Here is a 72,089-nt window from a genome sequence, read left to right on the forward strand (position 1 = left end):
CGATAAAAATCGCGTAAAACTTTGTAAAATGTAAGTCTGTTTACAAATTTGCAGAGTCATGATCTAGCTCGCGAGTTTTTCTTCATAGAACTTGGAATGCATAACGTTTTTTTTCAAAAGTCAAATCATGTAGAAAACACCACCGCTTGGAACTGACGATATTTCTTGAACCATAACATTGTTACCAGATGAACAAACAGTTTTTGTTTCATTTGATCACAGAGGGAACGTAGTTCTATGTTGGACATCTATATTTCAGTACTTTGTAAAGAAATATGTAACAAAATCACTTTACATCCGGGACACTCACCGTGAGGAGATATTATCCAATCATACCCTAACTCTCTGAAGTCAACTCTCACTTTGTGTTTCCTGCACACGCGTTGGCTGGTAACCTGGGAAACAGCCCTCTTTGAGGACTGCCATGGTGGTGGTGATGTTCTGCATATCCCTTGCCACTCACGTTTTTCGAAGGCCAAAGCAAATCGAATACTAGAGGGCGCTCAGCGAGGACTCGCTCAAGCTTCAGAATTAGGACGGCCGTAACATCTCCAGAAACGTCGACGGTGAAATTGAATCTGGTAGCGGTTCCGGCTTCGAGGAACAGCATTGCCTCATCTGTGACATCAAGTTCGATCTTCAAGTCGCTCTCTGACCTGTTCTCAGAGTTGCTGGAAAGTTTTAAGATTTGCTCTGTGTCGTGGCTGACGATCAGTAGATGTGGTGACGTTGACAGGGGCAAGCTGGTCACAATGTGTAGGTACAGTTCGGCTGACTGCAAAATGTAGTTACCTGATACGTCTTCTTTCAGATCAAATGATAAGACACCGCTGTCTTCATCGGCTGAAAATTAAACGTTAAGCTGAGAATAATGGTCGACGTTTTGAGGACACAATCAATGGGAGGGCGTTGACTTGATGAACATGGCGGAAGAAGGATCGTAAGTCATCGATCTAAATTTCAGAGCAACAATACGAAAAAATAGACAATGAAATATGTTGAAGTTAAAGGGCGGTGGTCGTCGGAACGGCGATCAAAGGTCGCTAGGGACCCCTAAGACCAATATAAACACTGTATCCAAGCTACGTTGGCGATTGATGAAAGTGAAAACATGTTTGTCTTAATGTACATCGTAAAATTTAAATGTCGCAGCTTTTTTGACATGATGCATCTATATATAGTGCATGAAATACATTGTTTGTGAACAAGAAAGTTGCACATGCGCAGTTCCGACAACCACTCTCCTTAAATAGGTTTGAAACACAAACATTACTTTTCTCATAAAACGTTCAGTTGTGTAATGCAATGTCAGTTGATACTCGCAGGCGTGATGTGAGCTGGGTAGTTTTATTAGCTCCGCTGTCAGCGACGCGGAGCTTATCAAATAGGTTGATTTTCCGTCGTCGTCCGTCGTCGTCGTCGTCCGTCGTCGTCCGTCAACAATTGCCTTCTCCTCTGAAACCACAAGTCCAATTGCTTTGAAATTTTATATGCAGCTCACTTGGGGTGACCTCACTTAAGTTTGTTCAAATCGTAGTGAAATTTGCATATTTGTATTTTTGGGCATTTTTTGGTGTTTTTGGTAAAAAAATCTTCTCTGAAACAGCTTGTCTGATTGCTTTGAAATTTGATATGCAGTTTACTTAGGGTGACTTCAGTCAGATTTGTTCAAATTGTGGTGAAATTTGCATATTTGTATTTTTAAGGCAATTTTTGTCATTTTTGGTAAAAAAATCTTCAAAAATCTTCTCAAAAACTACCAGTCAGATAGCTTTGATATTTGGTACATATGTCCCTAGGGATGATCAATTTCAGATTTGTTCAAATTGTGCAGAAATATGGAAATTTGCAATTTTTGGTCAAAAAATGAATTTCTCAAAAGTACTGGTCTGATAGTTTTGAAATTTGGTATACAGGTTTCTATAGATGAACTAAGTAATATATATTGAATTTCTGATGAAATCTGTAATTTTGTATTTTTGGGGCAATTTTTGCCATTTTTGGTCAAAAAATGTGTATTTCCAAAAGTACTCATCTGATAGCTTTGAAACTTGGTATACAGGTTCCTACAGATGAACTAAATGATATTTATTGAAATTATGATGAAATCTGCAATTTTGTATTTTTGGGGCAATTTTTGCCACTTTTGGTCAAAAAATGTGTATTTCCAAAACTACTCATCTGATAGCTGTGCGATTTGGTATACAGGTTCCTACAGATCACCTTAATGATATTTATTGAAATTATGATGAAATCTGCAATTTTGTAATTTTGGGGCAATTTTTGCCATTTTTGGTCAAAAAATGTGTTTCTCAAAAAGTACTGGTCTGATAGCTTTGAAATTTGGTATACAGGTTTCTACAGATGAGCTAAGTAATATATATTGAATTTCTGATGAAATCTGTAATTTTGTATTTTGGGGGCAATTTTTTGCCAATTTTGGTCAAAAAATGTGTACCGGTATTTCCAAAACTACTCATCTGATAGCTTTGAAATTTGGTATAGAGGTTTCTATAGATGAACTAAGTAATGTTTTTTGAAATTATGATGAAATCTGCAATTTTGAATTTTTGGGTCAATTTTTCCATTTTGGTAAAAAATTTGTTTCTCAAAAAGTACTGTTCAACAGCTTTGAAATTTGGTATACAGGTTTCTATAGATGAACTAAATTTGATCTTTTGAAATTATGATGAAATCTGCAAATTTTATTTTTTGGGGCAATTGTTGCCATCTTTGGTCAGAAAATTTTATTCTCCAAAAAACTACTTATCAGATAGCTTTGGTTGACATGTTCTTAGGGATGATCCAATGTGATATATTCAAAGTACAATGAAATCTTCTATCGTGTATTTTTGCAGCTATTTTAGCCACTTTTTTCTGGCCACTGCATTGAGCTATCAAAGATTTCCACCTACTTCATCAACATGTGTCAAAAATTGTTATTCTCTACATAAACACAGCGGAGCTATATCGGCCGCTAGGTCGCTTGTTAGTTTAGAGTTTTGCTATAAGTAGGGGCTAGTCTACGACGTATCAGATCAGAACGTCGGAACGTAGCATAAACTATTAAACTAGGCCTACACATCATGCCTGTGTTGATACTACATCAAGTTGGGCTTCGCGCGAGCCGCACGACAGAGGCCCAAGCCACACAGTCGATGCAGTCCAGTCCCCCCAGGCCTATATACAATTGCAGCTACTACATAAAAACATCAATTCAGAGGTAGTGCTGGTGGGGCGACGTAATGATTTCAATGTTGGTATAGAGCTCAATTGGGAAAGTTGCCCCAAGCGCCGCCCCCCTCCTCCCCCCCAAAAAACCCCCCAAAATTTAAAACGCCTAGAGCTGTTTTTGTGTAGACGATAAATACCTTTCCCGCCTTTGGTCAGGATTAAAGCAGTACACTTCTCCAGCGATAAAGGTTTTCGTCCCCTCGAAATATCAAAACGCTGATATAGACTGATTCTTTCGTTTTCAGTTCATCAACAAAATTTCCACTCCTTATTCTGTGTTTTGCACGCTGTGTATGCCTTTCTCACAGCAATGCGCTCATTTCTTCAGACTATAATAATAATTTCCAACCTAATTACTTTGTCCCTGAGGCCGCAACAAGTCACTGCATGATTTTCAAACATCCTTACCTAGGTTTGGCAGGTACTTCGTGCGCCCCGGTCTACACTGCATTTCGTTCGGATAATTTGTGCACTTTTGCATATTTTCCTTGATCAGGTCAAGCAAGGCCATGTACTTGAAGTGCAGCTTGAGCACGTGTTCGGTCCATCCGTCCCAGCGATGGCGATGACTCTCCTTAATGTCGAGATCGTGGGAATCGCCGTCGCTTTGTTTCAGCGGCTTGGAATCAACCCCCACATTCACTACCAAAAGGCAAAGCATCAGGCAGAGCCAAGTGGGTGCTCTTTTGGACTCCATTATAAGCGAGGAGTGGATATAACACGCAAACAGTATGGCAAGGTATATGTTGTCGATATCACTCGCTCACGATCCGCGCCTACTGTCCACTCTCAGCGAGTACGTCAACTGAAATGGACAAGCCTGGGACGCGCAAAAGTTTGTGATGTCAACTTCAAACATCCTGGAGTGTAACAAAAGGGAAATTGATACATTGTTGTTTCCTCATCGTCCGGGGAAATGTACAAGCACCCAACTCCTGAATCAAAACAAAAGGGACTTTGAAATCGATACACTATCTCCGCAGCATCTTGTTTCCAACTCGAACGTGTACACGTGTTCAAAGATATGACTTCGAATATGTGTCGGTAATCAAAAAAGGCAGACTGTTGTTGACGCTGTTCTTAGCTTCTGCGCTTTTGCTGTTTTTGTTAAACAAGTATCAATTATGCACGTGACAGTGTTCTTTCAAAGAAGTGTTCCCGTAGGACAGAAAAAAAACCGGATAGGAAATTTAGTGTTTACTGGCAACTGTTAAACTCTTATAAGGCCAAGAAAAATAAAGTTTGTTGTGCAGCAATGCACAGTTTAAAAAGTGGCATATGTGTACAGTTCTGAATGGAATGTTAGTGTCAGTCAATTTTGTTTACAGTTCTGTTTTATATAGCACTACGTTATGCACTATCCTCGCGTAGTTTTTGCTTTTATTTTCATTCACTTTATTTCCTCAAGAGCAGAAAAAAGGTTGACGCGGCGGGTCTGAATTGACGCGCGCGATGATGAGAAACAAACTTTTTATTTTTCTTGGCATGAGAATAATATTGAAAATGACACGTGTACGAATAATGTTGTTCTTTGAAAAATAGTTTAGTCATCCTTAAATCATTCCTGAGACTCAAAAAACCCCCAACAAGACAAAGTTAACTAATGCACATCATTTTTTGTCCATATTTCTCTCTCTCTCTCTCTCTCTCTCTCTCTCTCTCTCTCTCTGTCTCTCGTTTGCCCAACAAACAATAAGAACGTCAATTGATCGCTTCATACAGGCTGCAAAGTATTAGAAATGTGTAGAGATACATCTGGATTTGATCAAAGCCGCCGAAAATTGCAAACGCATGCCTTCTCGAATATTCGAAAAAAAATCTAACTAATTGTTCAATGTTACCACACAGCCCGGTCAGTTGCTCGGGGACAGATACTCGAACGATCTGGTTCACCGGTAACGAAAAGATGGAAGGGGTAATTTTGAAGCTCTTATAGTAAGCCTACACGTTCATGAATTTTTCATCATCTCAGATTTGTGAAAATGAAAATTGTATTTTCCCAATGGAGTTAACACAGGGATAGCGGCCATTTTGAATTTGAAATATCAGTAAATATTAGGTTATCTGTATCTTTGGTACCGAAATGTGCCCGGTGACATCTCATTTTTGTCAAGGGAATTGTTAGACGTTTGGTCTAGGAAAGACAATTTCGAGGCGTGTACTACCTTTAAGTTATTATTGCCTCGAAAGTGAAGGATTTAAACTTTTTTTTTTCTGAAACTGTCCTCAAGAAACTTTCTATCATTCTCTCACCAAATAATAGACTGGGTTCAAGTCGGTGAATTAAAAAAAAAATTTATAATAGTTTCTCTGAAACCTATCCTATTTGACAGCTCAGCCAGGTTTTCCCAGCGATTGAATGCGTCACGTTTGAGTCTGCGCAGTAGTGAGTTAGTTTCTGCCGGATTCACAGTACAGCGTTCACTCCACTCATCGCGTTCACTCCAGTCATCGCGTCCACTCACACGCGCGCGCGTTTCACATGAAAGCAGAATACAAATCATTGCGTTCACTCCACTCAAACATTCACAAATCACAGACTTGAACCGAGTCTAACCGAATAAAAATTAAAAAAGTATGGTTCACCGCAAAAATGATGGTACTAGAGAAACAAATTACCTAATATTTACCGATAGTTGAAATTCACTATGGTCGCCATCCTGTGTTAACTCTATGAAGCAAAAAATAATTTTCGACCCCCGAAAAATTGAGACTGTAGATTTTTTTCCTCACTCCAAGAGCTTTAAAATGAGTCCCAACAAGTAGGAGATCAGAAAAGAATTGCAAAAGTTTGAGAGTCCGAATGTCTGTCCACGAGGCGCATTCGAAAAACTGACCGCGCACGAGAGAAATAGCTGAGCAAAATTTCAATCGAAGCTGTTTGCTCAGCTATTTTACTCTCGTGTGCGGTCAGTTTTTCGCGAGTTTCTGTCCTCGCGCGCAGTTGAGCAAAATATCCAACGTGTTTGATATCCTCGCGATACAAATTCCTCACCGTGTACCCCAGAGAAAGTGATTTTCCTCACGTCAGTATTTTTCATTAAAGCGCGCGTGTTGAGATCACATGACAGTGCAAAATGACGCAGTCGCTTGTGATTCAATACACGGCGAAGGCCGCTTTTCGCATTAGAAAGATAAGATCGGCCAATCTCTATATCTTTTTGGTAATCAATTTTGACCACAGGCGTGATGTGGACCGGGCAGTTTACTGTGTAGAGTTTAGGCCTATGCTACGTTCCTACCTTCTGATACGTAGACTCTAGGCCTAATGTATGAGAACGTCGAAACGTAGCATAAATTCACAGCATAAACTCTATACTATTAAAACTACCCAGTACATCACACCTGGGATTATGCCGGCATTGGCCGTGTATCCGGAACCACAAGTAACTGCGTTTATACGGGCCAGGCTACGGGCGGTCATTTTGCACTGTCATGTGGTCTTCACACGCGCACTTTAGTGTTGGCGCACGTCTTCCTTGTCAATCATATATTTTAGTCATTTCGGTTCCGTAAAACAAACATATATCGCCTGTCGTCGACTTAAATATGTTGATATGCGAAGACTCAATGCAGTGTATCCATAACGTGCAATGTTATTACTGAATTCCATCGTAAATAATGGGACGGACCATTAGATCTTGGGAGGGGGGTGGTCAAAAACAGAAAAAAAAATTTCAGAGCAGAAAGTTAGGAAAAAAAATCTTCAACTAGTTTGCAAATAAAAAATAAATAAATAAGAAGACAAAGGCGTAAAAAAAAAATCTGCAAAAGTCTTTAAAATTTTGATTTTTTTTAGATTTTACCGACAGAAAGCAACTTTCTGTATTTTTTAGTACATCCTCCCGGCACATTTATACATTTAGAGTGACTGTATCCCTTATACTGGAATTTGTGATTATCTTATCTTTTCAGGACTTTTGTATTCTGATCACTTGAAAATTATGAAATTATAGAGCCTGTTTTCTACTTGTTTCCTGCGTACAAACCAAGCAGGTACACTAGTAAAACATTGAAACTATGGTATGGTTGTCAAGACAGAAAGTTGTATTTGCCTTTTAAGATCAAGGTAAACAGATGCAGGCCACATCAGTTTCATTTTTTTCCCAGCATTTTATTGCAATGATGAATGCAAGAATGGGTGAACAAGTAGAAACATGTCAATAATTATAAAACAACATATCAAGTCATTATGTATTATTTTGCTTTTAAAAGGCATTTTCAATTCTTTTTTCTCAAAAAACAGCCTCAAAAAACAACAGCAACACATGTTTTAACATTCAACAATACACTACGTAGAATGCCATCTATCCAACAAATCCCAACACAAAAACACACAAAAGGGTTGAACTTTGAAAGTTTCTCAATAGCAAATACTGAATAACTCTGCATGAATAATCGTTTTTGTGTAGCAAATTTCAAAGAAATTGGACAAGCCCTTTCAGAGAATACAGATTTTTTGACCATGAATGGCATAAATTGCCCTAAAAAGACAAATATTGAAATTTCAACACATCTATACACATCAAATCAATTTGGACATGCTGCTATAGAGAAATAGATGTTTTGATCAAAAAAGGGCAACAATTGCTCTAAAACACAAATATGCAATTTAACTATATTATTTAGCTTATTTTAGCTTCTCAGCTTGTCAAAATCAATTGAGATCATGAGATATGCATGATGTTTGGTGGAGTGAATGTAGGCATTTCACCACGCAGTAGAAAGGGAAGCCAGGAAACCAAAATAGTCAATTTTCAAAACTATAGGAAGCTACTGAGGAGCAAGAAGACCATGTTTCAGAGGAAGATGTGTAATCCGAAAAAAATGCTCCCAAAGTGCCACCAAATAACACCATTTTTATCTCTATTTTTCAAAAGCTCCAACAGCAGGAGGGGGGACACCCCCTCCTGACCACCCCCGCAAAAATACTCCCCAAGTGCCACCAAATAACACCATTTTAATCTCTACTTTTCAAAAGCTCCAACGGCAGGAGGGGACACCCCCCTCCTGACCTCCCCCCGCAAAAATACTCCCCAAGTGCCACCAAATAACACCATTTTAATCTCTATTTTTCAAAAGCTCCAACGGCAGGAGGGGACACCCCCCTCCTGACCTCCCCCCGCAAAAATACTCCCCAAGTGCCACCAAATAACACCATTTTAATCTCTATTTTTCAAAAACTCCAACAGCAGCAGGGGGACACCTCTCTCCTGACCTCCCCCTCCCCCTCCGTGACCGCTTGCGTGGCCGCTTGTGGTGCTTGGCACCACATCTTTGCCCTCTTTATGTTCAGACAACGACGAACTAAAAAAAAATTATAAATCTGAAAATTTACTCTGAAAAAAAAAAATTTGCACAGCTAATCTCAATTGGAAAAAAAAAATTTCAGAAATTTACAATAGTAAAAAAAAAATTTCACAATTTCATTGTGACCACCCCCCCTCCCAAGGTCTAATGGTCCATCCCTAATAGCATTGGACATTACAGAAATGGGCCTTGTTGACAAGTTGAGGAGGAATGTTAAGCGGTAAATATTGTGGAGGAATTTGATCGAAAGTTGCCTCCATGGTAAGATCTTGTCATGGTCCATCCTTTTCATATTTGCCACATGGATACTATTATCCCGTGCAATTCATTGGGATTGCTGTATACCTCCATGTTTCTAAAAGTGTGCATGTAACAGCGGGCAGTGTCCGAAGGTAGCCTTTTTTACCCTCTACTTTAAATAGAATGTATAACATATCTTTTGACCCATTTTCCACATTGCCTCTGAAATACATACTCTTTGGATTTTCCATATGTTGTAAGATGCTCTTAAATTACTGCTCATGTTGTTAAAAAAGTGGTGCGTATGCCATTACATACATTACCTGTCGTACTTTTATTAGGTGACATAGAAAACACAAATTTTAAGCGACATTTGTTAACTATCTTTTCATTAATGTCCTGTGCTATATTTCATATGACTGAAATTTGATTGATATGCAATTAAGTAGTTCCCAAAATTGGCACAAAGGATTGGTTCGAGCAGATTCGTAGTATCCATTTTGCATTCTCATTATCCGTACTAGTTTGCTTATTAAATCGGGTTGTGACTCTCCGGATTATTGCATTTTGCTATGTAGACTGACCATGAAAATAATTGATAAGAGAGAAGACACAACTCCTATAATTATACCTTTCCCGGCTTAATAGAGTACTTGGCAAGTTTTCGTCAAAATTGTTGCAGTAATTCTTATTATATAATCAATCAGTAAGAGCAAATCGGTTGATATGCAAATTGGCACTTGATAGTCAAGATGTAGTTGTCTCTCTGCTCAAACGCATATTCGCAGCGTTCATATATGCAGGAAAGTACATCGAAGATTTTACATTTATTATGGAGATATATCACGTGTCAGATACAAATACGTAATGAGAAATGACGCGTCATACTGCCTTCGTGCGTGCGTGAGCGATCATATTTTCTTTGTATTATTATCTGATGCAAGATCTAAAGTAAAAATCTAATTTCTTAAATCATTGAATATGAAGATTTCCGTCACTAATGCCCCTTGCAAAAAATACTTGTTGAATAATTAACGTCCAATGAGGGACGAAAACTGTTCGACTGTTGTTACATATGCCAATAACAAGTTACGCAGTGCTGTGTACTCAGAAAGTACAGGTCTTTCAGCTTGGCTGTGAACAAGTGCGTGTTTATCACACACGTTTTCTTTCAAAGAAGAAATAGAGTGTGTTGATAAGCCAGACACTAGAATTACCGACTCGTAATTGGTTAGACAAGCGACTTAGCGGCCGATAGAGTTCCGCTGTGTTATGTAGAGAATATCTATTTTTAACACATGTGTTGATGAAGGTGGAATTTCTGATAGCTCATATCAGTAGCCAGACAAAATGGCAAAAACAAAAATACACAATTGAAGATTTCATCATAAATTGAAGATATCACATTAAGATCATTTCTAAGAGCATGTCAACCAAAGCTACCTGACGAGTAGTTTTTTGAGAATCAAATTTCTGACCAAATATAGTAAAAATGCCCAAATTAAAAAAATTGCAGATTTAATCATAATTCCAATGTATCATATTAAAATAACCTGTATACCAAATATCAAAGCTATCAGACATGCAGTTTTTGAGAAACAAATTTGTTAACAAGAATGGCAACAATTACCCAAAAAATACAAAATTGCAGATATCGTCATAATTTCAATATATCAATTTAGTTCGTCTGTAGGAACCTTTATACCAAATTTCAAAGCTATGAGACGAGTTGTTGTGGAGAAACACATTTTTTTAACCAAATGTCAAAAATTGCCCCGAAAAATAAAAAAATGCAGATTTCATCATAATTTCAATATATCACATTTAGATCACCCGTAATAACCTGTATACAAAATTTCAAGCTATCTGACCAGTACTTTTTATAAACATTTTTTGTCCAAAAATGCCAAAAATTGTCTCAAAAATAGAGAATTGTAAATTTCATCATAATATCAATATATCACATATATCACATTTTATTCATACTTATAAACCTGTATACCAAATATCAAGCTCTCGGACAAGCGGTTTTATAAAAACACATTTTTTGACCAAAATGGCAAAAAATGGCCCAAAAATACAAAATTGTAGATTAAATCATAATTTGAATATATCGCATTTTGCTCATACCTATAAACCTGTATACCAAATATAAAAGCTGTCAGAAAAGCGGTTTTTTCAGAAGTGACAAAAATTGCCTTAAAAATACAAATTTGCATATTTTACCACGATTTAAATAAGGGAGCGTTCAGTTATTATGGCCGGGGGTGGGCCGGAAAATTCTTCCTGCGCATCAGTCAAAATAAGTGAACCCCCCTACCCATTGTACCAAAAAATTGATGACCCCCCCCTTTCAAGATGACAAAAATTTCATGACCCCCCCCCCCCCCACATTGCTTGAGTAAATTAGCTGCACACGAAAACACCTCAGGGGTATGGAGCGATAAAATTCCCCCAAAAAGAGCTTAGATTTTTTCAAATGACATTCCTTACAAACTCAAAAGGTGTTAATGCTCAGATATCCCATTCTGACTTGCTATAATTTTGAAATTACCCCTCCGCAAAGGGGTTGGACAGAAATTACTGGTGGATCATCATCGCAATATTTTTGCGCAAGCGTGTGTGTACATATTTTGATATTTGGATTTAATTAAAAATCAGCTGTTGATAATGTTGATTCACTATACACGGTATACATATATTTTCTCATACATGTTTGAGGAATCTATGTGATACTTTCTCAATGCAAAACTATATCTATGCATTTATTGATATTTGATAATTTACATAAATGTACTTAAATGAAATAGGGTTGTTACAACTGGTATGTGGACAAAAAGTTTGACCTCAGAATTTCACCAAAAATGTTCATCCACTATACTTGGGAGTCAATGATAAATATTGTGGATAATTTCTTTTTCCAATGAAAAACTTGGTATACTTGTGCATATACCGACGTTCAATAATTAACATAATTGTACTTGATTATAATATGATGGTTAAAGGTGCATATCATTCATTCATTCATTCATTCATTTTATTCAGTACTTTGGCCACCGGCCTATGGTACAAATATACACTAATTATGTAGAAAAATACACACGGACACAAGAGGGATATATACAGTAAACAAATATTCCATATAAGGATAAAGTATACTTTAGAGCTTGAACTAAACATCAACCTGGTTAATCAACTCAAGGTTACGCCTTTCTCTGCGTTTGAAAGCAAAAAATACAAACTTTGCAAAATAAATCACACTCTGGGAATCCAACTGCATAAGCCTCAAATTTCTGATACGTATAATCTCTATAAAAGTAGGTTGGTAAATATTTCCGCCGTAAATCATTGTAAAGCGGGCAGACCAGACAAAAATGGAACTCATCTTCTACTGCTTGAAGATCACAAAAATTACAAAGCCTACTGTGTCTAGGGATGCCCTTTGGACGATCAGTTTCAATCCTTAGCTGGTGTGCAGATGATCTCAATTTACAAAGTGACCTTCTTAACTTATTATCTTCAATGACATCAAGATACGATTCATATTTGAAAGTTAGCTTGAATTCTCTGTATGTGTCGAGTTTAGAATAACGAGAAAGATCAGAGGACCACAACTGGGCATAGTTATCATGAATTCTCTCCTTAAAAATATGAAAAAATACTATTTCATCACCAACACCTTGGTTTAGCCATACATAGCCAAAACCATATGAAGATAGTAGTTGTTTAACATTGAATGCCCAGCATTTTCGATTATTTTCTGCTTCACTATATTGGTATTTATAACACTGCTGTACAAAACGATGTTCACTCATCTTCAATATTTTAAACCAGTATTTGATGATACGAATATATCTTACACAGTAAAGTGGGGTTCTCCCAAGTTCGCCATAAATGACTGGATTCGAAGTGCTGTCATAGAGACCAAGTACATATTTACAAAATTTACGATGTATCTTTTCTATATTCTCGGCCTTGTGAAATCCCCATAATTCACTGCCATACATTAGAATTGGTAAAATTTTACAGTCAAAGATTTTGATTGAAATTTTCACATCAAGTGATTTAAATTTTGACAATGACTGTTTTAAAGCAAAAATTGCTTTACACGCTTGTTCTGCTAAAGTTTTCTGGGCCATATACCAAAGTCCGCTGGACGAGAACATGATTCCAAGGTAGCTAAAGTACGGTACAACAGATAATTTTTCGCCTTTATAGAACCAATTCTCATAGTTCCTTAGGCCACCAGCTTTTCTGAAAACTACTACTTTCGTTTTACTTACATTCACTTTAAGTTTAAAGGTGCATATCATGTGAACAAGAAATCTGATTATGGAATTTCACTGAAAATGTTCATCCACTATATATGGGAGTCTATGAGGAAAGTATGAATAATTTTTTTCCAATACAAAAATAGGTAAACCCATGTATTTATGTACTCTCGATTATTGATATGAATGTACTTGATTAGATTAGGGTGGTAACAAATGGATGTGTTCGCCAGAAATTGGATTTTGGAATTATACCAAAATGTAGATTCACTGTACATGGGAGTCTATGAGGAAAATATGAATAAGTTTTTCCAATACAAAACTATCAAAATCTGTGTATTTATAGACATTTGATAATTCATTTTAAAGTACTTAGTTAGCCTAGGATGGTTAAAGGTTGATATGTGTGCAAGAAATTAGATTTTGGAATTTCACCGAAATGCTGATTCACTATACACTGGAGTCTATGAGAAAACTAAGAATAATATTTTTACAATGCTAAACTAAATTAATTTGTGCTTTTATAGGTGTTTGACAATTGATATAAATGTACTTGATTCAATAGGGTATTAAAAGTTCAGATGTGGACAACAATTATGATATTGGAATATTTCACCTAAAAGTATTGTAGTAGTCTCAGTACAGGTAACTGTTAAATAATTTCCCTGACAAAACTTGCTATATCTCTAATATGTAAGTAATAGGAATTGTTCATTGCCCTCAGTGCAGTGAGCTTGATTTACAATAAGACAAGCTCAGAGTTGTCAAGTCATGATGTTCATGTGACAGATAATTATACTTTTGTTCAGATTTACAGGTGAATAACTTCAGAGAATGAAATCATGCAACGAATCATTTTTATGTCCCAGAATATTTCTGAACACTGAAACTGCTTTTTGACGGGACTGATACTTATGAAAATTAAGTGACCCCCCCTCTGAGCTGTTTGAAAATACATGACCCCCCCCCCCTTGCAGTTTTCAAATTTGAGGTGACCCCCCCCTGATTTTGCCGGCCCACCTCCGGCCATAATAACTGAACGCTCCCTAAATCTAACTAAAATCACTGTAAGTAAACTGTATATCAAATTTCAAAGCAATCGGACATGCGGTTTTAGAGGAGAAGGCAATTGTTGACGGACGACGGCGACGACGGACGACGACGGAAAATCAGCCTATTTGATAAGCTCCGCGTCGCTGACAGCGGGGCTATTATTTGTAAGAAAAACAAGCAAAGGGATTCTGGTCTTAGCAGAGACGGATCGCTATTGCCAGACACAGTGTGCCAGTTAATGACCTCTCTCAAGTAAATAGAAAGGCAATCGAGCACTGACACGGTAGTCCAGTCAAAATAGGGTTAGACCCACCACAAATTGCAACAGAATTTTTTTCTTCGGAATGCATTTCAGAGAGGTGCCCAGAACAACATATTAAAAGTTTACTCGAATCCACCTTGGGGAAATATGTCTAATTTGCATAAATCAAATATGGCGGCCAACCATCCAACAAAATAACATAATTTGCTATATATCACATGTTAAACAAGCTATTTCAGTGATTTCAAAGTCTGACACTAGTAATTTGGCCCAGGGAATTATTTTGGAGGTATAATGTTCCTTATAGGTATTTTATTAATTTGCATAATTCCAATATGGCGGCCAACATTCCTACAAAAGACATTTTCGGTCATATACCACGTATTAAACAAACTATTTCAGTGATTTTAAAGTTAAAAGTATATTTCTTTGGCATGGACAAACGATTTTCAAGATGCTATGATTTGCATAGGTAATTTGTTAATTTGCATAATTCCAATTTGCTGGCCAACATTCCTACAAAGGACACTGTCGTCATACACCACGCATTAAACAAGCTATTTCTTTGATTTTAAAGTTTTAATATTTTTCTTGGGTATGAAGAAACACTTTTAGTGGCTCAATTTTTACAAAGGCCCTTTGATAATTTGCATAAATTAAATATGGCTGCCATATTAATGCCCAATGGCTTAATAGCGTCTAATATAAATAACGGTTTTGGTATAGTTTTTAGCACTAGGAAACTATCAAGAAGAAACTGTTAAATCCTTGGACATTCATTTTTAAAATGTTTTGATTTTTCTGTATATGACGACTGTTAATGTTAATGAATGTTAGTCTTCTGAATGATATATTCTCTTTTTAAATATAACATTGAATTCATCTGTGTGTGGCATTTTCGTAATTTGTAAGGGTGTTTAACACTCTACAGTGTCAAAGCATGTAATCTGTTAAAAAAGGGGGGTTTACTGTTAAAAAAAGGGGTGTTCAAAATCTTTAGTTTTTAATTTAGACTGAACCCCCTTCTTATGGATGGGTGCATCTTCATAAGATCCCTTAGATGATAGGCAAGAAGTCATCACACATACCAGCAAAATACAATAAACACAACAAAGCTAAAAAACAGAAAAATGATATGACCGAAATAAAAAGTGTCGTAATACACACAAATTGAAACTTAGCACTATTGCAAACAATGTCAGATTCATAAAAACTTTCTGGACACACAAACTCAAAAAATCTGAAAACTGCATGCTTTAGCAAAGACTTACAATTAATCCAAACACAGAATCCAACTATTACACAATACAAAGAAGTACATCTTGAGTCATTTTTCCAAGTGTCATTTTTCCAGATGTACATGTTTGTATCGTGTAACAGTTGGATTCTGTTGGGCTAATGAGTTGTTTGAATTAATTTTAAGTCTTTGCTAAGCATGCAATTTTCAATTTTTGTGAGTTTGTGTGTTGATCACGTTTTTAAGAGTGTGACATTGTTTGCATCAGCGCTAATTTTTAATTTGTCTGTATTGTGGCATGTGTTATTTTTGGTCACATTATTTTATTTTTTGCGTTGTTATTATCTTTGATGTGTTTATTGTATTTTTGCTGTTATATGTGATGACTTTTCCTATCATCTAGGGGGATGTACCAAAGATGCACTCGTCCATAAGGAAGGGGTTCAGTCTAAATTAGAAACTAATGATTTTGTCCACGACTTTTTTAAAACAGTAAACATTAAAGATTACATGTTTTAACACTGTAGAGTATAAAGCACATATAAAAATCAAAAATAATGCCGTACACAGATGAATCCAATGTTATATTCAGAAAGAGATTATTATTAGATGACTACAATCATTAACGGTTGTCATATTTAGAAAAATCACAAATAATTAAAATTGCATGACTTTCTTACAACTCAATAGTAAACGCACATCAACATATACGTATTTTAATCCGTTCGGAAGTCATATGTAAGTCTACCAAATTTGCTTTAACATTCTTTTCAAAATACAATATATTTATGGGGTATTTTAACGAATTCAGGTATCACAGACACCTATTAAAATAAACTTTTATTTGTAAATGGATCGTTATTGTATGTAAATTTATTGTATATTTTCTACATTTTTAAAAATAAATGTTCAAGGACTTAATGTGGAGCTGCATGTTGCCAACAGTTTTTTTTTTTCGAAGGAATATTTCTCATCTAAGATGACAAGGAAACCCTTACAAACTATTTTGTGAAATGTAATATTTCACTTGAAACAAGAGTATATCCTCATTCTAAATGGCATAGGCTGAACGACTGACACTCAAACAAGTGCTTAAAATCATGGTTAGCAAAATAAAAATGCCTCTAATTCAAAATGTAAGAATTTTATCGCAAAACAAAATAGTTGTTTTGTTATATAGCATTTAAAAACATAATGTGAAAATTTCAGAAAATATGACCCAGCCAGAACAGAGTTAATTTTTTTGGAAATCTTGAAATTCGGATAAAAGGGAAGCAGGAATTCGGGTGATTTACATACATTTGCATACATTAACCCTTCTATATCATTACGACTGCTTGCCAAGCTAAAAGATGAACCTACGCAATTTTTAATCTTGGTTAACAAATTAATAAAAATTGGAAGAATATTTGGGTGCAGTGCCCGCTTGACAGTTTTTTCTTGATATTCCTATTCCTAAAAACTCTACCATAACCTTATTTATATTTGAAGCTATTTGGGCATTAATTTGGCAGCCATATTTAATTTATGAAAATCATCAAAGTGTCTTTTAAAAACATTGAACCACAAAAGGTGTTTCTTCATGCTCAAGAAATATAATTAAACTCCAAAATGGCTGAAATAGATTGTTCAATACATTTTATGACAGAAAATTTCTTTTGTATTGGATTTATGCAAATTAACGAAGTGCCAACGCAAATCATTGCACCTCAAACATCATTTGACCATGCCAAAGAAATATACTTTTAATTTTGAAATCACAGAAATAACTTGTTTAACCCTTTGACTGCTGTAATTTTTTACACCAAAATTTTAATGCGATATTTACCAATTTCTGTGAACATTTCTGTACGTTTTTTCATAATTTCGGACCAAATGGATATCATTTTTCAGCAGCTACAGATTTTAATCAAAATTTTTGCAAAAAGCAGAAAATTGACTGTGGTACATTTTATAAAGTTGACAAAATAGACTTTGGCGCCCAAAAGGTTAATACATGGTATATGATAGAAAATGTCTTTTGTAGGTATGTTTGGCAACCCTTTGGAGTCATGCAAATTAACGAAGTACCTAAGCAAATCATTGCATCTCGAAAATTGTTTGTCCATGCCAAAGATATACACTTTTAACTTCAAAATCACAGAAATGGCTTGTTTACCCTTTGATTGCTGTAATTTTTTACACCAAAATTTTAATGCAATATTTTACCAATTTCTGTGAACTTTTCTGTACGTTTTTTTTTCATAATTTTGGAGCAAATGGATATCATTTTTCAGCAGCTACATATTTTTATTAAAATGTTGACAAAAAGCAGAAAAATTGACTGTGGTACATTTATAAAGTTGATAAAAATAGACTTTGGCGCCAAAAGGGTTAATACGTGGTATATGACACAAAATGTCTTTTGTAGGTATGTTGGCCAGCATATTATAATTATGCAAATGAACATATTACCTATGCAAATCACAGCATCACGAAAATCGTTTGTCCATGCCTAAGAAATATACTTTTAACTTTAAAATCGCTGAAATAGCTTGTTTAGTACGTGGTATATGACCGAAAATGTCTTTTGTAGGAATTTTGGCCGCCATATTGGAATTATGCAAATTAACGAGGTGCCTATATGAAACATTATACCTCCAAAATGATTCCCTGAGCCAAATAACTAGTGTCAGACTTTGAAATGACTGAAATAGCTTGTTTAATACGTGATATATAGCCAATTATGTTATTTGTTGGATGGTTGGCCGCCATATTTGATTTATGCAAATTAGACATATTTCCCCAAGGTGGATTCGAGTAAACTTTTAATATGTTGTTCTGGGTTCCTCATTAAAATGCATTCCGAAGAAAAAATTCTGTTGCAATTTGTGGTGGGTTAGGTGCCAAAATCTCGTAGATTGACTGGACTACGGAGAGACTTTCGTGTTTTTCTACCCAGTGATTAAACGAGTCGGCAACTCTACAGTCTGGCTTATCAACACATTCTGTGTGTACTTGAGAAGAAAACATGTGTGATGAACATGCAATTGTTCACAGCCAAGCCGAAAGACATGTAAGTGATCTTATCACTTGCATTCGGGATGGTGCTCATGACTGTGATATTCATGATGCCATGCGCTTTATTTCTGACCCAGTATATCACTCGAAAACAAGCTACAATGTGGTTAAAAAATCTATTTGGGTGACATACATTTCTTATTATGGTAACTCTGTTTTTGATGGATGCCTGTGCAAGAGAAGGAGAGTTGTCCGTGAGTTGATAAAGAATATCATGAGAATATTGGTCTTTTTATACTACGTTTTGAGAAAAATCGCATGTATACCCTTTGGTTTTGCGCAGTTCAAACCGGTTTGAAATAGTTCAGCCCTCGAAGAAGCATTGTTGTTTCCACTCGGCGTAGATTCATGAAACTTACACATGACTGTCAGTTTTATGACGATACAAATATAAGCTGGTTGCTGAGCAAGCAATGAAGATGCACATTGATTTTGTCATCAAAAGCGTCAAGACATACAATCCAATCAGCACTTCCGTTTAGAAAGAGTCTTGTCGTTTCATCATTATATCTATGGTTTCATCTTAATATCATTCATAGTGATACACATTTTGAAATGTCCTAAAACTGGCTTCTCTTACCGAGTACTTTTGTGAAAGATTCAAGATAATGAATATGTATAATTCGCATTGCTACATCACGTCAAATGGAATCAGTAAACACTGCACTACCTATTGGTACTGCCCGTACTTCAAGGAATTTGTAACAGTGTTTGTGATAGTGGTTTTTTAGGCCTGATTATGCTCAACTTTTTTGTTTTATCGTCTACATACAGCGGGCCTTACTCCATATCGCCATATCTTTTCGGGGTTGTTTCCGGCAAGAATGGTATGATAATATACAGAGTCACCTAAATTAAGTCTGTACTGTAAATTTAAATCGCTACTCGAGCCGGAAAAGTATCTGAGTCATCTCAACGGTATTAATAAGATTATTTTTTCAAATTTTCGTTGTTGTAGTCATAGACTGAATGTTGAGAGGGGACGACACCTAAAATTGCCGCTTCAACAAAGAATTTGTATGCATTGAAAGATCGTAAATGACGTTGAACTTGTAGAAAATGAATTTCACTTTGTTTTTATTTGCCCACTTTATAGTGATATATGAACAAGGTATATATCCACATTACTGACAACATTTCCATCCGATAAAAATCTTATTCGTATTTTATATTCGCAGAATATTAATGGGATCCAACAGTTTGCCACTTTCCTGAGAAAAGCATTTAAAAGACGAGACGAAAGTGTAACAGATTTAATTTAAAGGTGATCGTAAACTATTTCATCATTGTATTGTATTTATATGTTTATTTGTCAACATTTGTATTTTTGTTAATTTGTTTAGTGATATGTTTGTCACTGACCACCTTCCTTCTTTTGTATTCTTCTTCATTGAATTGTACGATGGCCCGAGGCCTTGTGCTGCAAATAAATTATTAGTATTATCGCCATATCTTTTCGTCGATGTTGCTATTGTACAACTTCTCCCTCGAACTGGTTGGAATCGACGTGACACGCTATCTAGCCAATAATATCTCATGTTTATTTGTGATCGTACGACACAAAGTGGGACACACAGACGTATTTCTTACTCATGAGCAGCAAAGTGCGTACCAACACTAACATTCGATTAAAATTGATATCGCTTATATCGTAACGAATGATACATCGACTGCAAAAACACAAAAGGTGCAAGCAATTTTTGAGATGCATATCTATCGAAGTATAGTTTTTATGATTTTTGCAAAGAGAAATTTTAACATTAGTATCGACTACAAAATGATTATATCAAAATTATATCACTACATAATTTTCAAACTTTCTTCCTGTCGTTCTGAATGATGTCATTTTGACCAAACGTGGCCGATCAAATCTTGACATCATGGTGATCAGTTTGCCCTATTAATAAAATGGTGTCACCATGCTACTTTTTTTGTTATATCTCCAGGTGAATGTGTAACCTGCGCCACGTAAAAGGAAGAGGAATATTAATTTTTCGCTCATATTCAATAAAAATCAGCTTCTTAGGGGTCAAAACATTACAAGGGTCGTAGGTCACACTTATTTCTAAGATATTAGGTCAAAAAATTGGGTAAAAGCGCAATTGCAACAATGATAAGTGATGTAAAATATACAACATGACCCATTTACGGCAAGCCGGCGCAGAAACGTTCTAAAGGCGTGCGCGACCGAATTTTTCTTACTTAACTTTAATCTCAATCGATATGTGTCAACCATACACGCTCATCTATTTTTATTACCGGCCTGCGGTTATTTGTACGTGGCTTATAAAAAGAATGCCTAATGTACAGCAAGCCATTTCAGCGCTGCCTCGTAATAGATAACAAGTACTGCCAGATCTTTCGTGTAAGGAAAAAAGTGAGTATATTTCTATCATAGTTGTCATTGCGTGCTGCAAACTGTTTTCCGGAATGTTTACAATGTAACCTTTTTGATATTGCATGAACAAAGTCTTGTAAACAACCAGTCATTTTAATTTCACGGACGAAGGAAATAAGCGACAGTTTTATTATCTTTTTGGGATAAAAATTACGGACGAAGGAAATAAGCGACAGTTTTATTATCTTTTTGGGATAAAAACGGTTAATGACAACTTCTAATCTGTCATTTCTGAACCAGCTTTAAATTTTTAATGTTAAATGGTATTGGCTTGCGACCTGGAGGAATATGGTCGCTTTCTTGGGCGACTTTTTTCACGTGAAGATACAAACCTGATCACTAAACTCCACCGGAAAATCTCGTAATCATGACGAATGTGAAATATGATGTTCCTACTTTGCGCATTAACATGGATTTCTCGTGATTTGAACTTTTTCATAGCCGTTTACACTTGTAAGCAACATTTCAGTAGGATTTTCACAATGTCAATCTGCATCACAACACCAACTTACAATACCAAAATACTTAACTTCTGAAAAGATATCAGCGTATCACAAACCATCCCAATATTAGACTGTGGCCTCGGGCGACAAGAAAGATTGTGAAGTGAATCGTAATAACCGGCAATACGATCAAAGAGAGTGATATTAAAGCCGGTTATATAAATACACGTTCTTAAATTTGACAACAGATCGCGGTTGCGCGTTTTAGTTAACATGATTACGTCAACATCATATCATGCCATTGAAGCCATTATTCGTAAACTTTACTTCAGTAAATCGCAAGTTATAAACTGCTTCTTTACCTTTCCAATGGGAGTCTTTGAATACTACATGTATTATATATATATATATATATATATATATATATATATATATATATATATATATATATATATATATATATATATATATATATATATATATATATATATATATATGACACACCGTGAACGGCTGTGTCAAGTTTGGTCTGTCCAGGTTCATTGACTGTCGAACCATTTATACTGCAGAGCGGAAAGAAAACTTAAAAGTATTGTACAGTGGAATGGAAGTTCAGCCTGATGAACAGCCAAGATAATTTCATTAGTAATATTCATATTTCATACAGTTATTGATGAATTTCGCTCAGAGTATAAATACCTCATCGGCCTGTGCCCCAGACTACGTATTGCGACAGCTGTCGGGAGAGGACCAAGAACAAGACGCCCGGACATGCTAACGGAACAAAATTACCTCGAAGTTCGAAAAATTGTCGTTTAATACACGATTTTTCAGTACAAAATGACAACTTAGAGCATTTAAATGACAATAGTGTTGCTGTAAAATGTAGAAACTCTTAAACCTCTTCTGCCCAAATACAAAAATATGTGTGTTCCCGGTAACATACCGCCAAAACATTAGTGTAGGCAGGTTAGAGGAAATTGTTTGTTTATTTTTCTGCTTGTTGGCTAGGACCCATATAATACTGTACAATTTTGAGAATGTGCTTTTTTTTAATGCGAAAAAAACGTTTAGGGTCAGCTGTGTTTTCTCTAGGGTAGCTCGGGTTACCGGAAGCACACATTTTAATTTGTTTGTGTTATTTTATACCATGTGTGTGAACTCCTTTCTTGGGTCAATTTTACAGAGGAGACGTCAAACCATGTTGGCAAAGTTTATCGTCACCTCCGTGTTATTCGCCGTCTGCTTCGCCGGCTGTCCGGATCCCACCGAGCTAGGAGACGCTTGTGCCATCATATACGAACACAGTCGGCCAACGGCAGCCGAGTCCTGTTTGGGAGTATCCGTCGACGTCACAGACAATAGTTTCGTGACCAGTACACCTGCTGAACTCGAGAACAAGATCTCCGCCATGGTGGTGGCCGAGGGATGTACGTTGAATGCATGGAATGACGTCAACTTTCAAGGTGAACAGATCACGTTTACAGAGGGCATTCATCATCGAATGAAGTCTTTCCCGCTCGAAGACGATACTTGGAATGATAAGATCTCTTCATACACCTGCAATTGCTGTAGTTGCGCACAGTGAGACGCAAAACCAAAATGGCGATGCTCAGCAAATCAGTGACAGAAAGATGACGTGTAATTTTAATTCGGGTTGTAGAGGTTCTCTCTTGTACTTTATGGTTATCGTGGAATTAAATAATAGCATTGACAATTTTTGTATTCGTCTCTTATATAATGGCGTGACGCCATTGAATTCAATGTATAAGCTTGGGTAGAGACAACTCTGAAACGGTGATTATTCACAGCAATGACTGCACTTTTCCGAAAAAAAAAATAAAGGTGAACAACTGTATTCCTGAGCATACATATATCTGCACACACTGTCTGAATGCTCGTTGCGTGTTATTGATTGGGGTGAGAAAAACCGCCAAAATTATTTTGAAATCGTCATTCAAACTTATATCATCATTATTATTCCGTTATTTGCTGATTTCGTCAATATTATGTCATTATCACATGCACAAGCCAAGTTTGTCATCTCCGAACAAAAATACGGGATTTATTCTTTGGTCGTTCTACGTCACGACAACCCGCGTCTATGTCATCAATTTTGGTGCGTCGGACCTTTTTTTTTGTCGATCTTTGGTGTGCTCGTAAATATGTAAACAAACAACATGGCGGCCGATGTTTCTCCCACGATCAAACGTCATGTAATGAAATCGATATTTTCACAGACTACGACATTACTAATCCGAACAATGCAAACACAAGAGTGTACCGCCTGTATATTCCGAAGGAAATACGTGAATAATTTGCGGAAACAACGAACTCGAAGCTGGTCGCGTATAAGCTTACCGTGGGTTCCGTACGCATTGCAAACAGGGTCAGGCGCGACGTTTACAGTGTTCGCGCCGTCGAGATTCAGTCGATATTTGTTCCCGAAAAATAGCGTATCTTTGTCTGTGATAAATTTCTAGGACTACGCTATCTTTGAAATAGAGAATAACTTTGCGGAAGGTAGCCTACGTGTAGTCCGAGAGCTGTCATTTGCTCCACTCACGAACGAACGTGAGCGCTAACGCACACGACGGACGACTGGAACTTGTGCACGGCGTACTGATATTTATTCCTAAAGTAGTTCAAAAGTTTAAACGCGGAATCGTCATGGAAAACTTATTTTATTTTGCAAAAAATAACGAATTCTTGGCTTGTGCATGTGATAAGTATATTATTCCCAAATATTTTTCTTCGTTCAGCTCGGAAAATACTCGTGATGTAATGACCGGGTCACCACTCGTCTTCGACTCGTGGTGACACGGTCATTACGTCACTCGTATTTTCCTTCGCTGAACGAAGAAAAATATTAGGGAATAATATCTAATTATTTGCTCATTGTTTAGATGTTTTATGACATGATTATGACATAATAACGGGTGTCTCCTGTCTTTCTATGTGACTACCCCAGTTCTAACCACCGAAGAGTGACCAAGGTTGTGATAAGGTTGAACCATTAGATCTTTGAAAGGGGGTGATCACAATCAGATTGTGAATATTTTTTTACACCTGTAAAACTTATTTTTTCCCAAGTGAATTATGCTAATTTTTTCTACGTAAACTGTCAGATTTACAATTATTTTTAAAGTTTGACGAAGTCTGTTAGAAGACGTTTTCATTCATTTTATCCATATAAATAAATAAATAAATAAATAAATATAAATAAATAAATAAATAAATAAATAATAAATAAAGATTGTACACGGTTACCCCAACATTTATATGACTAAGTGATTAGCTAATAGTATTGCTAAGTGTTGCAGATCATCTTGCAGTCCGTTATCAAAACACAAAGGGTGTCTGCTAGGGACTCATTTGGCTATATAGTTACATGTACATTTCCAACTGTTTCCTGGCATGGGGAAATTAGTGTTTGAGTGTTTTTGCCCACCGTAATCCACAAGGTCCTTCCTATTTACAGTCCTGCCTGGTGAACTTTGCGAACGAGGGGGGGGGGAGCACAAGAGGGTCATCCCCCTTCTCACAAGTCGAAAATTGAAATTTACAAGTGGAAATGGAATTTTCTGGTGACATCTGAGTGTAAATTTTACTGAGACTCAGTTTCAATTTCTGCTCTGGTAATAAGAATGCACGAAGTACCTGAAGACTAAACTGATAGACCCAATTACAGCCAGTTTCATGTCTGTTTGGTTTTTGTTATAGAATAGTTCAACACCAACAACTTCTACTGTAATATGTCCTCACAATCTTCAGCCTCATCCTCAATGTTACTGTCACTGTTACTAGTAACGTTAATCACTAAGTTTCAGGGCATCTGTTGCTTTCTCAAGTTCAATACGGAGGACTTCTAATTGTGTTTGTGTGGCACTGACAGTTACGTTTCATGTACTACATCCTGATTATCAGCAGCTGCTCTTGGTAAATTTAGCATGTCCTCCTACGCGTGAAGATAAATGGTGCTGAGGTTGACACTTCTTAAATAACGAGTCCTCATGGAAGAGGCAGTGAAGCAGTGGAAAGAGGTGAAAAGTAGAAAAAAAGTGCTAACATTATTTTCACAGTGCGTACAGTATTCGAAATCTGAAAGCAACAAATTTATATCATTTCATTATTGCTTTATGACAGAACATGATCTTATCATGATTAGTCCCATCGAGTTCAACCAAACAGCACGTCTATAAGTTTTAAACATTTAAGCTCCCCAATTCCATGCACAACGTAAACAGTGACCCTCCCCCTACGCGTCACTGTCCACATCAATAATATTTGGACCTTTCTCTAGCGGCCATTTTGGATTATAACTTGAAATTAACCCAATTTGCTTAAAATCAATCAATCTAATTCTGTACACTAATTTTGAAAACCATATGGCCAGGGTTGCTATGTTGCAAATGTCAAGGTCTTTAGCCATGCCAATTTTGAGAAGAGGATTTTAAAAGCATTATTTTTCAATTTTCTATGACCTTTGACCTGCCCTACTCCACTGCAGCTAAGCTATGACTACACCCAATGTGACAGTTTTCGGTCAGGGTAGAGCATTTCGCCCAAAGCCGTTTCATAAATGACGAGCACTACGGAATCTTATTACCATACCTTTCGAAACTTTACTGTGTTAACACGACGGAAGTGGTAATTAAGGGGTCAAAGTTCCCAAAGTTTTGACTCCATGTGAGGGCGTAGTAATAGGTCTACTATCGCAGTAATCGGACGTCGTATTTGGAATGTGATTAGGGGCTAAATATTGATTATTCGAAACTTCAAACCCCCGATTTTCAATTTCGATGTGTTTAGAAAACTGTACATAAATATTTCGTGATAATTAGTTACGTTTAATCCATAGACGACTCAACCATATTTCCACGGGTGTGGCGCTTACCTACAGTACATGGGCTGTCTCTGCGTGTTGCTTTCGGCACCTTGTATCGTACGGTCTGGCTAACTTTGCAAAGTTTGTAGCCGGATATAGCTTCTACCAAAAAAACCTATCAAAAACGGGACACCAGCGTCACCTGACTTAATATGTCATGATAATATTGTAATTATGACCAAATCATCACATAATAATTGCCAAAAATGACATAATATTGACCAAATCACCAAATAATGGCATAACAAAGATGAGATAAGTTCCAAATCAAGAAACCAATGCTGAACAAAACGACCGAATTACCAAATAAGTTCATAATAATGTCATAATCATAATATATCCAAATAATGATCAAGTAATGGCATAATAAAGGGAAAATAATGACACAATTATGACGAAATCACCAAATAATGGCATTATAATGATGAGTTAAGTTTGAATAAAGATATCAAAATGATGTTGGCTGTGTTCTCACCCAATAGTTATTGGCCACTGAAAGCCAACATTAGTGAATCATTCTGTACTTTTCACTGATCCGTAAATACACATAATCGTGAGTCACTAGCATATGTACTGATGATATTAAGGTAGTGAGCGCCTGGAAATTGAAAGCCTTATTAACCTTTTGCTCAGGCTTTCCCAACAAAGCTTCACTCACTCTCTAGACAGATCAAGAATAAAAATTAGGTGTCACTGTGTAAATTTTGGTACCATGGAAAAAAATACCTAACATTTACATATATTGGAAATTCAAAATGGCCGCCATCCCTGTGTTTACTCCATTGGCAAAAATAAATACAATTTTTACTTTCGTCATCGATAAAAAAGATTACGGGTAATTGCCATCAGAAATTTGTTATTTTAGCTTGCTGTGGGAGTAGAACAAGAAACTGCTATAGATACAGAGAACAAAACACACATGATTGGCCAAAAGGTAAAGCTGATGTCGCTTTTATACAACTATGTTAATTGTTTCCAGTTCTCCTGACAGGTGAGGGAGGTCACCCTGTTTCCAAACCTTTTTTATGTGATTGCAAAAGGAACAATAGCCGTAATTTTTACCTTCAAATTGGGCAAAATGCTTGATATACAACAATATTATACTGATTCTGTACACGTTTCAAATACGTTAATTATACACGTACGTATACTTATAAAATGCAAAACTACAGTTTACACTTAGTGAGCAAAGATCTGCATTACGTATACTCATGATCTGCATAGAAATACGCTACGCATATCAATGTATTGAAATATTCCATAAACAAAGATATACGTTGCGTATGCAATTAGAAGAGAGGTTCGGCTACACGACTTTTACCAGAACGTGAAGGCGTAGATTCCACGTTGGCGTTGGCGTACACGTTCACGTGCAAAATCGGTTTGGCTACGCGTTACGTGACGTGTTCGTGTGGCACGGGCAAGAAATGATTCTCCTCAGCTCGAGTTCTCGTAGTCTGTTTTCGCATCACCGAGACAGCTCAATGGTATGCTGCGAATCGAATAAAACTAACGAAAATTCATGAATATCTTTGAGAATGTCACTATCATATATCCAACTAACAACGAGTATGAATGATTCATAGTTTATATCATGTTTTGATACCTAAAGATGAGAATAAATTTACACGTTTACAACTTACGTGAAAACAGCTGTCTCCACGTAAATACGCGACGTGTACGTGGAGAACTAGACTCTCCACAGTCGCTGTGCCTTGTTTTATGCGCGCCCACGATGGGCCTGCATTCGAAGGCTACGCTGTGCAGCTGTGAGCACGCGCTGCCAGACACAGCGACTGTCCGTTTTTGCAAGGGTATGAATATTCATAAGGGTAGTGACCTCAAAAGAAACACCTATCTAACTGGGCGGAGAGAATATATACTAGTAGCTGGTAGACTTATATACGCAGTATGTTTTTATTTTTCATTTTTCATTTTATTTGGCTATGGTACTTGCCTTTTTTTTTGATTAACGGATGTGTAGTGTTCTATAAAGTACCCGGATCAGGCAGAAATCCGACCGGTCGCTTGCAAGAACGTCCAGACCCACTCTCGGAACCAGAGTTCTTATCGCGCGTACGCTTATAAGTATCTTTGGCACAGGCAGATTAACATTCATGTGACCCCGAGGTCATTGAACGTCAATGAACTGCTTTTTTACCTGTCGCGCACTGTAGCCATGGTATTGCCACAGTAACGCGCGGCAGTTCGAATTCGTTCCAGCACGCGCACAGTTATCTACAAATTCAAATAAAAACGCCATTTTCTCTTTCAATGTTTATTTATTGTTCTTTCTTTTGAGCATTCATATGTACGGCCTTGGTAAATAACTTTGAGTGCAGGAGGGGTCACAATTCAAGAAAATACATCATCAGCAGACGATACAGGGGATTTGCCCAAAGGTCAGAACAGGTCAAAGCCTTGTTTCTTCCCGAATAATTACACTATTTAAAAGTAGTTCCAATGGTAATTATATTTTTTCAGTTCGTGTTTTGCTATAAACTTATAGTAATTAGTTTTCAAACCGATGAACATTTTTGCAAGGAGGATGGACTTTGTATTTTCAGCGAGTTCGTCACAGTGTCAGTTTTCGAGCTGACTTCCGGTTTGCGGATCGGTATGTGGTGATTTACCACGTAAACAGGACACCTGTGGCAGAGTTTCGCTGATCACTGCGTCTCACGTGACTTGACTAGACGCAGCACTGAGGCGGGGACCAGCCAATGGCAGAGTCACTTATCGCCGAATCGAACACATCAGGAATTGTGGGTAATACGCGATAAGATGACTCTGCCTGGAGATTGGTCCAGACCCTGGGATTCGCGTCGCGTCTCTGAAGGGCGCGCGCGTGTTCCAACACTGACACTGGGAAGAACGCGAATCGCAGGGTCTCTGCCAGACTAGTGGAGAACGTACGCACAAGTCGATGACATCATCGCAGAAATTCGTGACGTTACGCGTTCACGTTCACGTAAAACGTGTAGCCAAACCTGTCTAGTATTATGTTCCATATACGTGAATATACGTAAATATGCTAAGCGTATATCAAGCATTTTGTCCAGTGATATATAGTTTGGCTTGTAATTGTTGAGAGAGCATAATCATTGTTTACTAAGAAAGTTATTACAGTCTAAAAGTCAATATTTCTCAATACTAACATATATACATATATACATTTGTACTTACATATTACAGATATAGCAAGTTTTGTCAGGGAAAATATTTTATAGTTTTCCCGTAGACTACCATGGATAGTGAAATAATAACTTTTGGTGAAATTCCAATATACTATTTGCTGTCTTCATCTGAACTTTTAAACACCCTATTTGAATCAAGTACGTTTGCATTAATTGTCAAAAACTAGTAAAAGCACAGATTTAGTTACGTGAATCCAGCATAAACTAACTCACTACTGTGCAGACTCAAAGGTAAAGCGTTCGATCGCTAGAAAAACCTGACCTTGGCTGCTGGTTTCAAGTAGGGTTGTATGAAATAGGGGAGACGCAAGGGAAACTGTTGAAAATGATTTTATTTTTTAAAATTCGCCGACTACAACCACGTCTTCATCGCCGCGTTAAAAAAACAGAAAGCGCGTCAGAAAACCTGTACCGCTGTTGACCCACAGCTAGGGAAAGGTATGTATTTTTCATGCACAAACTTGTACATGGCTATACTTTTCACACCCAGGTTTCAGAAAGCATCCTCACTTTCTCTTGTAATTTAAATCTATTATGACACCCTCCATATATGTACATAACAATCAGTTTAGCAGATGTGATAACTCCACTGTAGTAAACAGATAAAGACTGATGCTTTACAACTCATTCATGTAAGAATGGGGCTTTCAGTAAAGTGTCACATGACTATTCATGGGAATATGCTTTCGTGGACGCCTGCCTTGGGATAAGAAAAGAGCATGTATATCAAGGCTTCACTAAAAATTCAAGACATACTGTTGTAAATTAAGTAAATATCTGAGGTTTTACCCAAACTACACCGAGTGCTTGTCTAATACTGCGCTTATTTCTCAAAAATGCAACACGCATAGTAGATTTTACTTCTTTCAGTTACAACATGGCTATGGCGGAAAGAAATACCACGTGTTCCTTAACCGAATTATTATTATTTGCACCCGGTTTTAATGAAGACCCCACACACCTAATATAAGATGAAATCAATCAGTTTTTTTTCTCTCTCAACGCTACGTTATCAGTACGTATCCAAATCCAGAATACACAATGTACGTCTTCCTTATGTACGTAATTTTGTTAAGCAGAGTATGTATACTTAATTCTAAAGGTCATTAAGTATACATTATGAAAGCTGGAAACACATCACATACACTAACCCAATATATGTACATTCGTGTACATTTACTTACTTTCACGTATTTTCGTAACAATGTCCTAACTTTTGCCACATGTTTGCAACTTCATTGAAAGTGTCATGATCAACATCATGAACAACATTCACCACAGATTAATTCTAAAGGTCATTAAGTATACAGATACCAGTATGTAATTAGCTGATTCTAAAATACTAAATTTCATTGACTGCTGTCATTGTATCACCACTTTATATAGCAAGTGATATTGCCTTTCGTCAAGTCCTTCAAGCTATAAATGACAAACCATGAAAGCTCATCAGATATACAAATTATACATTAGCTGACATGAAAATGCGAAATAACTTTTAATATTGTTCAATTAACCTGGTATCATCAATGTACGTAGCATAGTTTGCCAACTTTGATCAAGTAAATCCCGGTATATTTTCCTAATGACGAAAGTTTCGTCAACTTTGGTCTCGTCAACTCAGATATATATCCCTAATTAGGAAAGTTCATTAAATATGGAAATCAGGAATTAGCTGAAGTAAAAATGCTTAATGACTTTGAATATTGTTGTATCCAAATATCTTCAACGCACATAGCAAGTTTTGTCAACATTGGTCAAGTCAATCAAGATATATATCCTTAACTAGAAAGTGTATCAAATATGCAAATTAGAAACTGGCTGGAGTAAAAATGACGTTCAAAATGACATTCAAAATGTTTTATCATGGTATTTTTAATATAAGTAGCAAGTTTCTTCACCCTTGCTTTAGTCGATCGAAATTTATATCCTTAATTAGGAAAGTTCATAGGATATGCAAATCAGGAATTGGCTGGAGTAAAAATGTTAAATTGCGTTCAATAATGTTAAATCATCATCTTCAATATACTTACCAAGATTCGTCAATTTTGATCAAGTAAATTTAGATATATATCCCTAATTAGGAAAGTTCATTAAATATGCAAATTAGCAATTATCTTTCCTATTATCCCTTAATGCCTTTCATGGCTTATATATCTTGGTGTGATCAACATCTGTAGCTAATCTCATCAAATTGTGTGCAGTCGTTCTCAATGTATAACCCTTTTTTTTCTAAAGTAAGTAATTATGCAAATGAACAAATATTAAGCAAGCGACATCCACCGAAAATTAATTAGTTCTTGCCATTTGCAAAGTAAATTTATGTACCAGATTTGATTCTGATCTGATGAGCCGTTTTGAGATATCGGGCCCACAGACAGACGGGCAGACAGACAGGCAGACACATGTACAGACACACAGACAGACAGACATCGCTGCGACATTAGCTCACGTGTTTGAACACCTGAGCTAACATAATAATCGCAGTCAGTTACATATGCTGCTATTTTATTCCACGATAGAACCAGAAAATAAATGAAAAACAACAGATAGATAAGTCTATATGGAATTATCGGAGGACCATATTTGTTTATAAACGCGGTCTTTGAAGCTAATCTGTTTGCACCCAGGGCTGTTCTAATGAGAGACAACACATTTGACACACCACTACCAAACGTTCTTCAACGCGATCTTCCGATGTACTTAGCTGAGTTATCTTCTATTAGCTAGGACGATTAAAAGGAGGTCCTTCTTTCGCCGACGGCGAAAGTTTTCCGATTGTTGAACGTTGTTTCAGTGACGATAAGCTGTTTATCGCAGCAGAGCGTTCCTTCATCGCGGATGCTGTATTTCTCGAAGATGGTATACTCAAATGCTTCCCATCCTCTCCACCATGGCCGCCGACCAGACAGCTGGTGGCCAACAAGCAGACGATGATCTTGATCAATGCGGTTTTCATAATTTGTTGAAATTTCACAACAACGCTGTCACAGCACAGTTGCACCTTCCTGGTAACAGTCTGAGAATTAATAAAGTGACAATGAATGATGAAATGGCTCAGTGACTCAGCAATTTGACTCGAATACAATATTTCATGAAAAGATTCCTGCCAAGCTACGTACTGCAACGAGAATCAATGTTAAAAGCAATTTGAAATAACATTTTTGGCGATTTTATCTTCTCAACTTCTCAACACAGCCATATTTGTACAGTCAGCATTGTTATTATTTAAAATTGAATTCAAGTCCAGACTAGAATTCCTTTTTTCATCGATAACAATTATTACGGTCTTTACTCATTTACAGAGTACTTTGCCAAACATATTATTTGTTATTCTATAATGCTGTTGGTAATAGAACAAGGCACAACAGTTGATACACAGAACAAACGTACTGCAAAATTGCCAAAAGGCACACCTGATGTCCTTTTTATACAATTATGTTAATTATGTTCAGTTTTTCTGACAAGTGTGTGAAATTATTCTCTTTCCAAACTTGCTTATCGATGTCCAAGTGCAAGAAAGCGTAACTAATGTCTTGGTCAAAATTGAGTTTTAAAATAGCCATACAGAATAAGATGATGGAAAGTAGGGAGACTAGTTGCACTTATTTTATGAAACAAAAGGATATTGATTTATTCCAAGCAGAAAGACAAAAGAAATTTACATGCTGACTTTTCAAGAGAATGACCCCTTCAGTTTGTCATAACTTACTACCAAAGAGTCTGGCATTTATAGTACCTGCAGAATATGACTTGTATGGTTATTTAACGATTTTTTTTGAAATTTATAGTGAAATATCTAAACATACTTTTAATAGATGTAATTAATTAATTATCTGGAGATTTTATATTACTGCTTTCGGAAAAAATGATAAACATCCTATCGTTGTGTGTACAAATCAAACTGAATTGTGGATAATTTATTTTACCGTGTGTTAATGCTACCCAAAGGTAGAATAAGTAGACTACCAAGAGGCTATGTAACATTACTCATGGCATGGGATTGCATATAGAAATGTTCAAAAACATACTAGGAATAGTTGAAATTTTCTGGTATTTCCACAAATGATTCATTGAAAGATGCTTTATTGAAAAATAAAACCATGTAACCATGCTTGATTTAAGACAACATCATAGTTGTAGGGTTTCCTTTGAGAAGCCACTAATGCAAAAGTGCTGACTCGGCACTTTTTCTTAAGTTTTAACATATTAAGGTGGCCAGAAAGCCTACGGCGTCAGTTAAAATCTTTAAAAAACAACATTTTTCGCATGATAGTTATATAAAAAGATGATTTATAAAAAAAATCTGAAGGCAATTCATGGCAAAATATTAAAAATTGAACAACAATATTTTATGAAAGTTACGGTTGTCTGTATTGTTAGGGAGTTTTTATGCGCCCGCCTGCAGAACAGATCGTACATGACTGTTGTTTTTCTCAGTGTAACTTATATAGACATTCTCTTCCGAACGTGCGCCAAACTTTCATAGTACGGGCACGATTGCGAGTCACTATGTCAGCAAGTTCTGCGAATACGTATGTGCAGTGAGACAGCTCCCCTAAGCACACGCTCTTGTTGCTGACTTTTGAAAACAATACCAGTCAAATTGTGAGGCAAGCTGAACCAGGGAAGAGTGTTTTGAGTGGCCATATTAAGCACGGGAATCGTATTCTAGGGTGTTCTAGAGAATCAGGAAAGACCCAGTTGATCGGAATGTTTTTGACGATTTCAATGGCGCCGAAAACACCGTAAACAGCGATTTTCATCTCGTTTAGTGCATGGGGAGTCTTGATGATCTCGCCAATGAATGGGGAGTCTTGATGATTCTCGCCGATGAACGGCGAGTCTTGATGATTCTCGCCAGTGAATTTCAATTCTCACTGTACTTGGTGAGAATTTCCATTCTGACTGGTGAGAATTTGTTCTCACACTTGATTCTCGCCAAGGAGTGCATTTCTCACCAATCTCCAGTGGAGATTAAAATTTTCTCACCGACAGCGGTGAGAATAAGAATAGATTCTCACCGATTGCGAGAAACGTCATTTTCTCGCTCTAGTCTCGCAATTTTTCCCTATAGTGTACAAGAAGCAGGTTAATTAAAGGTCTTATCTTGGTGCGTATTACGTAAGTTGACTGGTTTCGATGTACCGATATGATATCTTTTGTCGTTTACGACTGTCGATTTCACGACGTGACAGAAAGTCTCGTGTTGCAAGAAACAGATATTTAGCTAATATTTCCCAAGGGCTGTATTTACATGCTGAATATCGTGTTGTAGTTGTGACAATTTACTTTACAAGTCGTATATTCGGTTACGCTTTAGTAACGTGAAGTATGTACTGGAACGATTTCACTTCACAAAAAAGTGGCGTCTTGAAATTGACACATGTAACTTAATTACAATACCACTCTTCTATAGACGCCTAATTTAGATTCTGAAATATGTCCATAGGCATTTCGGCATGAGCCAGTGAAAGTTTTAGGCGCCGCACAACACCGTGAACTTGAAGACGTGAAATCCTTCATCGCCCAGGGAGCAGCTTCATTCTGATCGCGAATCCATAATCCCCAAAAGTCAGAAACAAGATGATATACGTTGTAATTCCTCCGTCCCTATGTCAAGCATCGAGGCAGTTATTAATGCTTTGGTATCAGTTAGCAAATTTTATTCTTATGGATGAAAAAACAAGAACTTAAAGACGACAACCTGAAATGAAATACACTTACGTTTTTCAGTCCAAGCAGATCTGTTAGTGATCGGATCACAACTTCAGGGTAGTAGTTATCTGACTTGACAACTAACAAAATTTCCCATGCAGCAATCTTTTAATACCCTAAAGACTCTGAATATATTATGCAACATACTATTTCCGAGCACTATTTATAGCTATTGTCCATTCAGTAGCACGCTGGTCCGGGTCATAAATTGAAACTTACTGGTACCGGGATCAACTCTTTTGAATCGTATTCAAACGTGAAATACAGTTGAATAGTTCTCGCTAAATACTGCGAATAGTAAGCAGCAAAAATAAGTCTACCACTTCGATAGAGATGACAGGGATAGTTTCAGTCACTGACAGACAAAGGAAGAGCAGATACTGACAAATCATCAGGCAGGATAGAGAGGTGCAGAGTCAAAGGAACAAGAACCCTTCTCAGCCCAGTAACTCGTCCTTGCTTCATATGGGTAGTCGGCAGTATCCCCGTAGTTGGGTTTTCGCCTGTTGGATGATGCATCATGAAAGAAAGGTATTATTACGATCATTCAGATATATTCCAAATTTGAATAGTGTTGACAAGATTTGAACCTGGCAGCAGTAAGTGTTGTTTCAATTTATGACCAGCGTACTACTGAATAGACAATAATAATGTCATCATGCCCTGCAATAGTATGTTGCATGTAAATCGTCAGAATCTTAATGATATATATATATATATATATATATATATATATATATATATATATACATACATATATACATATATATATATATATATATATATATATATATATATATATATATATATATATATATCTTCATGAAAGATTCATATTTAAGATGTCAAATATTACTTGTAAATGCACACATGAATCTGGCACACACAAATCACACAGCACCAACTGTAACAATCCAGTTCTTGCACAGAAATTCATGTCAACCTCGAGCATCAATCAACGGCCTCATGAAAGGTTAAACATTACATCACATGAGAATATGTCACATCAAAATATAAATATATAGAGAAAGTCACACCATTTAATGAAAAATAGCAAACTCAACAATACAAAAGAGGTAAACAGAACACTTTCCGGAGGAACAGAAGATAAACAGGAAGAAGGGCATCCTGAACATAATGAACAAGCAAAAACATGGACAACACTCTAGTTTTCACAACGACGTTCAGTCCATACATCAGAACTCAGACAATTAAACAAGCCCTGACGGAAAACTGGCGTGAACTATAAAGAGATAATGCATACAAGAATCGATTTCCAAATGGCATGCAAAAGAAAAAGAGACATAATAGATACACCTAGAAATGCAAAAAATTACAATCCCGATGAACGCCCCTAATTCACATGAACATACACAATCACTATCAGACAGAAACTTAGACATTTTAGCTTCCATATAGAGATTTGGGATATAAGACTGGCATTCACGAATACTGCATGGGGAGGAGGCGCCGGAGAAAACGCGATTGCAATATATAAATTCGTTTTAGACCCCCCTCAATATCCTAAAAAAGATTTGACATCCATCCAATCTTTTTTCCAGCATTTCTGCTTTGTATAAACTCTAAACTCTTGTTTTACACCCGTTCTTGTTTTAAACCCTGTCATATGGCTTTCAAGAGTTTTTTCATCAACAGGCTAAAAAACCAAATGGCAGCCGGCTGGTGTTGCGTTGGTAGATGACCGAAGGTCATTGGCGGGAGAGGGAGCTTGATAGGAGGATGTACCCAGTCTTGAAAGGAAGGTCCTAGGGCATGGACTCTAATTCCATCATCAATAATGAAATTACAGACTTTATTGACAAGTTGAATATTGTGAGTCTCAGCACGCTGTAGGGATGTGTATTTTTATGTAACAGCTAACGTTTACCCGCCCGACAATATCGTATCGGTAATTTCGTGCAGACCAATTTTTATCATCAACATTTTGTAAAGTGTCATTGTTTATAGGGCAAACAACGATGAGAAGTTGCTGGCAGGTGCGTGGGACGCATTCACAGACGTTGTCAGGTGACTCATATGACAGGCATATACGAGAGCTTTTCCCATGTCAATAGAGTAAAAAACATGGGAGAGTGAAATAAGGGAACTACAGCCGATCTGGAAGGACTATTATTAAAACTGTTGAGAACTATGGATGATAACTGGTTTCACTTGCTCATCAAAAACTAGTTGTACAAAATACTTTAGAATGGTTTATTTAGGTTTGACAGATCTCTGCCAATAGGATTTACCCTCTCCCACCCTCTCCCAGAATAACTGCGCTGTTCCCCCTTCATAAACCTCCCAACTGGTCCTCGGTAAGACATCTCCCTGCTGGTAGCTGTCTCGGACTATACAAAGTTGGCCACTCAGCAAATGAATAACTATGCCCACCTGCCCCATTTACCTGCCAGTAGTTTGAGGGGGAACGAGTGCACACGTTTCACTGTTGATAATTAAAGCAAATAAAGCAGTGTTCTCTGACGGACAACGTACAATCCATACATCACGACTAAGATAATCAAACAAAACCTGACGGAAAACCGCTGTGAACTGGGAAAAGACGAAGCATTCAAGAATTGATTTCTTGACAACCAATAATTGTAAACAAAAGAAATAGAGACATAATAGATACGCCTAGAAACGCTAAAATTCAAAATCCACAATCCCGATGAACGCCCTAATTCACATGAGCATACACAATCACTATCAGACCGAAAAGTAGACATTCTATCTTCCATATGGTGGTTGGCTTGAGAAGTAAAACTTGCATTCACAAATACTGCACGGGGATGGGACACTCGAGGAATCGAGATTGCAATATCTAAATTCGTTTTAGATCCCCTCCATACCCTTTAAAAGATTTTAAATCCATCCAGTTTTATTTCCGGCATTTCTGCTTTGTACAAACTCCAATCTCTTGTTTTACACCCCTTCTTGTTTTACATCCTGTCACATAGCTTTCAAGATTTTTCATTAAGAGGCTAAAAAGACCAGACATGAACTGAAAATGCTCACGTGTTTTCATAGATATTGCATTTGTCTGTAAATTTAAACTTTTGCCAATAGTTTTAAAGTTTTTTAAGCTGTGATGATCAAGATCATGGACATTATCATGACAGACCAATGACAACGGCCTTTTTATTTACAATATGAATTCGGTGGAAAAAATGCTGAATGTCTTTGGCTTCTGGCATTGTATCAGCATTTACATAACAAGTGCAATTGATTGGTACAGTGCTTCACACTGTATAGGCCAAAGTGATATCACCATAAAGTAATGAAAAGCCATATACGCATTCTTTCAGAAAACCATTTTTATTTTTTAAGAACTCAAGTAAAAGATAAACAACATGGCTATTTTTGATAAATCTTTCAAGAAAATAGATTAAAATGAGCCATTGAGAAGGACATAGTTTAAATAGCAATAGAGAGTTAGTATGAGTAGTACGGAGAAATAATGGAGTGTTTTTGTGTAAGAGTAGTAAGGAGAAATTCCTCTGTATGAAAGTGGCTAACCAGTACTGGTCTTGCAAAGTGCCCTTGCTGAGTAATCCTTAAGTGTAATTGACATCACTGCAGAAATCTTTCAATTTTTTTTCTTTACAGTTGATTGTGAGATCATACCATTCAGTGCAAGGGGTGGTAAGCTGTCAAACTGTGAGCGTTTGGCGAGATTATTGTACCATCTCTCGGACTGAATGGTATGAACTCAATGTCAAGCTGGCGACGTCCTCGAAGCCCGGTGTCTTCAGTGTTTCAAAACGGCTGGAGAAAACATCAGGTTAACGTCAAATCAATGATATTTTGGGTTGGCTGAGCATGAAATAAACTGAACCTGTTTGTCCCACTTTTTCCTCGGGCAGTTCTCAGGCAGCTACGGGTAGTCACGGGCAGTAATTAGTATGACCGCAGTTTTTGATTTAATTCTATTTTACAATGCAATCCAAAGTGGTTTGTGGTCACTATAGTATGACTCAAGTACACCACTTTGCATGCAATGGATGTTAGTGTAAATGTGATCAAGGCATGATCCATAGTCTGTTGTTGACTCCTCAATAACTTGTGTGTAGTTGAAGTGCTTTGTCATAAGTTCAGATAGTTGTCTTGTAGATTGTGTTTGCTTTTGTAAGTCAACATTGAAATCACCAATGATCACGGTTGGTAGATTGTACTCAAGTGTATGGATGAGCTGAAGAAGAGCATGTTGTAAGTTGATGTAGGTGATGATGGTGGATTGTAAACCCAACAATTTGAACTAAACCAAATGTTGTTTTGTGTATTGCAATTAAGAAATCTGTATTAAAACAATGCAGTGTCTGTGGGGTAGCTTCAAGAGTGTTTTCTTTGCTGTACATAACCATACCATGATATGGTCTGGTATTGTTTTGACGGTTTTTATCATCCTGTCTGAAAAGGTTGAAGTCTGCTATTTTGAAGTCATCATTGTGATCGCCGGTTTGTAGTCTTGATTCACTGCAAATTAGTACATCAGCTGAAGTTAAGCTGAAATCACTAGCAACATCTTGAAAATGGCAATGAAGAGATCTCACATTTTGATAAGTAATAATGAATCTGTTCGATATAATATATGGTAATGTGAAACAGAGTTGTAGCATGGAATGGGTTCTCATGCGTTGCATCTCTTGTGTAACATCAGTGCTAACTGATATTTGATTTTCTTGTAATGTGGTTATGTTGAGACCTGTAAGTTTAGTCACTCTGCTTAAAGCAACATAGTGTACATGACACTGATTTCTCTTGTTTGCTGTACTGAAGTCCACAACCACATTGTTAAGTGTATCACCTTGACAACGATGTATTGTTTTGGCACTAGCTGGTCTGAGTGGAAATTGTTTTCTCACAACTTCTGCATTTTTGTGTCTTCCCACTCTAAATTGCCGTGATATCTGTAAAACTGGCGTCCATCTGTGAGATACTTTGTCATGTATTAAATGCCGTTTTTCACGTCGCAGGTTTTTGCCAACACAATCGTCATCAAATAAAATCCATAGAATAGTAACATGATGCAAATCAGGTCCATCGATGTATTTGATTACTCCTGGAGTACCATTTATCAATCCATCATTTACAGACAGATTAATGCAAAGCTCAATACGCTGATTTGTTCCAATTGATAATTTAGAAACTAACCCCATTGTTTTTTGAGCAGGAAGCATGACAACAATGCCTAATGTTTTGTGTTTTATGATCTCAGAGACATCGCCAATGACTGTATCAGTAGCAGGTATACATGTTTTTATTCCTGTAAGTCTGTCATATGCTATTGCATTGTGGTCATCAACAAGTCTGTTCTCGCAATAAAGATGTACTGTCGACTCATCAATAGATGAAGTTTTTTTATCAACACTGACTATTCGAGTTTGCAGAACTTTTATGTCATGAGATGTATGCTTTCCCTCACGTATACGGTTGAGTAATTTAGCAAAATTCTGGTCATCCTTTTGCCTCATAATATCTGTTAATTCAAACATTTGAACAGGTCTTGCCAGATGTTGACAGCCAATGGCCCATAATCATGTTGAAGGTCGTTAAATATCCAACCATCAAAGACAGGTTTTAATTGATATAAGTCGCCAAAGCTAACAACGCTGACACCACCAAAGATTTTATTGTTGGCCATTATCTGTTGTAGTCTGAGATTGATATAGTTTAACATACCATTACCAACCATGGAGATTTCATCTATGAATATGACTTTTAAGTTCCTGTATTTTGCTTGTAGAGTATTAAGTCTTTCTGATGTCAGTGGTCTATAATGAAAACCTTGGGATGCAGGAATTTGAAAAGCTGAATGAATTGTAGTACCCTTAATGTTGTAAGCAGCTTTTCCAGTAGGTGCAACTAGTAATAAGTGTATGTTGTCAGGATTTTCACCAGGAAGATTTGAAAGATATTTTAAAAGTACTTGATACAATGATTTGAGAACAAGAGATTTCCCTACACCAGCGCCACCTGTTACAAAAATATTTAACGGCTCTGTCCTTGTTTTCATCCAATGTACTATGTGATAGAATATTTCTTTTTGTTTCTTGTTGAGTTTCTGTAAAAGTGGATATAATTCATTATCAGCCATTCGTGGTTGTTGAAGATCTTCAATAATGGGATTATTTGTACTGATGCCAATGTCCTGTCCAATGTCATATTTAGAATGACTCTCATCACATGGTGCAAACATACTCAATGTGTCACTTGGCCTTGATCCTTCTAAAATGCTTGATGTTCCTGATGTTGTGTATTTGGAGCAACATTATCAAACATATCAATGGCTGTGTTTTGTACTGCTTCAATAGCTTGATCTAATTCCTGAGCATTTTTATTGTACTCCTTTTCTTTAGAATCTACTTCAAATTTTACTTGCATGTAACGATCATAGTATGTTTTGCACCCTGCAAGGAGTTCATTTTCATTTCGCCAAGGATAAAACAACATTATTAACTCTCTGTAATGATTTTCTTTGTCTTTTTCCCTATGGAAACGAACATATCTGATAACTTTACTTTTGGTGCGTTTTTTATACACAAGGCCACGTATCTGATATATTGTGTTGTTTTCATCATCATCATCCTCTTCATCAGTTTTGTAGAAGTCATCATTATCTTGATAATGATCTTGCGGGTTATCTTTTAACTTTTGAAAACTGTACCATGCTGCCAAGTCTGCCAAGCACAATTTCTCAAGGGCTTTTGGGCGCCTCTCATATTTTTTCAAGATGCTATCACTTTCTATGTCAGTAGCATTTGGACGCATGTTTTGTATGTCATCAAGAGGTTTCAATAGGATAACTCTATCATCAGGGGGTGATGTGTTAATAAATGTGAAGCCGCGTGAAGCTCTTCTTAGTCTCATTTGCATAACAAGGTAAACAGCTTCTTGAGCACTAACTTCAACATGATTAAGGAATTTGTTTCCTATATGCCTGACACTTTCTCTGATATCATGACATCCTTCCTTGCTTCTTCCACAGCCCTACTGAGCAAATTACTCATTCCACGTTGAGCTTTACTAATGTAAGATGCGATGTACATGGCACATGCATATGGATCAAGAATGAATTGAATGTCCATGTTTGCTCTCCAAGCTTGAGTAGGGTTTCATTGTAGCTGTTAATTCTTATTTCATTTGGTGACCTCTTGAGGAATATTTTATCTGATGTTAGAGATGACTGTATTGCATTAATATAGGTTTTTCATCAAGTTGTAGTTTATTTAAGAATTCAGAAAAAGAAAGAGTTTCTCCAAATTGTAAATCAGTAACAACAGTCTTGATATTTTCATAGTGCTTTTGAAGGATCTGTTCTGTGCTTTCATCAGTATCCATTGCAATGGCTGCAATATCATTGTTCTTGGCATAGGTGGCACAGGAAATCCAAATCTGCAAACACATTGGCCTTTTTTCTTACAGGTTTTTGAATGTCTGTGCATTTGATAATTTATCAATTCAGCGAAGGATTCATTACTGGTATCATTTGTACATGTAATATACTGATCTATGAATTGTGTGATGTCATCATCACTATTTTCACCATATTGTGGTGCATCTTTAATCCATACAAGCATGTGTATATGTGGTGATCCTCTTTGTTGGAATTCCACTCTGTAAAAGTAATCGTGTATTTCACCAATTGGATGATGTGAGCTCATTAGGAAATCATGCATAAATCGTTGAAATGAATAGTCAAAGTGTCGAGCACACGTAACAGGGTCAGATTTTATCAAATCAGATTTTGTATTCCAAGACATGTTCAATACATCGTCATCTGTGTATTCCTTGTTGTGAACTGTCCTTCCAAGAATTTTCAATAGATGTATCCATTTAGATTCTGCTGATGAAAATGACATGAAAAATGTTGGAATACCAAGTTGACGTATCATGGCAAATATATCTTTCTTTGCACTCTCCCAGTATGGTGGTGAACCTCTAAGTGTCTTCAACACTCTGAATCCCTCATCAAGTCGAACAATTTTATCAACATTTGTGGTGATTGAAGCTCACCAGCTGTTAATTTGCGGCCCTTCAGATTACATTTTCGCAAACATAATGTTGCCTTGTCTTTAATCTGCTTGATTTGTAATTTTTTTTGTTTAAAGAAAATGTTAGGCATCGACTTTGCAACTCTCCTATCTTTGTGTCGAAGTTCCCATTTACACAATGTACTATATAATACAGGGACTATGCGTTTCTTTTGTCTGGGTTGACCACAATATATTGTTGGAAATGAGAGCTCCTCAGAATATTTGTCTTGAAATATTCCTAGTGGTTTATTGTTCTCGCCTGGTGCATAACAAACTGCGCCATCAGAGTCTGTGTGTTGATCATATAAAGGTGACAGCATTGTATCCAGTGTGCCAGCAGGATGATCTTCCAATTTATTTCTTCAGTCCAATTATCATCATCATCATGATCATCATGATCATTACTGTCATCTTGTTTACATGTTTGTTTGTCAGACATGTGAGAATAATCATGATCGTCATTTTCCTCACAAAATTCCTGCCAATTGTGGTTTTCATCCTTTCTGCAAACAACCCAATCTGTAGATATTGTAATCAGTTCTGCTTTATATAAGGGGCTATTTTTAACTAACCAATTAGCTGCTTGTAAGACTTTCACTGGTCTGACATTCTCTACCTGATAGGCATGACTATAGCTAATCTTTCTTTTAAATTTGACAGGTATTGTCTGCGATTCATTTAAAGTTCTAGGTAATGTAGAGACAGTAGTTGATACATCAGCTATAACATTGACTATGTTACCTCTGAGACTAACTTGTCTACCTCTTGGCAATTCTCTTATTTGCATGAATGGAATGCGTAAGGCAACAAGTCTTTCTTCTAGTGGATGTAACTGTAACTCGGGGGGAATTAATGGAAATGACATGTTATTGGCCACAGAACAAGGAGGCAACTTTGACTCTTTTAAATATGAATAACAAGTTTTACATAATGGTGCCATATCATTATCTGTAGCCTGAGATGATGCAAAGGTGTTTAACTTTTCTTTAACATTATTGTAGTTCAAAACACTTTCTCTGTACCACAGCTGTTGGCAGCACACACATACAAATTTGGGCCATTCTGAACTGCACCGTGAAAAATTTGTATCAGCTCTTCAATAGATTTGGCAGCACTACATCTTCTGTTGTTTAGTTTGTTTAATCTATCTCTCATTTGCTCTCTCTCTCTATATGATTTATCAGTTCTTTTAATACTTTAATATTGGCATCTCTGATCTTTTCGCTTTCCCTGAAGACCTGGTCAGTTCTCTTTGTCTTTTTAGCATTAGCATTTCTTTCCCTTTCATTTTCTCTGTACTCATCATCACACCGTCTCAATTTCATTGATGTCCTGTTTCTCTTGTTTTCAGTTTGTTTATACACATCATCAGCTCTCATAGTTTTCTTAGCATTGACATCTCTTTGCCTTTCAGTTTGTCTGTACAGCTCATCAGTTCTCATAATTTTCTTAGCATTCATATCTCTTTGCCTTTCAGTTTGCCTGTATGCTGGATCAGCTCGTTTATTTTGCTTGGCTGTTAAATCTCTTTGGTTTCGCTTTGCCTAAACTCTATTTGTTCTCTCTTTTCTCTCTTGGCAATCATGTCTCTCTGTTTCTCTATTTCTCTATAATTTACACAATGTTCATTTTGCGGCATAGATTTCTCTGTTTGTACTGGTCCAAAACTGTTTACATTTATTGCTTGTGACAAATTTTGCTCTGTGCTTTGCAGAAAGTCATAGTGACCACTATCAATTTCTCCTTTAACACGGATTGCATGATACAAAAGATGTATACTTACAGAAGAATTACCAACAGTCTCTAATGGTTCACTTAAAGTGTCAAGATGAACTGCAATATTAATGTTATATGCAAGCGCTGCAGCATTTATTTCAATGTCCCCTCCATAAGTTGCATTACCTGGTTCAGATCTGGACATATACTGCCTATAGTCATCTTGAGAGACAATATGCCATCTTTCATATTCACCTTTAATTGGATCCTCATATCTGTCCCAATGTTCAATTACATAGTCAACAGTATGTACTCTTATTGCATGATGATGATCTTGTGTTCCATAGAGTCCTAGACTTATAGCACGGAACAAGCAATTACCATCACCTTCGACATTAACCTTTGTGTAACATCTGTGAGGAGTCTGCAACTGTCTTTTTCGTTGCATGTACAATTTACTTCTTTCATTTTTTGCTTTTATGCTCAGTTTTTTTACTCTCATTGTACTTTATAGTAACGTTGTGTTATGGGTGTGCTTAATATTATAATAAGTTCTTACAGTCAATTCAAGCACTTGTATAGGAAGAAAAATTAATAATTTGACTGATGTTGCTTATTGCTTCCTTGATTTCTTCTGATGCTATGAAAAGTGAAACCTTAAAAGTTGAAGTATTGATGAAAGAATGATTGTGTTTGTTGAGATTGTAGACTATGAATGTGTTATTGCTTGTCAATATTGTGCAGTTTAGACGTTGAACCCTTTCACTACAAAATTTAGGTCCAACTTTATTGGGGAAGCTGGACCTAGACAGAAAAAAGCAGTTAAAAGGGTTGTCAGTAATAAGTAGACAATGATAGAATGTGGTATGACTGTTCTTGTTTATTATGAAGTAAATGAATGCCAATTTTCAGAAATTGTAGAGAAATGTCAGTCTTCCTTATATATTCAGTACGCTGAAGTAATTCTATTTGATTGCAAATAATCTGCCTGTAAACAATACTCTTGTTTCCTATCAGGAAGTAAATGATAGAGCACTAACTTGTGTGCTGTTAAATATTCACGGTATAATTTCACAATGTACACTGAGGAAGACAAAGACAAAACTTTACTGCCTTACTTTTTTTCTTCTGCAAGTTAATACTGAATATTATCAATGTCAAATCAGTTGTGATCTAAATGCAAAATTAACCACAACAGTGTTTGCTCAAAGTACTATCAGCAATGTTGTAACCAATGCTTGTTGACTATCAATTTGTGATCTTGAACGCGCCTCTACAGGCAGTCTGTACCGTCTATGGGCAACTGTGCCTCAACTGGGCAGTCTGTGCCTCTTATAGGCAAGTGATTGTGTTGTACCCCTTTGGGCAAGTTATTGTTTGCGCCTCCTATGGCAAATGATTATTGCGCCTCCTATGGGCAAGTTATTATTGCGCCCTTCCTATGGGCAAGTTATTATTGCGCCTCCTGTGGGCAAGTTATTGCTGTGCCTCCTATGGGCGAGTGAATGTCACCACGTATATGGCCTCCTGGTATAATCTGTTAAAGAAACAAAAATCAAAGTAAGACATCCATTGCATCCTGTTAAATATACATATTTGTACCAGTGAAAAAAATTGGCAAAAAAGATGAATTTGATGTTTTACAACATGTAAAGAACTTATTCCATTTTTTTCATGGAAATTATTGACCAACAAGTTCATCATTGATGACACGACACCATTCCTACAAAGGCAAGTTTGCATGACATTGGTCCAGGTATGTCAGACATATCTTTGTGAATGGCCACAAAATATAACATAATGGCTGCCTGATGGCATTGATAGTATCAAAGAACAAATTGAAAATCGGTTTGGGCATGTCTGAAATATCTACCTAGATGCCTGAATGCACACACAATGAAAAGCTGCATGGACTAACAAAGAATGGCAAAAGTGAATGAACTCACACAAAAAATATGTGGATTTAATTGGAATGTCCTAATGAATGCCTGTGGTGATGTAATCATCAATAGACCACTTCTGCAAATGAAAAAAAACATAACACCAAGGATTAAAATGACCACTGTCATAAATTTTGTTGACTCCATGAAGTGCCATATCATTTACTAGAACAGTGATACAACATTATCGAAAGCTCTGTTAACATTTCTCACACAACTTCCATGTCCAACAATCTCTTCAAATAGCTATCTTAATGTTTTTGATGTGTGTATGACATGTCATTTTGTTTTAATGAAATATAAGGGCAACACACGGATGTAAATCTCATCAAATTAAGTTTATCTTTTAGGACCCATTTAAACCTCATTAGTTCACTCATAGAGTATACTTTCATGAATAATAAATGAATTCATGGTTTATCATCACTTTGTCCTGTGACATTTCATCACATTACCATTTTGTCCTCATAATGATTCATTCAACACTCAAAGCTGGATAAGAAAGGGCACTAAAATTAATCTGCATATTACTAAACTTGTGTAATTTTTTACAAGCTGTACTTTAGAAAATTGTCAAAATTTACAGGATGGAAAGTCAGGAAATCTCCACACTACACACACACACTAATTGATCAGTTCCTACCAGCCGACAGGCTTTATTGATCTATCAACAATTACAGTGGTGGCCTACTACCAGGATCTTGCAAGCAATATTTGTCTGGAAGTTATGAATATGATGAATAAATGTCATTTTTTCATTATGCAAGCCTTCCCACCTATGGGGTTGACCATTTGATATCCTGGGGGGGGGGGTCTGGAAGATTTTTGGGGGCATTTTACATTCTTATTCGCTTTGATGGTAACGCATTTTCCGAGCAAAGTCTTTGCCACTGAGTACCAACCATCGAAATTCAGTAGCTTGTCCCACATTATAGGAAACTAAAAAAGTATGTAAATGATCAGACATATTATTATGACGATATCATGAAAATATTACCTGAAACCCTTTCGGAGCACCACAACAGACCCTATACACAAACAATAATAGTAACTATTCATCATTGCTACCAGTGTACCTAGAATATCCATGTCCCCGCGACATCTACGAGAACGAAAACTATTGCCCAATCTAAAATCCCTAACCCTAATCTATGGCTTTGCCACGACAAAATTAGGTGCCACGACAAAATTAGCCTAACCAGCCTATGACTCTCGTCGATTGTCACAAAACAATCTTTACGTGGACTATTTTTATGAAATAGTAATAACATTGACACCAGTCAAGTTGTTATTCTTCGTGCAGGACCTCTCGTGTACGCTAAGGGATACGCTGTCGGGCCGGACCCATGTGGGTTTTGGAGACAGTGCAGCGTACACAGAAATCTACCCGACCTAGCTAGCTCTGCGTACCGTGCTGTGTGTTTCAGGTGTTACACGGCCCCACCACATCTAATGGATGAATTCTACAGAGGAGCCAGCGTAGCTGACATTGGCGCACGCCAAGAAAACATTTAATCACAGAACAGTGAAGCGTAAAGTAATGGATTCTTTCAATCATGCTACAGACTTTTTAAGGTTTGTGACAGAGGGCCTTGTCTGCCTTCTTACAATGAAGCAACTACAGCTGTCATCTCTGAACAGTCGACCCCAAGACTCACTTTATAATGAGCCAACAAACGTGCGCCAGAAAATCTCAAAAGCCGTTGCTCAAAAAATATGGGTCTAAATGAATACAAAGGATTTGGAAGACCTCATTAGACTAGATGAAAGATGTGATGATGTAGATGATAGTGGCGGGGGCCGTGTAACGCCCGAAACACACAGCAGGGTACGCAGGGCAAGAGCCGACCGTACAAATCTATGCCATGAAAAAGTCAAGTTCGGAACTACAGCTCCCAGTCGCGATCGAGTCACAGTCGCGCTCCTTCTCAATTCTTTTGATGCATGTACCGTACTATTCACTTTCTCAACCGTAAACTCAAAGCGTCCAAGTCAAATCGTGGTATCGAACAAAGGTGCATACATCAAATCACGACATAGAATCAAACATCATCACACACAAATTACTTTGAATTACTTACCGACACCACACCGACAGTCCATCAAAATCACGCTCAGTGTTTCCGTTAACGCAAAATCCTGCGTATTTTACGCAAGATTGTTCGGAAATACGCAAAAAAATTCATGACTGCGTAAACAAATACGCATTGAGAAATGCCGCCCAATGACATGACGTACTTGGCCCGCACTACATTGCCTGAACGTGGTTCATGTAGGACAAAAATAAAACATATGCACCTGCTTGCAAGTGACATTTATCATGATATTGCAACATTTTAGACTTTAGCAGACCGCAGCACTTTATGCAACATTGTATTTCATCATCACAAAACGTCATGTCAATCAGTTCTGTACAGACAATGGCACTACAGATGCAAAAAATTCGAGAATCGATCGAGTCTACGTTGTTGGTAACACAATACAGTTAATGGTCATTACGTCGCATGTTATTTGGAAAGTGTTTACGGGTGACCATTTAGACTCTGTCGGGTTGCATTCTTGAGAGGTCCCGCTGGACTTTGAACAGTATCTGCTTTTTGTTGGCCCTTTGAAAACACTAAAGTGGTAGTCAGGAGGTATTTTCTTTGAACATGAACTCATTGGGCTGCTCAACGATCATATATGGGACATGCATCACGGCATGGCAACGTTCAGCTACACCTTGAAGCCCCCCAGGTTGTTGTTTTTTGTTAATAGAGCATGCGCATTACAGGAAACCCCCAAGTTCTACAGAAAGAACTGCCCAGCTCACTTCAGATACTGATTCCTACCGTACGCATTTTGAATACATTTACGCAAATAAAAACTCAGTTGCGTAAAATCGTACGCAAGTTTTGAAATTGTAACGGAAACGCTGCACGCTTCAGAATTTGTACAGCAAAAAGCCGGATAAGCGTACTCACAGCACAGAAAGGCTGTGGAGACAAGCGAAGAACTATGTGCTCGTTATGATACGGCGGTATAACTTGATTTACGCGACGATGGCGGGGAGACGAAATGTACAAGTACAGTAAGTGCAGTAAGACTGGCTTTATGCCGCTAGGGTTTGTGGGTAAAATGTATCCAGCTGTAGCCAACCTGGACAAGCACATTTCACAGCGCCCTCAAACAGTCGATTGTTTTCACTTGTCATACGCGGCGTAACAGAAAAATTAAAACTTTCATAACTTCATTAATATCCAAGCCACGCCCACCAAAACCTTTTCAGTTCTAGCCATTTGAATTCTGAAGATGTCTACCAAATTTTGACTGAAATACGTTCAGCCGTTTTTGAGAAAATGGACCAACAGACAGACAGACAGACACACAGACAGACAGACATCGCTGCGACATATGCTCACGTGTTCACACGTGAGCAAAAAATGAAAACTGGCCGATGTTGCAGCGATAGATGACCGAAGATCATTGGCGGGGGAAGGGGGGAGCTTGATAGGAGGATGTGCCCCCCTCTTGAAAGGGAGGTCCTAGGGCTGGACTCTAATTTCATCATTAATAATAAATTTATAGACTTTGTTGATAAGTTGAATATTGTGAGTCTCAGCATGCTGTAGGGATGTGTATTTTTATGTAACAGGTAACGTTTACCCGCCCGACTATCGTATCGGTAATTTCGTGCAGACCAATTTTTATCATCAACATTATGTAATATGTCATTGTTTTGAGGGCAAACAACGATGAGAAGTTGCGGGCAGGTGCGTGGGACGCATTCACAGACGTTGTCGGGTCACTCATATGGCAGGCATATATGAGAGCTTTTCCCATGTCAATAGAGTAAAAAACATGGGGGACTGAAATGAGGGAACTACAGCCGATCTGGAAGGAATATAATTAAAGCTGATGAGAAGTATGGATGATAATTGGTTTCACTTGCTCATCAAAAACCAGGTTTTGCACAAAATACTTTAGAATGGTTTATTCAGGTTTGACAGATCTCTGCCAATAGGTTTTACCCCTTCCCACCCTCTCCCAGCATACTCTGTCCCCCCTTCATAAACCTCCCCACTGTTCCTCGGCAAGACATCTCCCTGACAGCTGTCTCGGATTATAAAAAGTTGGCCACTCAGCAAATGAATAACTATGCCCACCTGGCGCATTACCTGCCAGTAGTTTGAGGGGAAACGAGTGCACACGCTTCACTGTTGATAATTAAAGCAAATAAAACAGTATTCTGTGACGGACAACGTACAATCCATACATCATGACTAAGATAATCAAACAAGACCTGACGGAAAACCGCTGTGAACTGGGAAAAGACGAAGCATTCAAGAATTGATTTCTAAACAACCGATGATGGTATACAAAAGAAATAGAGACCTAATAGATACGCCTAGAAACGCTAAAATTCAAAATTCGCAATCCCTATGAACGCCCTTATTCACATGAGCATACACTTTTACTACCAGTCCGAAACGTAGACATTCTAGCTTGCATATGGTGGTTGGCTTGGGATGTAAAACTGGCATTCACAAATATTGTATGGGGAGGGGGCGCCGGAGAAAACGTCATTGAAATACATAAATTCGTTTCAGATTCCCCTCAATATCCTAAAAAAGATTTGAAATCCATCCAATCTTTTTTCCAGCATTTCTGCTTTGTATAAACTCCAATATCTTGTTTTACACCCGTTCTTGTTTTAAACCCTGTCATATGGCTTTCATTTTTTTCATCAACAGGCTAAGAAAGAAAATGACAACTGGCCGATGTTGCAGTGATAGGTGACCGAAGATCATTGGCGGGGGGGGGGGGCTTGATAGGAGGATGTGCCCCCTCTTGAAAGGAAGGTCCTAGGGCTTGACACTAATTCCATCATCAATAAGAAATTTACAGACTTTGCTGATAAGTTTAATATTGTGTGTTTCAGCACGCTGTATGGGTGTGTATTTTTATGTAACAACTAAAGTTTACCCGCCCGACAATATCGTATCGGTAATTTCGTGCAGACAAATGTTTATCGTCAACAGTTTGTAAAATGTCATTGTGTTTGTTGGCGGACAACGATGAGAAGTTGCGGGCAGGTGCGTGTCACGCATTCACAGACGTTGTCGGTTGGCAGGCACATGCGAGAGCTTTTTCAAATGTCAATAGAGAGAAAAACATGGGAGAGTGAAATGAGGGAACTACAGCCGATCTCTAAGAAATATTATTAAAACTGTTGAGAAGTATGGATGATAACTGGTTTCACTTGCTCCTCAAAAACCAGGTTTTGTACAAAATACTTTAGAATGGTTTATTCAGGTTTGGCAGATCTCTACCAATAGGTTTTACCCCCTCCCACCCTGTACTAGCATAACTACTCTGTCCCCCCCTTCATAAACCTCCCCACTGTTCCAAGGCAAGACATCTCCCTGACAGCTGTCAGGGAGATGTTGGCCACTCAGCAAATGAATAACTATGCCCACCTGGCGCATTAACTGCCAGTAGTTTGAGGGGAAACGAGTGCACACGCTTCACTGTTGATAATTAAAGCAAATAAGACAGTATTCTGTGACGGACAACGTACAATCCATACATCATGACTAAGACAATCAAACAAGACCTGACTGAAAACCGCTGTGAACTGGGAAAAAACGAAGCATTCAAGAATTGATTTCCATAACAACCGATAATGGCATGCAAAAGAAATAGAGACATAATAGATACGCCTAGAAACACTAAAAATTTAAAAACTTCACAGTCCCGATGAACGCCCTAATTCACATGAGCATGCGCAATCACTATCAGACCGAAACGTAGACATTCAAGCCTCCATATGGTGGTTTGTTTGGGATGTAAAACTTGCATTCACAAAATATGCATTGGGATGGGAATCGCCATTGAAATATCTTATTTCGTTTTAGATCCCTTCAATAACCTAAAAAATTCAAATCCTTCCAATTTTTTTCCGGCATTTCTGCTTTGCATAAACTCCAATCTCTTGTTTACACCCGTTCTAATTTTACATTCTGTCACATGGCTTTCAATTTTTTCATCAACAGGCTAAAAAAGAAATGACAACTGGCTCATGCTGTTGCCGTAGATGGCCGAAGGTCATTCGGGGGGTGCTTGATAGGAGGATGTGCCCCTTCTTGAAACGGAGGTCCTAATGCTGAACTCTAATTCCATCATCAATAAGAATTGTATATACCTTGTTGATGAATTAATATTGTGTGTTTCAGCACGCTGTAGGGATGTGTATTTTTAGGTAACAACTAAAGTTTACCCGCCCGACAATAACGTATCGGTAATTTTGTGCAGACCAATTTCTATCATCAACAGTTTGTATAATGTCATTGTTTTTGTGGTTAAACAACGATGAGAAGTTGCGGGCAGGTGCGTGGGACGCATTCACAGACGTTGTCGGGTGACTCATATGGCAGACAGATATGAGAGCTTTTTCAAATGTCAATAGAGAGAAAAACATGGGGGAGTGACATTGGGGAACTACAGCCGATCTCGAAGAAATATTATTAAAACTTTTGAGAAGTATAGATGATAACTGGTTTCACTTGCTCCTCAAAAACCAGGTTTTGTACAAAATACTTTAGAACGGTTTATTTAGGTTTGACAGATCTCTGCCAATGGGTTTTATCCTCTCCCACCCTCTACGCTGTCCCCCCTTCATAAACCTCCCCACTGTTCCTCGGCAAGACATCTCCCTGGCAGCTGTCTCGGATTTTAAAAAGTTGGCCATTCAGCAAATGAATGAGTGCACACGCTTTCTGTTGATAATTAAAGCAAATAAACAGTATTCTGAGACGGACAACGTACAATCCATACATCTTGACTAAGATACTCAAAAAAGACCTGACTGAAAACCGATGTGAACTGGGAAAAGACGAAGCATTCAAGAATGATTTCCAAAACAACCGATAATGGCATACAAAAGAAATAGAGACATAATAGATACGCCTAGAAACGCTAAAATTCAAAATTCAAAATCCCGATGAACGCCCTAATTCACATGGGCATACACAATCACTATCAGACCGAAACGTAGACATTTGAGCTTCCATATGGTGGTTGGCTTGGGAAGCACAACTTGCATTCACAAATACTGCACGGGGATGGGACACTCGAGGAATCGAGATTCCAATATCTAAATTCATTTTAGATCCCCTCCATACCCTTTGAATGGTTTCAAATCCATCCAGTCTTTTTTTCCGGCATTTCTGCTTTGTACAAAATCCAATCTCTTGTTTTACACCCCTTCTTGTTTTACTTCCTGTCACATGACTTTCAATTTTTCATCAACAAGCTCAAAAAGAAATGACAACTGGCCGATGTTGCAGCGATATATGACCGAAGATCATTGGCGGGGGGGGGGGGGAGCTTGATAGGAGGATGTGCCCCCTCTTGAAAGGGAGGTCCTAGGGCTTGGACTCTAATTTCATCACCAATAAGAAATTTATAGACTTTGTTGATAAGTTGAACATTGTGTGTTTCAGCACGCTGTATGGATGTGTATCTTTATGTAACAGATAAAGTTTACCCGCCCGACAATATCGTATCGGTAATTTCGTGCAGACCAATTTTTATCATAAGCATTAAGCAAACAAAAACAGTGCTCAGGGTAGGTCTGATAGAGCAGCTACTGTTAGTGTGAAAGATGAAAAATGTCAATAATATAACTACATCATAAGAATCAATGCAAGGCGTTCCGTCGTTTTTTGACAGTTACATAAATTACATAAATATGTAAATTTATCCATGAGTTAAACTTTTGGTATCTGATAAGTCTGTCATCAATAATCATCACGTCAATAGTTTTAAGCAAACGAAAAATGTGTAAAGGATTGGTCTTAGGGGCAGCCCGTTTTAAAGAAGAGAAAGAAAAGAAATGGTTACACAAACGTGATGTCAGTAATGCAGTTTCACGATAAGAGAGCGTTCTAGGCAAATAGCGTCACAGAGTACAAATATAAACTCTATGTCAGACATCGGGGCATGCATGATGGTCGTCTGAGGTTCTAACAAACGCTCTCTCTGTTCACGAGCCTGTTTCGCTCTTTTACGAGACGAGAGTGAGTCCGTCGGTTTTTTTTCTCTCTAGTACGCTGCACGTTATATGTATGTATGTATGTATGTATGTATGTATGTATGTATGTGTGTGTGTGTGTGTGTGTGTGTGTGTGTGTGTGTGTATGTATGTATGTATGTATGTATGTATGTATGTATGTATGTATGTATGTATGTATGTATGTCCAGAACATCCACTTGTTAACTTGTTGTACTTCTTCCTTATATGTACATAAGAATATGTTTAGCAGAGTACGCAGAAATATTTATGTATATATATTATATGTGTACATTTACTTACTTTCACGTATATTCGTAACAATATCCTAACGGGCACCGGGCTGTTCAAACGCAAGCGCCATTACAGCCGATATACAAAAGTGAATACGACGATGATGAATTCGGTAAGGGGTGAACCATTTACTTTCGGGGGAGCTGGAGGAAATTGGTATGGCAACTCATCAGCACTTTTCCCCAAAACGTTACCTGGAAACAATTTTTTGTCCAGTTGAGTCAATCGAAGTAATTTTTTCACAAAAAAACAAAATAGCTGATTGGCAAACTATGGTATCACATGCACAGCACAATGAATTACCCACGATTGTGTCTGATTTTTACCAAATGAAGGTTGCTTTTCTTATAATTTTTCCTGTTCTGCATATAAGCAGCATGTAATTTTAAAAAAATAATATTTAGTAAAATTCCTTTAGATATTTCAGTAAATATGTCAAAATATTCTTTAAATTACCATTAAAGTCACCGTTTTGCTGGTACCTTTGGGAAGCAAGTTATGACAAACTGTAGGGATCATTCTCTGATAAAGGTCAGCAAATAACTTTCTTTTGTTATTTCCATTGGAAAAAAAATTAATATCATGTTGTTTCATGAAATAGGTGCAACAAGTCTCTACTGCTTTCTTTTATGTTATTCTGTATTGTTGTGGTCCAGGAACACAATCTGTGGAAAGTTTTGCAAAATGATGTTGCTTCTCTAGATCAAGCATGATTGTCCAAATTATTTAAAATTGGGACAGAGAAAAATGGCGTGCTTAAAGGTATGTTTTAAGCATTTGAAAAATTAACTAGGCTACGAATTTTTCTATGCATGGAAGATATTGTTGACTTCCTCATGGAATCTCGTGGTACATCATAATGCATTATGAATCGTGGAATACCTCCAGTACTGTGGGGCATCACTAAATTTGGAAATGACAACGACTGGTGTCCTGCATGTGAGTGCATCACGTGGGTCTTCCCGAAACAGATCATGACACTTCTTGATTATTGAATATATACAAATCATGATGAGTGTTACCGTTACCTATCTGGAATTTCCTATAATTTTTTTGTCTTTACTTTTAATTTGTAGTGGTAATAAATCGCCGTGGGCGGCAGCTCTGGAGACCACTAGAGACACAATCTGCTTTCTTGTGGTACATGGCAGCGACTTATTTATTTTTTCTTCGAGCCTTCCTTGAAGCAAATGTTTTCGCCTGTCCATCGGGAAAACAATTTCCAACCCCTAAAATGGCCTTCGACAATTTTTTTCCAAAGATCCCTGAGACCCCCAATCAAATGTGGCAAATATCCGCCGCAATCGTAGAACCTAGTCTTACTGAGATCCACTGAAGGTTGTCATGGAGGGACATTGCATATGTCAAGGGCACTGGTGCATTTGTATTATGCTTTCAGGATATCAGGTGGCACCCCTGTGCTTCTAATATTGGACGTTGCAGAAGGATAAGCGTTGAGGGCACACCACACTTTCCTTGCCATACCTACATAACACATCCTCTTTACACCCATCCAATAAAAGACTTGTCTCGGATCTTTGGTATCACAAAATACTGATAAATATGAAGCAAGATCCGAAAAAGCTGTACCATTAAACAAACCCTCATGCGATTGGCCCGAAATTTTCCAATACCCGTGGTAGCTTATAGAGGCTTTCAGATCATCGATAGTTATCATATCTCCATCTGCCAGCTTACACAAGTTTGCCTCCTAAAGTTCTAATGCACATAATTTCCCTAACTTTGGAAATCAAGGACCGGCGGTCCCGAAACGGCATATGTACACATTTTGCCCTGCCTTTTTTGAGTGATACCTTCTGTGTTTACAACGTGCTTCCATGGTTTCCGCAGATATAAACTCCCAAACCGCAAGAAATTTAGTCTCAGTCCATAATAATTAGTCATTGTGTACACAGATAGTGCCATTCATGCTGCATTGTCATCGTACAAGGAAAGTTTTGGCGCTAGATGCAGTGCCGAGTATTGTCTACATTCTCAGGCAGTGTATTATGTTCACCGAAGTAGATAAGATGTTCAATAAGCGGGGGCAAGAGATTATCAATGTTTCGGCAGAAATTTACTAACGTCCCCAGGGAAAGCTAATAAGCAATGGACACAGACATCATTCTTCCATTTCAGTTTATTACATATAATGGCTACGTTATCCTGGGCGTGAACCTTAAGTTTATGTTCCGTAGTTTTTCGGTCCCCCTCGCAATATGTGAAAATACCTAATATTCCACTCGTCATTACTACAGTATATGAAACAGGATATGTTCAGTACATCATTATAATGGTTGAAAATTTAACTGTGTGTGGATCAGGACCTTAAATATGCGCTGTGTTGACAATCAAAAGGCATAGTATCTCCGCATGTTAAGTGGTATCCAAGCTTCTATGGTGGATAACATAATTAACTCATTGCGCAATTATTACATGTAATGGTTACTTAATCCTTCGTTGGATTGAACCTTAATTACATCCCATCAACAAAAAAGACAAAGCAATGTCCATGGACAGTCAGTTTAACAAGCCTTTCGTTAACATTGACCTCAACGCGTTAATAATGATCGGGAGTTGTATTTTATTTCTTGACCACTGGAGGGCGCTGATATGGATCCACCTACATCCTCAGTATGATAGAACATGATAGTGGTGAGTTGAATCTAGTAGTGTCAAGAGAATTCGACAAGTACTTGTAAATTGCTTCTATAGCATGGAAACAGGTGAATTCCTCTATACGGCATATCAGAGGATGTTTTTGTCGCGCTGAACCGACCGGTGCGAGTGTATTGGATTGTTAAATTAAGATTTTCGTGCACGGGCGTGGCCATTGGACTCTCCAACGATTGACGAGTTGATATCTGCTGAATTCCCAGGCATTCAGATGTATAGACTGATACTTCGTAATACTCTTAGGGATTCGGAAGCCCAGGGTTGGCTTTTTAGTATTTTTACTGTAACAAAATAGTTTTAATATAGAGGACATGCAACATTCCATAGGGGCTTTTTGTGAGGCCCCTAGCGTTGACAATTTACCTTTACCAGATATGAACTGAAAATGCTCAAGTGTTTCAGTACAAGTTGCAGTTTTTTGTGAATTTAAACGTTTGCTACAAGCTTTCAACTTCATTGAAAGTGTTATGATCAACATCATGAACAATATTCACCACAGATTAATATATAACTAGCTTAAATAAATATACTAAATTTCTTTGACTGCTGTCATTGTATCACCACTTTATATAGCAAGTGTAATTGCCTTTTGTCAAGTCCTTCAAGCTATATATGCCCAACGATGAAGGGTTGTTAGATATACAAATTATAAATTTGCTGACATGAAAATGCAAAACGTGTTTTCACTTATACAACATAGTTATATCATCAATATACATAGCAAGTTTCATAAACGTTTAAGGGTCCTTCCCGTCTTATATCCCTAATCAGGAAAGTCTATTAAATATGCAAATAAGGTATTGGTTGAAGTAAAAATGCTTAATGACTTTCCATAATGTTGTATCATAGTAACTTCCATGTACATAGCAAGCTTCGCTAGCTTTGAACAAGTCAATCAAGATATATAACCCTAATAAAGAAAGTTCATTAAACATGTAAATTAGGAATTGGATGAAGTAGACATGCTTAATCACTTTCAGTAATGTTGATTAATACCGGCCTTGCTAACACAGCATACACTATTTTTTATCAGTTTGGTCAGTGCAGCATACATAATTTTTTCAGTTTGGCCAGTTTAATTTGGAGGGGAGAAAACCCTGAAACTCTAGTCGTAAACATGTTGGAGTGACAAAATACACATTTCGGGGCCTCAAAACCTGTAAATTCTGGACTTTTCGTAATTCCGGCGTAATTCCACCTTGTCCGTTATTCCGCCGGAATCAATCTCACCACTGTGGAGAAGAGAAATGACACACGAAGAAAGACTGAAGCCGCGATCGTTGATTTGCCATTCACAGGCAAGAAGACGTTAACAGAAGCGCGCGGTCCCTCCACAGTACAGAGGGCCGAGACGAGAGGAAGCGCGACTATGGCAGCAGCGTGCAACTTTCCTAAAAATGGCGGCATTGGGTATATCGTTTCCCTGACGCATCCCACACAAGAACGTTAGAAAAATTACCAAATTCCCTAATTTTAATATAAATGAACACATAATCACGTATTACCAACACCTTGGCTGAGATTTAGAGTCCGTCTGAAAGAAAAAAAGAAGAAACCTAATTTTCATGTCAGAGCGTACAATTACGGTTGGCGGCTGGTCGGACAAGTCGCTCGTGAGTCTATGAAAGCTTAGTGTAAAACGCCCTCTCGTACAGACAGACTTTCCTCGTGTAATCATGCACATGACTAGTGTTCTTAGTTCATTGCGTCTAGGACTTCCATATTTCCGTAGTAGATTAAAAGTTAAGAAAACAGAAAAAAATCTTTTGACAAAAGCCAGACGGTGGCGTAAACAAATAAAATTAACTTTGACCCCGTCGTTGCTGACACAGGAACACAAGGGTAGGCCAGGAGACTTTTTTGTCGCTACATTTTCATCTGTTTTCAAAATATTTGTTATATTTAACGCTCACTATCATGAGAAGAAAAATTGCCTTACTTCGGATTGATTCCTGCGCGATTCTGGAACAATGAATCTCGCTGGATTTACGCTAGAATTACGCTGGATTTACGGAATTTATGGGCTATCTCATAAAAAGTAACATGAAAATACTGCTACTCATGCGTATTTAGACTATTTTAAACAAAAAACCCAGACAGACAAGTAAATGTTGCTGTACACCAATATGTAAAAGTCGATAAATTTGAACATGCATTTATAATCTTAGGTTTTAATTTGGAAATTACAATAATTTCGAGATCACACGTTCTTTATCAATCCATTTTTGAACTGTGAGCTGCTGGACAACGCAGTAGGTTTTCTGTTCCGTGTTCTCAGTCCTTCGCCGTCCTTCTTTGTTCCTCCTGTTAGTTTTTGTTATAAATCTTGACCCTTATCGGTGATTTGGTCGTTCGGCACATTCAAGCTCAGACCGAACCCCCTAAAACGTGATATATTTCCAGAAAGATATCGCAGTATGCATGGATCCTTATCACTTTGCTTCCAAATCCAGAGATGGCGAAAAGTATGTCAGAAAAGAAGTAGTGGAAGTTGCGACATTCAATAACAATACATAATATATATATATATATATATATATATATATATATATATATATATATATATATATATATATATATATATATATATATATATATATATATATATATATATAACACAAAAAATATGGGCAAAGTACATCGATACATAGATTGTTGTAGGCGAAAAACAATCACTAAGCTTTTGATCAACACACAGTATCCTGGTCATAATACATGGAGAACCCCCCCCCCCCCCGATCATTAGATTTTATCCTTTCCTCTCTGCGCATAACTTAATTCTCATTACGCAAATTGCTCTTCACTCCAAAAATAGAGAGGAGCAAGGAAAGAAGATGTCGTCATTGTCAATAATATATTTTCACCATTTCAGTTCTTTAAAACAAACACTTTTAGCCTTTCATCACTTTAAATATATGTTGATATGCGAAGACTCAATGCAGTGTATCCACAACGTGCAATGTTATTACTGACAAATTGGATTTTTGTCAAGCACTCATTGAAATTCCATCGTAAACAATAGCATCGGTCATGACAGAAATGGGCCGTGTTGACAAGTTGAGTTGGAATGATAAGCGATAAATACTGTGGAGGAATTTGATCGAAAGTTGCCTCCATGGTAAGATCTTGTCATGGTCCATCTTTATCATATTTGCCACATTGATACTATCATCCCGAGCAATTCATTGGGATTGCTGTATACCTCCATGTTTCTAAAAGTACCTCTAAAAGTGTGCATACAACAGCGGGCACTGTCCGATGGTAGCCTTTTCTACCCTCTGCTTTAAATAGAATGTATAACATATCTTTTGATCCATTTTCCACGTTGCCTCTTAAATACATACTCTTTGGATTTTCTATATGTCATAAGATGCTCTTAAATTACTGCTTTAAGTGGCCAGTGCGTATGCCATTTCATACACGACCTGTCGTAGTTTTATTAGGTGACATAGAAAACTCTAATTTTAATCGACATTTTGCACACTAACTTGTCATTTATGTTGTGAGCTATATTTCATGCGACTGAATTTTTTTATGGATGTGCAAATAAGCAGTTCCTTCAATGGACACAGGGGAAGATTTTCAGTAGCTATAGATTCGTACATTTTGCATGCTCATTACCCGTATCAGTCTAGTTTGTTTATAGATTAGAGTCCTGACTCTCTGGATAATTGCATTGGTTATGTAGACTGAATATGCAAATAACGGAAAAGAAAAAAATGTACGTACAATTATTACAGTTGTACCTTTCCCGGGCTGATAGATTTGGCAAGCTTTCAAAAAAATTGTTGCAGTAATTCTTGATCAATCTGTAATAACGAATTGGTTGATATACAGAAAATCTTAACAGATACAAATACGTAATGAGAAATGACCCAATGCCTTCATGCGCAATTATGTTTTCGTGGTATCATTATATGATGCAAGATCTTATGTGAATATCTCATTTTTGAAAACATTGAACATGAAAATTTGCATCACTCACGCCCATTTTAAAAAATTACTTGCTAAATAATTGAGACACGAACGTCCAATGAGAGACGACACGTGTTCGACAGCTTTTACTCTTATATACCAATAACTTACATAAGCTTATTGCTTTGTAGTTACAAAGTGATCATATCACTTTCTTTCGTGAGGTGCTCGTGACTTTGATATTGATGTTATTACATGCCTCGGATCTGAGTGAAAATCAGTGCATTGATTTGAATATGAACAGCAAGGGAGTTAGCGGGCCGTGTGAACGATGTGCGGACCGGATTTCTCAATGACCGGTCCGGTGAAGCCCTTTGACGCCACGGTCAAGGTAGTTGTCAACTCCCCTGACCCAGTTCTACCGTTAGCTGCACTGCTAATGAAAATAGGGTCAGGTATTTGCTACGCGTGGGCCGCCATTTTAGTCAGAATTTTGACTGCATATTAATGAGCAGAGCACCTGACAAGATCATTTGATCAGTAACATCTGTACAGTGGCATGCTTGGAAATTAGACAACGAAACATCGAACGTTGAAGTTATTTGCACAGCTTCACTTTTAAGTTTCAACTTTGTACTTCTGTGATGGCATTTAGCGGTGAAATGACGATTAGCATCTATGTTTTTTATTCTCAGACGTGACAGACTATCCCTCCTTTCAAATGTACCGCAGTGCCAGACTAAAAAACAAATGATTCTTCGTTTTTCATTCAATTTCGACATAGGATACTTGGTTCGGAAAAGCATGGGGTAAAGCATTACTCCGGGCAAACGAAATCTAAATAACAAGGTAACTCCAGGTTGGAATAATTCAATGCAATCACTGCGCTATACTGTTGACCCACACTTGACCCTATTTCTTGAGCAGCGCAGCCAAGGGTAGAAATGGGTCAGGGAACCAGACAATTAAGGTAGAAGCTTAAGCGGCAGTAATATAAATATTATTGCCTGAATACATGGATTATGTGACTTCGCAGCAGAAATAGAAATAGAAATGCCACGTACCCTTTGATTTTGCGCAGTTCATAATGGTGTGAAAGATTCCAGCCATCGGAGAGATATGCATCCCATTAAGAATGGAGCACTGTCGTCTCCTTTCGGCGTAGATTTCTAAAACTTACAAAAGACTGTCAGATCTATGACGGAACAAATATAAGTAGGTTGCTGAGCAAGCAATGAAGATGCATATTTATCTTGTCATCAAAAGCGTGAATACATACAGTCGAATCAGCACTTCCGTTTACAAAGAAATGGCCTTTCAGTTTCATCGTCATATCTATGGTTTTATCTTAATATCTATCATCTTGATACCACTTTTTGAAATGTACTAAAACTGGCTTCTCTTACCGAGTACTTTTGTGAAAGATTCAATTAATGATGATATATTTCGTATTTCTACATGCACGTCAAATGGAATCGGCGAACACTGCACTACATATTGGTAGCCTGTAACTTAAGAAATATGTAACAGTGTTTGCAACAGTTTTTGAGGCCTGAGTATGCTTAACTTTCTGTTTATTTGCTAACTACAGCGCGCTTTGCTCCGTATCGCGATACGTTTTCGTAGATTATTGGCATTGTACAACTTCTCCCTCGAACTGGTTGGTGTCTATGTGTCACGCTATCAAGCCAGTAAATCTCAGGTTTATTTGTGATCGTATGGCACAAAATGGGTCAGACATACATCTCACCTACTCAGAAACAACACACTGAAATTCGATTAAAATTTATAGCGCTTATATTACAACGCATGATACACCAACTGCAAAAGACAGAGGGTGCAAGCAATTTAAAATTCTACCGCGCTAATGTGCATATGTCCGTGTATTGTAATTAACAGGCTAATTATCATGACAAAGACTTTTCAGATCCATGGAAACAAATAAATCTGGAAAACAACGTCAATCAAAGAGAGCATTGAAAATAATGTTTTCCCGAGAAATACGTACCATGATTCCTGTTTACGCCTCGTTCTCACTCCTTCTGTCCATTTGTGTGTACGTCTCTCTCCCCCTGTCTGTATATATACACTTTATAATGACACACACACTCACATACACACACACACAGATATATATGTAATATATATATATATATATATATATATATATATATATATATATTAGATGGTGTTTGTGAGTCTTTGTCTGTCTGTCTCTCTGTCTCTGTCTGCCTGTCTCTCTGTCTCTCTGTCTGTCGCTGTTAACATCGTTAGTCTCGGTCTCAATCGAATGCGTAGATGAAGCTTGGTATTTTTTCTTCCCTAGTTGAAAATAAATTATCATTTATGTATGAGATATGAGTATAAGTTACGAGATTCTATTCGGGCACTGACATAATTTTAATAATAATAATAATAATAATAATAATAATGGTTTATTAAAACATTATGGTGACCGTCATTAAAATTGGTCAAATTATTTGAGTTCACAGAATCAATGAACATAAAAGCATGTTAAAACAAAAGGAAAACAGAATAAAAACAAAGCCTTACTACAACAAAAGTCATAAAAGTCGTGAAAATGCAACAGGGAAGATGGATCGCAAAAAGCTGCAGCTAAAATAACTAATAGACTCAGACATACATGAACAAGTAAACCACTATACAAAAGGGGGGACAAACTCAGAATAAAAATAACATAATTTTAAATTGTGTGACCTGAATTTCCCTACATTAATCTTTCGATATAAACGCTAATTGATTTGATCACGACCTGTAGCTAAATTTGGATTCCATGGCTTATAAAAACAATGCCTAACATATACTAAGCTACTTCAGCGCTGTCCTGTACTAGATATCAAGGAGGAAAAAGTGAGTATATTTATATCAAAGTTATCTTTGCGTGTTGCAAGCTGTTTTACGGAATGATTGAGCTTATAGATACTAGGTTACATGAACAAAGTCTTCTAAACAAGCAGTATACTTTGAATTTTTCGGACGGAGAGAAAAAGCAAGTTTTATAATTTTCTTTGGGGTAACGGAGCTGGATTAGCGATCTTTCACTAAACGAACGTGGAAAACGGACGAGAACGTCGTATTTCCGAGTATACCATTGGTCCGCTTTCGTCACATTTGCATGTCTCGTTGCAAATTCTGCAACTCGGTTGGACAGTAGCCTAATTAATTAGTAGCCGACGAGGACTCGTCCGTTCCTTTCGCCGTCTCTCGTCTCATTATAATGTTCGGGCAATGCTTTGTGTCACGGACAAGACAATTGACAGAAATAGTTGCAAAAAGGGACCGTTCATTGATACATTTGACGGGAGGGGATAAATTGTCACGTTATGTTATTTATTTGGAACCTTGGATTGGCAGTGAGATTTTTAGATGATAGGGTTCACATCGTGAGTAGCACGACTTCCACAGGACAGGAGGTAAACCATTCATTTTTGCTAAGATAAAAATACCTATTAACGCACAATATACGGTGATGGTAGCGATGGTTTTAATTCACTTACATATTAGTAACCAGGCAAAACAGAACCAAATAGACAATGTTGCGGGATTTTCCCTAGCGACGTCTTCTCACTAAGATAATGTGGCGCTGGGCGAGAAAGACACACACATCGGCAACTACAAGCATGAACCAACGAGGTTGGCGGTACAGTTCTTTTGTGGCTTAGGTCTTGAAATAGGCTATCACGTGCTCCACGTTAATGCGACACCGATTAATGCTGACTCTCTGGAAACTGTCAGAAGAGGATACTTGTTCCATGTATCCATGATCAGTTAATAAATATATATCATTCTGAACATTCACTTCCAGTCCAGAGCCGATGCCTGGCAGCAACTGAAATTGTCTTTTGTCATTTAAATGGCCACAAAAATCCAGACTGTAGATATGTTATATTAGCGAACTTGCTAAATGCATGGACGAAACGAAAGGAAAGGAACGATACACGCCCTGTGATTGGCTAGACGCCGCAATGTTCGTTCTTTTCGTATGCAATCCTTTGTTCTGATTGGATGAACGAAAACGACGAAAGAGTTTTCGCTCCTTTCGTTCACATTCTTTTTCTTGATTGGCTGAACGAAAGTGACGACAGATTTGCAAATTCATTTTGTCTGCATGGAAGGGCGAGCTATTGTTTATCAAAATGTTGGCGCCTCGCTCTCATTATATATTCACCATGATGTAATTCCGCCGTCTTTGAAATACAAGGAATAAAACTGACCACCGGTTCATGAGACCACTGAGACTAACCGAAACACGTTGACACTTCGTTTGACGCGCTACACGAATTACACAATGCTTGAAAGGGGGGCCGCGACACCATATTATGGTGTCGGTAGTGACAATTTGTATGATTGACGTGCGGATTTGTGAGACCACTTTCATGCTTTTACACACCGCAACACGTTGAAGTTCGTAAATTATGCAAAGAAAACAATGGGAGCCATAACGTAAACCGCGACTTAGCCGAAACCGCGACTTATTGAGGCGCGACTTAGCGAGGGTCCACTGGACTTTCATGACACGAGTTGAATGGAGGTCACGGTGAATGAACTCTGTTCAATCTGCGTTCACTGCATCGTCCGCTCGCACGGCTCGTTATCCAGACAGGAGTCTTCCACTAACTACGATCTGATTTCGGGAAGCATCCAGCTGCCCGAACAGCAGGCCTTGGCAAGCGAAGATGTGTTCACTGTTATTCCTTGTATTTCAAAGACGGGAGTTATTACATGATAAATATATAATAAGAGCGAGGCGCCAACATTTTGAGGAACGACAATAGCCCGTTCTTTCCAGACAATCAGTAAAATGGGTTATGCAAATATTTCGTCACTTTCGTTAACCCAATCAAGAAAAAGAATGTGAACGAAAGGAACGAAAAGTCTTTCGTCGTTTTCGTTCAGCCAATCAGAACAAAGGATTTCATACAGAAAGAACGAACATTGCAGCGTCTAGCCAATCATAGGGCGTGTATCGTTCCTTTCTTTTCGTTTCGTCCATGCATTTAGCAAGTTCGCTATTCCCCCTGTTGTCACAAATTAACCGGGTGCTCATCGCATATGTCCGCTGTAAAAGTTGTGTTGTGGTTCCGTTGTTGGACGATATATTGCGTGCAACGTACCGTCAATGGTGCATATTGCGTTTTGAAAAAACTCCCAGTGTCCTCGGAGAGTTTCAATGTCCTCCCTTGAAGGCCATCTCACCATTCCTCTGAAATAGTGCCAAAACAAGGGTACCAAATGGGTAATTTCTCTGGAAACGGTTTATGCTAACTTGAAACCATGATGCCAGTGTATCTTTATTTAGGTACTTTCTTAACCAGATCAGTACCAGTAAGATTCGATTTCTTGGTGTCATCGCTCGACGCTCAGAACGGTTTAACTTTGGATACAGATCGGTGACAATCTGATTCAAAGACTCCTAAGTTTCGCCAGTTTGCATCCAGAACAATGCAATGAAGAAATACATCTTATTTTTTTTAATTTGATTTAAAACAGGTGATAAATATGCAACGTAATTTTCCAAGACTAAAGACGCCGTGAATGTATCACGGGACGACTCGAGTTTAACAGGTTGCGCAGCCTACAATACTTGTAACACCCACATGCTTTCATAGTGACAAATCCCTAGAATTACAGGAACACGATGGACAGGTGTGCATTTATATCGACACTCACTCACAGTCCTGCCATCCATCTGTCATACGCGAAGCTATTCTCTGATTGGAAGGCATGAATCAAGCGCTACCGTGGCGGCAACACAGAGCAGCGCCTGAATATTATAATGAGACGAGAGACGACGAAAGGAACGGACGAGTCCTCGTCGGCTACTAATTAATTAGGCTACTGTCCAACCGGGTTGCAGAATTTGCGACGAGACATGCAAATATGACGAAAGCGGACCAATGGCATGTTTGGAAACACGACGTTCTCGTCAGTCTTCCACGTTCGTTTAGTGAAAGATCGCTATTGAAACTTCTAATCTGTCATCACTAAACCAGCTTCAATTTTTCATACTAAATGGTACTGGCTTGCCGCCTGGAGGGACATAACACTGCATGAAAACCCAATAATACTTACTCTATTTGCATGAATTATTGTCTGTATTTTAGCTGAAGAGTGGATATACAGATGAATACAGACAATAATCCATTGGGGGTATACAAAACGAAAGAACTGTGATATCTCCGGTATTTAAGGCCATATTTCGCCGTATTGGCTTAATTTCGGTTGAACTTCGTGTATTGTGTTTGAAATGTTAGCCGCCATCGTTATCAAGTCGCGCAGGCGAGTGAATCAGTTTGACTCCGATGTGATGGTAATTTGGCGTGTATCATGTCTGAAACAGCGTTATTACTGCGTACTATATACTATAACGTTCGATCCGTCCTGGCCGGTTAGAGTGCATCGTGCCTTTAATCCAAATTCAGGGGTCTTCGGTCTTCGGTCTTCGATCTTCGGTGTTCGGTCTTCGATCTTCGGTCTTCGTTTTGTATACCCCCAATAATGCATTGCTTGTATTCAGCAAGTCTGTATTCATGTGGATTTATGTGAATTCACGTGTATTATTCTGTAATACAGTCAACTTATTAGTGAGAATTTATCTGTATTATTGCGTTTTGATGCAGTGTAAGTGCTTTCTTGGGCGACTTTTTTTCACGGGGCGACATGAATCTGATCATTGAAATCAACCGGAAAATCTTGTAAAATGACAAATGTCAAATACGATGTTGCTACTACGCGCATTGGCGTGGGTTTTCGTGATGTTCACTTTTCCCACAGCCCGTTATACCTGCAAGCATTTTCAAGGATTTTCACAATGTTACCGTGCTTCTAAATAGCGGGAGAGATTTTAACTGACCGCACTTCTGAAATGATTGATCAAGGTGATGGAAACAGTCCCAATGGCAGACGACGTCCAAATGTTAAACTCTGGCTCCGGATGAATACACGGCAACAACGATCAAAGAGATAGATATTAAAGCCGTTGTATAAATACAAGTTGTTAAATTTGACAGTAGATCGCAATTGCGCGTTTTAGTTAAGATGCCACGTCAACATGTCATTGAAGCCACATTTTCCGCAGACATTACTTCAATGAATCGCAAGCTATCAACTTCTCCTTTACCTATGTGACGGAAGTTTTTTGAATACTATTATCAATATGGATATTAATTCACATAAACTATATAGGACACGCTGTGAAGGGTTGCGTCAAGTGTGATCCGTACGCGTTCAGTGACTTTCCATTTACTGCAGAGCGGAAAGAAAACTTAACCCTGTTGAACCCGTTCAGTGATTTTTCAAGTGTTGTAGAGTGGAATGCAAGCTCAACAAGATGAAATACCATGCTGATTTTATAAGAAGAATTCATATTTCATAATTATTAATACATATTTCTCAGATTATAAATACCTCATCGGCCTGTACCTCAGAGTACGTGTTTCATCAGTTGTAGGGAGTAGAACAACAAAAAGTCGCCCGGGACTTGCGATAATTTCTCGTTTAGTTCTATAGATGTCTCAATGCAAAAGAGGTAACTCGGAGCATTTTAAAATAATAATAGTTTTGCTTTGAAATGTAGAAGATCCTAAACCACTTCAATAATCAGGCCAAATGCAAAAATACGTGTGTTTCCGGTATCACACCGGATATTATTCTTCTGTTTGTCGGCTTTGACCGATAAAGTACGGTACAATTCAGAGGACATACCAATTTTATTTCAAATGCAAGTAAAAAGTTCAGGGTCGGCGGTTGTTTTTCTAGGGTAGCTCACGTTACCGGAAGCACACATGATACATATTTTATGTTTTTGCCTTATATACCATCAGTGTTTGAACCCTTTTCTCGGGTCAATTTTACAGAGGACACGTCATAACCATGTTGGCAAAGTTTATCGTCACCTCTGTGTTATTCGCCGTCTGCTCCGCAGTCTGCCCGGATCCCACCGAGCTAAGCGCCTGCGCCATCATATACAAGCACAGCCGGCCAACGGCAGCCAAGTCCTGTTTGGGAGTATCCGTCGACGTCACAGACAATAGCTTCGTGACCAGTACACCTGATCAGCTTGAGAACAAGATCTCCGCCATAGTGGTGGCCCCGGGATGTACGTACAATGGATGGAAGGACGTCAACTTTCAAGGTGAACAGATCACATTTCCAGAGGGCATTTATCCGGAAATGAAGGCTTTTCCACTCGGAGACAATACCTGGAATGACAAGATCTCTTCGTACACCTGCTACTGTTGTAATTGAAGATACTGAGATGCAAAACCAAAATGGCGATGCTGACCAGACCACTGAATTGCTGAGAGACACACAGACGACTTGTGTAATTTTAATTCGGGTTTTTAGAGGTTCTGTCCTTTCCCTTCAGGCTATCGTGGAATAAAATAATAGCATTGACAATTACAGTATTCGTTTCCTGTGTAACAGTGTGACTGAGGACGTAACTGAATTCGATGTGTTTGTTTGGTTAGAGACAACGCTGAAACGGTGATCATTCAGACCAAGGAATTCGAAGCCCAACACTGCACTTTTCTGAAAAAAATCCAAGGTGGACAACTACATTCTTTAGTGTAGACATATCTGCACACAGTGACTGAATGCTCCTTGCTTATTATTGGCCACTGAAAGCCGACATTAAGGTAGAATGCGCCTCGGGGACAGAGAAAAAAGAGAGAAAAACTTTCTTCGTCTTAGTTTTTTTTGAAATCGAAAATTGTAATTTTCTCTATAGAGTTAACACACTGATGGTGGCCATTTTGAATATCAATATATATGTGAATCTTGGGTAATGTGTTTCTCTAGTACCAAAATTTGCACGGTGACCTCCGATTTTATTTCCGATTTTTAAAGAGAATGGTTAAAAGATTCCATGAGGAAAATTCAAGAAGACAATACTCTGAATGATAAAATGTCTCAGTACATCTGTTATTGTCACCATTGTGATCGAAAAAAGTGACAATTTTGTGATGCTCATCAAATTAATGGATTCTTTATATGCACATTTATGTGTATTTATCAATATAACGTTAGCCTTCTCTATGTGTTTCGGTCTGTTTGGCTATCTTTTTAATAAAAACATGGTGCTTGCTGGAGCTGTGTTTATTTCCACCCTGTTAACATACGTGGCGTTGGAACGTATCTTCAGCGTGTGTCCCGGAGTGAAAGCAATGATAATGGTGAATGTCTTAGAACTGTACAACATCATTCCTCAAACATTGTTCCAATAAACATGCATACATTAATGGGTTTCTTGATGAAACCCTTTATTTATCACCTATATAGAAGCAAGTCACGCTACCAAATATACTGCGTTTGCGGTTCCTCTTCAGAATCCATTTGAATCGGGGAGTGTGTAGCCGGTGACCAATATCACCCACTGATTCTAGGTTCCTCACCTAGAGTATTTGACTGAAAGATTCTTTCGAGTGAAATAAACATGCCTTTGAAATTTACAACCACTTATGTCAATTTCTCGCTCTGTAAAACGAAACAAACTAGAAATGGAAACCTTGCATAGGTTTAATTTGTTTCTGCAAAGTGTTTTTTTTTAATTTTTATTCTTCATGCGAGCACCACTCGTACTCTTTCCATACCTTTATGATAAAAAACCTAAGCGAGAACAAGAACGACCTTGTAAAAACTGCAGTTAGCGTTAAAATATAACCCTATGGTGATGCCAAGTGTGTAACCATGTGCTCTCTCTCTCTCTCTCTCTCTCTCTCTCTCTCTCTCTCTCTCTCTCTCTCGGCCTTTGGATGAACGCAACAAAGCAAACATAAACGATCAACGATCTTATTCCTAGCAGGGATATCAATAAGACCCGTACGATTAATGACGGCATGCTTTGTAAAAGAGCAAAGTGTTTATTTTTAAGTGGAAATAATATGTCATGAAATTCCCCCTATAACCTACAATAAAATTGTTGATTTGATCGCGAATCAATACTGCCGAGCAGAAACTCGTGTTGCCACGTTTGTCAGTCAGTTGTTGGTGTATGTAGGCATGCATTTCCAATAGATCACATAAATTTCATCGTATTGAGTAGGGTTTAAAGGAATGGTTTGTCGACCGGCCGTTCAGTATACGTTTAAGTGGTTTTGACGAATACATCATTTATCCCTTTAACGCTG

At 37.6% G+C, this 72,089-nt stretch overlaps 1 protein-coding gene and 3 long non-coding RNA genes across 4 annotated transcripts in view; 2 read left to right on the forward strand and 2 right to left on the reverse strand.

Moving 5' to 3' along the window:
• Nucleotides 1-4,013, reverse strand: part of LOC139137103 (uncharacterized) — a 5,091-nt gene extending 1,078 nt beyond the window's left edge. The window contains exons 1-2 of the mRNA XM_070705068.1: nucleotides 3,643-4,013; nucleotides 311-843 (exon numbers count right to left, since the gene is read on the reverse strand). Coding sequence (XP_070561169.1) covers nucleotides 359-843; nucleotides 3,643-3,931 — 774 coding nt within the window. The 5' untranslated portion in view covers nucleotides 3,932-4,013 and the 3' untranslated portion in view covers nucleotides 311-358. The remainder of the gene's footprint in view (nucleotides 1-310; nucleotides 844-3,642) is intronic.
• Nucleotides 4,014-20,964: 16,951 nt separating this feature from the next.
• LOC139137104 (uncharacterized) lies at nucleotides 20,965-23,225 on the forward strand. The gene is made up of 2 exons (XR_011553310.1): nucleotides 20,965-21,044; nucleotides 22,695-23,225. It is a non-coding gene; the product is annotated as an uncharacterized lncRNA (long non-coding RNA).
• Nucleotides 23,226-45,920: 22,695 nt separating this feature from the next.
• Nucleotides 45,921-49,185, reverse strand: LOC139137105 (uncharacterized). Its single transcript, XR_011553311.1, has 3 exons — nucleotides 49,082-49,185; nucleotides 47,007-47,079; nucleotides 45,921-46,597 (listed from the first exon to the last, which is right to left on the reverse strand). It is a non-coding gene; the product is annotated as an uncharacterized lncRNA (long non-coding RNA).
• A 15,567-nt stretch (nucleotides 49,186-64,752) lies between these two features.
• LOC139136181 (uncharacterized) lies at nucleotides 64,753-70,364 on the forward strand. Its single transcript, XR_011553138.1, has 2 exons — nucleotides 64,753-64,809; nucleotides 69,816-70,364. It is a non-coding gene; the product is annotated as an uncharacterized lncRNA (long non-coding RNA).
• The last annotated feature ends 1,725 nt before the right edge of the window (nucleotides 70,365-72,089 follow it).

Source organism: Ptychodera flava, chromosome 7 (genome assembly GCF_041260155.1).
Source record: "Ptychodera flava strain L36383 chromosome 7, AS_Pfla_20210202, whole genome shotgun sequence".
Classification (NCBI taxonomy): domain Eukaryota; kingdom Metazoa; phylum Hemichordata; class Enteropneusta; family Ptychoderidae; genus Ptychodera; species Ptychodera flava.